The 72,089-nt window shown below is 41.8% G+C and overlaps 2 protein-coding genes across 2 annotated transcripts; one reads left to right on the forward strand and one right to left on the reverse strand.

Annotated features, from left to right (window-relative positions):
- The first annotated feature begins 23,314 nt into the window (after window positions 1–23,314).
- Window positions 23,315–54,224, forward strand: spata17 (spermatogenesis associated 17). Its single transcript, XM_037481370.2, has 10 exons — window positions 23,315–23,441; window positions 23,976–24,065; window positions 25,158–25,239; window positions 26,665–26,715; window positions 29,088–29,191; window positions 34,484–34,607; window positions 37,751–37,993; window positions 40,472–40,605; window positions 40,906–41,015; window positions 53,108–54,224. Exons 1-9 carry the CDS (start codon window positions 23,374–23,376, stop codon window positions 40,985–40,987), a joined length of 978 nt encoding a protein of 325 aa, XP_037337267.2. The 5' UTR covers window positions 23,315–23,373; the 3' UTR covers window positions 40,988–41,015; window positions 53,108–54,224.
- Window positions 54,225–68,709: 14,485 nt separating this feature from the next.
- LOC134127339 (piggyBac transposable element-derived protein 4-like) lies at window positions 68,710–70,446 on the reverse strand. Its single transcript, XM_062562018.1, has one exon. It carries the CDS (start codon window positions 70,444–70,446, stop codon window positions 68,710–68,712), a length of 1,737 nt encoding a protein of 578 aa, XP_062418002.1.
- Window positions 70,447–72,089: the final 1,643 nt, after the last annotated feature.

A 72,089-nucleotide genomic window follows, 5' to 3' on the forward strand; every position in this document is an offset into this window, starting at 1 on the left:
CAATTTTCTTTCATATTATTAAGTCCTTCTCTACTGCACTTGCATGCACGATTCCTTAGGTTTAGCGCCGTGAAGCAACAGGGAGGGACTTAACCCTGAGAGCCCTGCGCACTCCATCCGCTCACAGACGGATCTGATATCTCTCGTGGCTTAAGCAGATATGAGGCCAAAGGTGGTGAGGAACAGGAAGTGAATCAGAGAGAAGGAAAAAAAAACAGAAAAGGAATTTAACTACAAATGTTTGATTTCACCCATACTTTTCTCTTATTCTGCTGACGCATGGATTTAAAATGGATTTGATTTTATTCAGTTTAATTACAATGATTCCGGGGTTTAATATGAGAAATGTGCAAAATATGATGTGAGTTCATAGGCTGAAATTGGGTTACCTTGCACAGCGTGGGTGCTTAATCAATGCATATTTTCCTTTATTCAGGTCATTGCTAGTAGACTGAACAGAAAAGTGAATGAATGGCATGCAGAGGTCATCAGACAGACACATAACCCATAACACATTTGGTGGTGAGGTCCTTAGCCTGCTGAACGTCTACATCTCTCCCTGAGTACACTTTGCTGTTGAGCGATACAAGCTGGACATCCCATTCCTCTTTTAATAAGTGCAGAAGATGCAAAAATCAATATACCAAGGTCAAGGTAATGTTACTAATCTCTCCAGGAGAAATTTGTATGTCAATATACGTCAGTGAGCGCTTGCAGTTATTTAAGTAGCACGAGGTATGATGGCCCTTCCTTGACGGATGGTGCGTCACAGATACAATTACATCGTTCCAAATTTCATGGTTCTATCCAGGAAACCTCCCAGGATATTAGGAAGTTATTAGGAATTTATAGACGTGTAAAATAAAGCATAACCACTTTTTCCACCTGACCCAAGGCAAAAGTCATGTAGTTTATGAAATGAGATCAGGACGTTGGACACAGGATGTTCTATTACACTTATTCTTTACATTCCATAACACATTCACTTGTGTAGTGCAGTACAATGCATGTGCATACTTGGTCACTGCATAAGAGATGGTGGCGCATGGAGTAGTGTGATGCGCTGTGAGCCGCAAGGTTGGCAGTTTGTATCCCGGCTGTTCCATGAGCCATGTTGAAGTGTCCCTGAGCAAGACACCTGACCCATACAGGCTCCCCAGGCAAAATGTAAGCCATGGTTTAAAATGCAATGTAAGTTGCTTTGAGTAAATGCATCAGCTAAATGAAATAGAATTTACGCATAAAGTGTTGTTGGTACGTGATGAAATCTGTGTGTCTTTGTGTTGCCAACACATACCCTATAATTACTGTTAATAAATGCACAGGATTCTATGAAGCTGTCAGTGCATGAAATATATACTTTAAGCATTTGATCCAAGTATAAATTGGCAGGACAGTATTGCTCTCTCATAACACAGATTTATAATCATTATGATTTAATCTCATGACTAAGGAAATGTTGCCAACTTAAAATGACCTCAAGTCTTCTCCGCTCTTTTATGCCACTTAAAAGCAATTGGTACATAAGGAATATATGCATGGGAGCACCCACGGGTCCAGGCTCAGGAGTTTGACAATGTATGGTTGTTGAATCATGACCGATTTGATGGTTTAACCTTTCTGTATAATATAGTTTTTATTACCCGAATGCTAACTCTAGCCTTAATATATCAAAGTCATCTGTCACTTGAGTCCTTTTTTTGTTTACTACTAAAGTGGAGGAGTAATACAAATTCTCAACATACTGAATAAGTTTTCATATGTGTGGCCTTGCAAGTATTGACCCCTCTCTTCTTCCATTGAATCTTTACCTTTTTAGGAGAACGTCTAGATTAGTAAGTGTGATTGTGCTTGATCAAACAGATTCCATATACCAAACACCACATTGCACCCAAGCCTGATGCACAAAACATTTGGTAATACATTTCATGCTTTGACTATATTATTTTTTATTCTTATTTCTTTGAAACGTCTTTTTGAAGATTCAATTACTGAATTGTATTCAAAAGTTAAAGGCAAACAGATTTTTGTATTGAACTTCACCGTGAAAGTCTTAAATCTCAAAGCAAACCTTCACACAGACTCTGAGAAAACAACATTCAGTTGTTCATGATCTGCTTCAGTGGTTAAGAACTACTTTGATAGACTATAGGAATAAGGCCTACGGCGAGGGAATAGGCCCTGGAGCTGCTGGGTGATAGATAAAGTAGGGCAGGGGTAATGATGAGGCATCATCGATGTAAATGATACTCGGGGAGGCCTGGTGAGAGGTAGGGGGGGGGGGTGGGGGGGGGGGGGCTGCGAGAAGGTGGAAGAAGAAAAGAGAGAGATGTGGGCAGCTGAGAGAGACACCAGCACTCATGAGAGATGGGAGCAGGTGAGAGGGAGGCTGGGAGGAGAGGTGGATGGATGGAGGGAGGGAGAGAGGGAATAGGGATGATGAAGAGGGAGAGGAGAGAGAAACAGAGGTGTTGGGGGTGGTGATGTATGTAGGCCTGTCAGAGAGTGGTCGGGGAAGATGCAGTGTGCTCCTTACACTGGGGAAGCAACACCCCCACCCACTCAACCACACACACACACACACACACACACTTGGCTTCCATCCCACAGCCCACCAGCCCACCCACCACCTCTCCCTAGGTTGGCCTGGATGTAGAGGCTGACTAATAACCCAAAGGTTGTTGGGTTGATCCCGGCCACAGACAGGGGTGTTCTCAGGCTGTGAGCTGGCAGCTGGAGGATGCTGGTATTACTTCTAAAGTTCTCGCTGGCGATGCCCTTGAATCAGACACAGAGTCCCATGTTGCACTGCAGGTGGCCTTTAGAATCTCTGATGAAACGCAAATGCATGAGGGCTGTGTATGTCATGTGGTCCACAAAAAATCAAATGATATTTAAAACTTCTAAACTGCACTTGATTGAGAAGGCTGTCATTGTTTCAAAGTTATGTTGAGTCTCCAAACATCGTTTGGATCCACATTATTTTGTACTCAGGCTTCAACAAGCTCTTCAAATTAAGGGCTAAAAACTAAAAACTGAACTAAAAATGTTTCTATTTGCCAAACCGAACCCCAAATATAAGGGTTTCTGGTTTGACAATGTTTATAGGACATATTAAAGTCTTCATAAACGTATTTATAAACTGACATTCTTAAATCTGGTTGGGATTAAGAACAAAAAACTTGGTTAGGATTCAAACAGTGATATACTTTATAAAAAATTACAAAAAAAACTAGTCAGCGTGACATCCCCGGTTGGTTTTTGGGCCATTCTGAAGCATCGATTTAGGCACATTTTTAGACACATTTTGAAATGATGACAATTTGAAAACCTACTTTGGAGGTCAGTTTAAAAACAAAAACAGGGAATGCTCCTACATCGTACGACACTGTGGTAGCCGCCTGTAAATCCCAATCTAGCAACCGAGACCTCAGACTTTTGCATTTGTTGTGACAGTGAGCTCAATAAATATCGGAATCGATCATTGCTTCGAAAATATCTCTCAACTTCAGTTAGTGTTTCTGCAGGCGGCAAAGTCCTAGAGAACCGAAAGAAGAGGTCGATGCATCATTTGAAGTGTATACTTCATGTGTGTGTGGAGAAGGCAAAGGGGACAAAATAAAAATCTTATTTCTAAACATGTCACTTCACTTGACAGATTCTTATATATGACTCAGGAGCAACAGCTCAAACAAGGACTTTTAAACAATACTGTTACATTTTATGTCTGCAAACTTTATGATTATTACAGTTTGTGTACGGCACACACAGGCATATGTAAGTGTGTGTGTATCAGAAGTAGGTAGTGAGATAAAAAACGTGTCCCTCTGAGTCTGTGTGTGCGTGTGTGTGTGTGTATGTGTGTGGTTGCATCTCGAGTCGGAGAGCAGAGTAATCCATTCACTCCACAGTGGTATGGAGAGACACTGTTGTCATGGCGTGTTTCACACACACACAAACACGCAAACACACTCAAACACACAAGAGCTTGTCATGCTGTGTTACATGGAGCCGTGATCACATTATCTAGCGCTGGACCCTACACACTCATTCACTTATAGAGCATTCTCTGTTGATTTCCTTCACACACACACACACACACACACACAGACAATATAAGAACCAACGGCTCACCTGATGGGCTGGCTGAGTTGAAGGGAGGAGACCAACAGTCTCACACAAACAACCCGACACACACATGCGCGCACAGTGGTCCTGCTGACAAGCTCTTCCACGCCAGATTAATCTGGTTTACAGTCTTATCTGAGCACAGATAGCACCTCCGCAGACACACACACAAACACACAAACCACATTTGGACCGGGAGGAGCAATGAACTGGAGAAATGCAAACACACAAACACACACGCACATAGTTTCACACACAGAAGCCGGTCACAGAATACAATTGCCTGTTTACCTGCAGGTGGGCCGGCCGAAACAGCCATACAGAGCAAACAATGAAAGAAGAGTGAATCGAGAAAAGAAAGAAGTGGTCCATGTGCGGCCTGCGGGGGCAGCTGGAGAAAGTTTGGATTTGACAAACATCACATTAGTCACAGAGAAGAATCTCCACCTAGAAAGAAATGTAACCAACAGACTATTGAAGCAGTAATCCTCCGAACTACTGTGTTCTTTCTGCCGCATGAAGGTTAAATGTTTCAAGCATTCACTGTGTTTCACTTCTTCCATTTGTTTTCTTATTATTTGTATCAGCATCAGTGCCAGGCTGCCTGGTTAACTAATCCTGAGCCATCCTTAAATGTGGGATAGGACCGATCATTCATGAAAGTGTCCAAACTGTCACGTGAAGTTTGTTTCACAATGTCTTCCCACAGAGATCATGAACAAATGTGTTTTTCTTTGCTCGGAGTCGTGTTCCTTGGAGAGTCAGCAGAGAAAAAAAATGACATGCGAGAGGGATTTTCAATCTTGTAAATATCAAGACAATAAAGTCTAACAATAATAATACATTCTACCATCTTTTGGCAGCCCTCCCTTTCTCCTTCTCCTCCTCCCCCATCCTTCCTCCCCTGTGCTTACACTGAAGAGACTTATTGATTTGGAGTCTCCTTTCCATGCTCAAGATGAAATAATTAGTTACTGTGGAGGAAAGAGTGAGAGGGGGAGACAACTGTGGAGAGCAATATAATTAAGGGAAAAGAATGGGACAAAAAAAGAAGAAAAATATTGAGGATTAAGATGATTTAATTAAACATCTTTTGCATCTTCCCCCTTAAACCCTCAGATTACACACATACTCACACACTTGCTTTCTTCATTAGTTTTTAAAAATACTGATGTATCAATAACAGAAATATGCAAGAGGTAAAGTCATGCAGTTTGTATATTGATCACATGCACATACACAGAAACACAGCCAGTAATCAACAGAAATTCCTGTAAATAACTAGAGAAAACATCCATGTTAAAGAAGACTCTTTGTTAAATACTGACAAGATAAACTGTGGCAATTCCAATTTTTCCAAGCTGAGTTCATAGGGATAAATAGAAGAAAAAACTTTGTTTTTGCAATGTTACCCTCAGCAGTGTTGCAACATTTCTCTCTAAATGCTTATATAATCACTTTTTCCATTCACCCCTTTTTACTTACAATATTATGTTATTCCTTGTCCCATCCCTACATCTTTCATCCTTTCTTTCTGCTGCCGCTTTCTGCGCTCTCACTTCTCCAACCCCGTCCCTTGCTTTGTAATGGACAGCTGTCGACTGTGTGTGTGTGTGTGTGTGTGTGCACTGTCTGTACTGAATGCTGTGAGTGGCCTCTACTGGCTGACTGAAGGGAATTGAAATGATTCATAGAAACTGAACATATAGGGCGCTTACCCACAGACTTCCTTGTACACAACAGACAAAAAAGGCATAATTCATTGAAGTAAAAAATGCATTTTGCTGCTTGTAGTTCAGAACAGAACCTTGTGACTATGTCTCCTTTATTCAGTGAAAGTGTGTGAGTGTGTGTGTGTGTGTGTGTGTGTGTGTGTGTGTGTGTGTGTGTGTGTGTGTGTGTGTGTGTGTGTGTGGGGGCAGCTATACTGGGGAAGGCACAGGGAACAGTAGGCCATAGATTTATTGCTTTCAGGGGAGTAGATGGCTGCAGGCCCCAGGGGTCTGTCCTCACATCAATATAACAATGACACACATCGACCCAACAACGGCCCGCTTGCTTCATCACGAGGACAAAGTAGCATCAATAGCTACAAAAAGAGTCCCAGCATGTTGGTCAAGAATAGAATAAAAACAAATAAGTCCTTGTGGAAGTACATCCTGTGTAAATTTATTGATACAAAATGTAAAATGTCAATTTAAAGTCATGTGCCAGCTTTGTTTGAGGCTGCACATTTTAATGTCAGTATATCCGTCAGCATTAGAAATGTGATTTTGATTATTGTTTCCACCTCATTTCCCAAAGAGAATATAGTCTTTGTAAGCTTTAGAATCATGTGTCAATGTTTTAGAATGAAAAACTGTATGCAAACTTCATATAATAAAGCTTCAAAAAGGAGTAGTTACTTTAGTTAAGAGCAATATAATTCATGATTTGATGATACACTTCGGAGTGTATAATTTAGTTTTAAATTAATAACATAATAAACGTGAATGCGATGCCTTACACTTTGGTTTAAAATATTAACAAAAAAACGGCTCTCACGTTAATGTCACTGATGCTTCTCTTACACGTTTCATCGGCACACAAACAAACACACACACACACACACACATTTGGACACAAACTAATAGCACAGCTGGCTGAGTGATAAATAGAGTTATTCTGGAAAAATCAACATTGGTCAACATTGTAATCACCACCTTTGATCTTTATAGAATTTCTTGGAGACGGAAAGATAAATCTAAAATGTGGACATTTGTGTGTGTGTGTGTGTGTGTGTTGACGTTGATATATATAATGTATTACACACATTTCATGGTGTGGTTGTGTGTGTGTGTGTGTGTGTGTGTGTTCGCTAATAAAACTGAAACGATCCAAGCCTTTATGCACTTAGCAAGTGTTTTATTATAATCACCATGGCGACATGGTCCTTGCATGACGATGAGGCGTGCCAGCACACACACTCAATATGCCGGACCTCATCTGATGATTAGGTAGTCGGAACATGACAAAACACACACAGACTATAACCACCAACAATGAGAGTAGATTTAAAAAATAAGTGTTTCTCTCTCATAAAAAAAACATATGAGGTAATGTCGCAATTCTTAGATTGTTGAAGAAAGAGCCAAAAAGGGTGAGGTGCACGTAAATACTGAAGAGCAGTCTTGATAGGAAAATAGAGTGAAAAAATAGAACGACCAAATGGGAAAAGTAGAGTGAAGCACGTAAGAGGCAAATGAATAGGGCGGGATAGGAACATATTGGCTAAATGATGAGAGGTAGCAATAGAGATGAGTTTTCAAGTAGTTCTATACTTAAAATGAGTAATTCTATCTATTTGATCCTCTTTCTAATATTTATTTATATTCTGGTGAGAAAATCAGTTATTACTGAACATTTAAAAATGACGGAAGTTAAATGAAAAAATATACTCTCTTCATTTTGACCATGACTTCTGAAACAGAAAAAGAAGGAAATTAAAAGAAGCAAAAAATAAAAAATTCAAAAAGAGGCATAGATGAGGGAAAACGAAGAGGAGGGGGGAGACAATATGCTGTTACTTAAACTAAGACTAACTTCCTACTTCCTATACGAAGACGGGCCTAGCGGTAAAGGACCCGAGTTGATACAACAAATTAAAAATGACACAACATGCCGATCATGGAAAAAAATATTTCTTTTGGACTACTTTGCAAACCTATGACATTTGACAGTTTTACTGCAGACGTCAGATGAATTAAAGTAACGATGGCCTGGAGTAGTTAGTCATGGATCCAGTATACAGGGGGTGGATCTCCTTACTTATCTGCTAATGACCATTATAGGTCATTTTTAATAAATAAGTAATAAAAACATTATGAAAACGTGCTTTCAAAATACCTCATTATTCCTCTGAATAACTATGTGAAGCTGTGCATCTCTTGATAAGAGCAATATACTGACATGACTTAAAATACGTATATTTGGAGCATATAGAGGCCTAGAACAATCTACAGATGGGTTAGAGGCTTTGTGAAGATGCACCAGTGTGCTGTAAAGCTCCACCTGTTCCAGTAGGACACAGCCAGAGGTGGCTTGTGATCTTGCCCCAGTATATGATCCCAGACCACAATGCAACACTACTACCTGACTGTCTGATTCCCCGCTCTCTGTTTGTGTGTTTACTAATAAATCATCCCATTACACATCATAAGTAGGCCATCATAATTAATTGGCCGGTCGAGAGAAGCTCTGACAACAAGCCCCCGGCGGTGAGCATACATACACAGACCCACATACAGATTGGTATGTGTAGATTGATACACAAAGGTGAAAGTTTTTACCGTGCTATTTTTTTTTAGAAGAAATAAAAACTTTTCATACGGACTCCTTACTCTCAATACTGCTGTACGGGGCATTTATTACACTGTATAACACATTACCGTGTCACAAGAGAAAGACGCAAAGTCAAAAGAAAATCTCCACAATATACTTACCTCCGTCCTGTCTGATTTCTGCTTCGCCACAGTCTGCCATCCACCCTTGTCACCTATTGTTGGTGCTACACAAAAGCAAGTTGCCTAAAGAGCAATAATGCGTCACATCCTTGTATGAGAAGGTCAGAAGGTATTCAGATACACAGAAACACAGGAGGAGAATGAACAATGTCCTGACATACACAATAGAGCTTACTCCAAGGGAGCTGGGATGGTCCTCTCCATCCGTGTGTGTGTGTGTGTGTCTGTGTGTGCAGGTGTTTGCATGCATGAGCTGCATCCCAGGGTTGGAGTGTCTTGTGTATGTGCGTATAAACACACAGCTGCTTTGTTTCTTAATGTCTGCGTGCATTCACATATGTACCAGCATGTGACCATGAAAATGTCCCAGATAACATTAGTGAAAGAGATAGCGAGTGGAAGTGTATGCGAGTGTCAGTGCTAAAAAGAAAAGTGGAAAAGGTGACCCTGGAAGGAAGAATGAGTGACCTCTGATACCCATCTTTAGATCAGAGGAGAAAAAGACACCTGATTGGGCTTTGAATAATTTAAAGGAACATTCCACAGAGGCTTCTTAGCCTACCTTCTACCCTGAGCTAAATAAACAAATGTTACTCTTGACTTCAGATGAATGGCTGACTCAAACCATGAGGAATAAATTAGAAAATAATAAATTGAAGTAAAAGCTCAGTACATCAGAACTGGCACTTTTTGAAGGCAGAGTTACGCTCCTAAAGAGAAATCAAACACCAAATTGTGTTTTTTCCAGTGAGTTAACAGAATTAATTCCTGCACGGCAAATACTGACATTACTGACCAAATGGCAGTCCATTGACATGCTTCATTTAACATGTTAGACATGCAAACAAAATGCCAAGTCAACAAAATCCGGCGACCATTTATCAAACTAAATCTACTTACTCCCTGTAAATACAAGATGTTGTTCAACTGGGCAGTCATGCTCCACAAACAATGGAGTTAATAGGTGTAAATACTTTTTTGGATTTTGGCACCAAAATAAAAGAACTCACTTTCCAGTAATAATGAAGAAGGAAGCAATTGTACAGCTAACTTTTACATTTTCAGTGTCAATGTTGTGTGCAACATTTTTTGTGCTGTGAATCTCATGGCGTTTCCCTAAAAGCTCTGAACACACAAAACAGATTTATTGGCTTAATTTGCTGACCCCTGCACCCACATATGTGAGAGAGTGGGGAAAGAGAATGGGGGAGGCCAAGGTTAGGTTTAACAGGGTCAAGTTCAGTCCGTCTCCCTGATGCATTGCATTATGCAGTCAGCTGACTGAATTAGCATGGCAACCCGATTTAGCTACCCTCCTCTCCAATTCATCACTATAACACATGCACACACACACACACGTGCACACATAGAAGCTGCTATGGTCCACAAATGTAATTGGAACTAGAATTGCAAGACGGACAGACAGATAGACATATAAAGATAGACAGATGGATGGATGGATAGATAGAGCGATAGATAGCGCAAAGGTACGCCGTGCCAAGAGATATTTAATCCAATAAAAGTCTTGAGTTTGTTGGCAGCTGCTGAAGTTCATAGTCCAGACAGACAGGGAACGAGATGTCTCCTCATTGATCAGAAATTCAATTCAAAGTCTATAAACAAATTTAAATGAACTCTAAAAGTGTGTACGCCTTGACTTATTATATAATAATATAATTACCCACACAGTAGTCCGGCAACACTCACAAAAGGTATGCTTGTTCATGCATGACTACAAAACATCAACTAAAATGCATCTACAGTCAAATCCTCCAAATGGCAAACATTGGTTTCATTGCTGTGAAGCGGTCCCATTTGGGCTTTGAGTCCCAAATCAGCGCTACACGCTATTCTTATCAGGTTCAGTATGTCATGTATTCACTCTGGAAAATAGACTGAGCAAAGCAGCATCAGGGTTGTTAAGAATTAGATTGATTGTGGCTGTCAGTCAAACATCTAAAAGGTCAGCCCACCGTAAGTGCCCCTGAGTTGTCGCTAACTTTGGGCTTGAACCCACTTCACCGTATTTCAGCAGGTGGCACGCAAGACACGGGAGCTTCGCTTGGGTCTTGAAGAGGTGTGACATTTACTCGACAACAAAGAAACGAGTCACCGACCTTGCATTGCAACGTAAACAGCTGACACAAATTCCGAATAAAAAAATGGTAGGCAGTGTTGCTCGACTTAAGTACAGCATTGGGTGTAATAGACCATGATATTGTGATTAGTAAACTAGAGAAACACGGATTCAGCAGTACATGGTCAGTTATCCTTCTGAAAGATTGCATAGAGTCAATTATAATAGTATATAAGGGTCTTATTGGGTGAACTAGCCCTTTACTGTACCTTTACAAAACCAGAAGTATTGTATACTTTTTTCAGAATGGTGGTATTTAATCAGACATCAGAATAAATACGAACCCATTTAATATACAAAACAATCATACAATGAATCGTAGCTTAGCTCACTTGATACCTTCAACCCAACAACAATCCTCCCCAAATGCACAGTTATCTACCGTACAATAATAGCATGGAACTCAATACATTCATATATGACTCATCCTCATGAAAAACTGAAAGGCTCACCTTTGGTCACTGAGAAATGAACGGAAACCACCAGGGCAAAATGCGGGTAAGGGGAAAGGAAAAAGGTACAATCATAAAAGAAAAGTATGAGGCCATCAACATTTTCCTCAGAAATATTCTAAAACTTTGAAAACAAATTAAATGTTTTTACGAATATAATACATCAGCTAACCATCCATGGCCTCTGCCTTTTGTAAATACCACGTGACGGTTAACACAACTCCCTTTAAAGGTAGCATGACAGCTTGTAGGACATTCAATTCTCTATAGAATGTCTATGTAATGGCACATCATTTATAAAAGTATATATGAAGAGAAAGTTGTGGCATGTAAGAACAGAAAACAAAATAGTAAAATGGACAATGTTTTTACAGCTGAAAAAGACTTTGGAGGCAAAGACACACAGTGTTGTACAGTCAAAGGTAGTTTCAGCTAACAGACGAGATCATCGTGCATATTCAATGTAAAGATATATAACGGATTTTTTTCAATTTCATATCATGCAACATGTATCATTCTGACAAAAAATAAATAGTTAGTAAAATATGTATAGAGCCGTTGGATGAGTTTAGAAAAACCTGCCAGATTTGTTGCCAAGTGGATGAAAGTAAATTTGCACAAGTGGGACAAAATACATTTAACGTATTGTGCACATTGGTCATGACACAAACGCTTTGTTTCCAAGCAAACTTTATGCAAACTTTGAAAGGGTACAAACTTTAAAGTTGAAACACAAACACAATCATCAGCGAACTGAAGCAAATTGCTAAGTTTCCGAAGTGTCCACAAATACGATATACGCCAACATAGTTACATGAGAGCATAACAGAGGTGCACAACACAAGTTGATAGCAGGTGGCAACTACAGAAACAAAGACACATGAATACACAGTGATGATCCAGCAGGGCAGAGAGAGAGAGAGAGAGAGAGAGAGAGAGAGAGAGAGAGAGAAAAAAGGCTAAGTCTAAATTAAGATGTTGGATGCCGGCTTTCCAATAGGACCTTGACACGGTGGTTGACCTACTCATGACAGGATCCTGGTGGCGCGGATTTGGAATTCTATTAGTATTACCAGCTGTAGGGGAGGGGGGAAAAATGTCATGCAGTCATCAGGAAGAGGCCAATCCATAGCTTCTATCCATCAGCCAATTACTGGTGCTAAAGTGGAATTAGATAGGTATTGACAATGAGAAGAGGTGGAGGGAGATTAGAGAGAGAGATGGAAAGAGTAGAGGGAGGAGGAGGGAGGAGAGCAGAGGAGGAAAAAATGAGATCAGAGGAGAGAAGTAAAAATACAGGTATGGGGTAAGAAAGAGCAGAGATAATGACAGAAGGAAAGGAAGAGGAGAGCAGGGTGAGAGGAAGATTGATCAATGCTGAAGCAGTGTCAAGAGAAAAAAATGTTTTATTAAAGGTTAAGGAAGTGATCATTGTTTAAATGGTTTTAGAGCTTCAAAGGAAATGTGTTTCCATTTTACTTAGTGCCAAATGTTGGAATAAAACACTATTCAATTGAATATGTCAATACATTATCTTTATATAATGCCAAACATATTAAAAAGAAAATGAAAAAAAAAATGATTACAATTTAGGAAACAAAAACGAAAGCATATTCCAAACGTAAGGCAGAAGATCAAAGTGACTGTGACGTGCTAAAAATATGATGGGATACTCAACTCTATGAAATGATCTCACACTAAAAAGGTTGGTTTTCACCTTGGGTTTCATTTAGTGTTGGGTGGAGTCCTTTTAGACCACATATCAACAACATAATCCCAGCAGAGAGGGCTGGTGGTCGATAACGTTCACATCTGAGACAGTCGCAAAAACACCCCCTGAGTTAACAGAGAAAGGAATAAGTAAAAAAACATGTTAAAATGTAGGTGAATGTAGAAAAAGATAGGCTTGGGAAAAAGAAAAGAGGAAAAAGAGTAGGAGAGGAAAAAGAGGAGAATATAAACTCAGAGCTATGTAATGAATTTATGCCTGGCTGGCAGATCTTTATAAGTTATTGGAAAAATAGCCTGGGCGGCGTATTGACACAGCTGGGCTTGAGATCAATACATTGAGAATGGGCAATACATTTTAATTTAAAACTGTTCAAACTTTAGCAGCAAATCCATGCGGCTCAGCGCAGCTTCTTGCTCCATTTGAGCTCACAGATACTGACACACACACACACACACACACACACACAAATAATTGGGTTCAGAAAGAGAGCAACTAAATCTGGTTGATTTAGGAGAAATATGACTTCACATTTTCAATTTTCATACAAAGAAACACATGTGAAGGTTTCAAAAAAATAAAACAATAATGATTGATCTGCAGTGTGATGGACCAGAATCCTGTTGAATAACTAATGATTTAGTAACATCATAGGGGAAAGTCCATCGAATAGAATCCATAGATGTCCTTTATCAGTATTGCAAACATGTAAGCATGCATCCATGCTTTTGTCTGCCTGTGTCCAAGGGGTTACTCTCTGCAAATATTTCCATATATTATGAGTTATTTTTAGATCCCATCTGTAATTAAGGGACCAACTTTAGCAAGGAATGAGTAGGAGGTCACTGACGACATCTGTTTTCATCCTGCTTAATTAGCATAATTAATTAACGTTAATCAATCCAGGACAAATTATATTTTAACACCTAGAATAAATCAGGCACATCCCTCCAATTCTCAGCACTGACTGACCCAGCACTCTTCAAAGCATGCATTGATCTCACAACCAATGAAACAATGCAGGGCAATGAAGCTCTTTGTATTGTATATTGTTTTCTGCTGTCTGAAGTCATACCTCTTCCATCATTACCCTGTGACAAACAGATAGATTGTGATTGGAACACGGTAACATGAATAAAAGTTCATAAATATATGGCTGGTGAGCAAGGAGGCAAATTATGTTGCATTTTTCATTTCACATAAAGACAGTAAAACAATACATAACAATACATTGCAATACCACACATTAAAACCATCAATATAAATAAAGAGACATGGAAACTGTTCATAGGTTCCCCAAAATACTACATACCATTCCTTTGAGCCATGTCCGTTCTATACAGCAACGTATCTCTGCTGTAGCAGGAAACACAATGTCACAGATGAATACAGGACGAGATATGTTTCTGTAAGATGTTTAAGATTGGAAGTGCACAGATAAGCTCAAGGCTGCATTCACACACACACAACAGCAACCACACTCACAACCTTAAATATTATGAGAAGACAAAGGCAGCTTTAAGTGGCCTTGGTACGCACATGCACACCGAGTTTTTACCTACATACTTACCCTCTAATATCGTTATATCGCTGTCAGGTTTTCATAGTGTGGGTCAATCATAGAGGCAAAAGGAAAGGTGCTTTCTACTCAACACACTGCCACATTTATCGATTCCATTTCCACACATGTGCACACACACATACACAAATTGACACCCATTTTCACCACAAGAACAGGCACCCATAACACCTTTTAACTATTCTATCGGTCCCAAATAGATTTTCCCATTTTACGCTGTAGAGGCAGGGGAAACACTGAAGCAGAACTGAAAGTGATATAAATGAATCAAAAAACAGATGAACAAACATTGGGGGAAGATTTATTACTGGGGATTTTAATAAAAATTGGAGGCGGATGAATTGATTTTGGTTTAAGGGAGGGTGTTATAAGGAACAATTTATCGGGATGGCCCAGGTAAGATGCATTATTTTCCAATTGTTATCCGCCTTGACTGTTTAACAGGCTGATTTGTGTTGTGTATTGCATTTTATGGGGAAGAAGGAAAGGGGAACTTTCGATGATTTAGGTGGGATGTATTAATCAAAGGCAGCCGGTGTGAACCATAGATCGCCAGGCAAAGGAGGTGCAGGTGACAGCTCATTCTGCTAGAGAATGTTTTGGAGCTCCACATCACCGCTTCTCAATTCCCCCTACTTCCTCACACTTTCTCCACCTCCCTCTTCCTCTCTCACTCCATCTCGCTGTCTTCCTCGCCTCATCATCAAACTATTTTCTCTTCCCCTCCTTCCTTGCGATCGTTCTATATCCGCGTCTTTGCTCTACAGTTCGTTGCACGCTTGGTTTTAATTTTATGAGGCTGGGAGTAGCTTTTAACCACCCATGCGGCAAATAAACTGGGGATTAGGAGTATTTAGTGTTTTCCTCCTCCCTAAAAGCCTCATACTTCCCCGGTGCTCAGTGACCTTTGCTGCTGCCTCTGACATGTGAAGAGACAAGCCCATCATAATCAGGTTTACACATTCACTCTTATATCAGTGGGAATGACAGTGCCTGTATATGATCAGCCATTTGCCTCGGCGTCAACTGCTGTCTGGCTCTGTCTTGGTCTCTTGGAGCATCTTGAAGTGTTTTCCTTTTTACTCTTTAGGGGTCTTTTACTGTCCCTGTCGGCATAGTTTTTCTTATATTACTAGTTTACTTACCCCTCTTTCCCTTAGTTTTCATTATCATAATCAACAAATTATTTGTATGTATTTTCCCTACATTGGGGGTTCTCATTTTTAATTAAACTTTGTCAAACATGTTTTGACATTTATTTGGTTGAGACATAATACGTGATTAAAAACAATAAATGAATCCATATAAATTGTCCTCAACACATCCAAATACACAGGTCAACTCAAACACACACTCGCACACACACACACACACACACACACACACGTACACAAGTCTATGTGGCCAGGTCAGTCACCTGTGGCCAGGGCTGATTTCTGTTGATTTGAAAGTAAGATTGCTTTTGCGATGAATGAGGCTTTTCTATGTGACTAGGCAGTGTGAGAATCTAATGGACTATACAACCACTCAGTAATCGGATTACAATGTATTCCCATTTTCTGTAGTTACTGTAAACAAAGGGTTTGCGAAATCAAAGGTTGTGTGCTGGTGTTACAAAGCTCATTAAGGTGAGGTGGGGCGGTGCAGAGGGGGGGGTAAAGTTGTGGGATGTATTTAGGTATTTGTTTAAAACTGTTATGTTGTGATTTGACTGTTTATTTGGAGTAATCTAGTCTACATTTACTTTGATACTGCATACGTTACAGAAACATTTTAAAGTAATAGTTCAATCAGTTAGCAGCAAATAGGGGTGGCAAACACATCCATCAACGGGAATAATGAACAAAGGCCAAACCCAGTCAAAGTTCTTTGGACACACACAGTAAAGCACAAATGCAAGTGTGTTGATGCGTGTTATAGTGTGGTCATTAGCAACAAGTAAGCTCTTCACATTCAGAGCATGGCCGAGTCAAGTGCAGAATGTTTTAAAGCAAATTCATGTGACCAAGAAAGTTCACTATACAATCTATCATGTGATGAAAACTGTACAACACATACAACATTTAACGATGACAACATTTTTTTTTTGTTTTTGCGTTTTCGAATGATAAGACGGCTACTGTATGACTCAGGTATCAGAGTTTATTTGTTTGGTCATGTGGAGCACGACCATCTATTGGAAAACAAATACTAGCTCTATTTAAGCCTGCACGCACATAAAAACATTAGATGCACTCTCAAGAGGGAACATACCAAATATTCTCCCATTTGTGTGCACACACCACAACCGCAACCACACACCACGCATAGATAAATGGGATCAGGGGCCTCTATAGCCTGTGAAGCATGCCAAAAGGCCCACAGGGGCTAAAGGTCAAGGTCTTTATGAAAAACTAAAAGCCCTGGGTTCTGAAACAGAGGAATGTATGCACTTTTTGCCCCCTTCTTTGCTCTTTTTTCTTTTTCTCTCTCTGATGAGATAAATGTGAGGTGTGGTTTTGGTATCAATCTGGGTTTTTAGGCATTGCCTGGCATAGCGTTACAGTGGCAGCTGCTGTGGGTTGGTAATTAGTGCTCATTCTATTCATCTGTCTCTCAGAGAGGTTAGAAGTTTGTTTGCCTCGGTCCGTCACATCTCCTGAAAGGGAAGTTCTAGTGGCCAGAGATGGTTTAGTAACATCTGTGACCCCGGCTTTGTGTTTTTGATAATCCAATTGAGGTTCACAACTCCATTAGCGCATCTATAATCCCCAAAAGAAAAAGGATACAGTTGTGGTGATAAAATATAGACTGGCAGACATGGGACCAGACTGCTTCGGGCCAAGCTCTTGAGAGCCAAGCCTGCACTTTGAGGGCGATGCTTCCATGGTCCGCTCTGTGAAAAATGACTTTAGCCCTAAGAGTTTACTGCAGCCTACGCAGATGATGTCAACGTAGTGGCTGAAAACTGCAGATGGTGGCTGTGGTCCTGGTGTCCCTAAAGCAGGACTCAAAGCCAACCCCTTAAAAGTGTGTAATTGGGCAGGGGGGTATTCAGTGTCAAGGGAACCTACTGGCCCAAAGGCAGGTGCGCCCCCAGCTAGACAAGTCTACTGCCATTACCACCCGCCTTAGGCCCAGACTTAAAAAATAATGTGAAGCAGTTGGCATGGCTTCTGGTTGTAGGTGCATAATTCTCAACATCGTGGTATTGCTTGGTAGGGACATCCAGGTCAGAAGAAATAGTTCAGCCAGCAGGCATTTAATGAGATTAACTTATCTCGCCTGCTTTGTCTTCTAACATGTTACAGATCTTTTTTGTCCCCCTCACTACTAAGAAGAAATAACAAAGCTTTCCCTACTCATGGTACCCCCCCCCCAACCCCTCCATCCTCCATCTATCATACACCAGAGAAAACATTTACATTGGATTTGATGTAACGAAAAACATTGCCATCAATCTGCCCTGCTTTAATGTGGCGTCAGAAGTTCTTCAACCATGTATTTGTCTCGCATTAAACTGTAACCAGGGTTCACTCCTCTGGCTCTACACAAACAATATGCCTCAATATTACAGCAGATTGAAAAGAAAAAGACTTCTTCAAAGGGGCTGAGCTCAAGTTACGCAAGCATGCAAAGAGAGGAACTTTGACAATAGCAACATATGTAGGTACAGATGTTCACACAAGAAGAGATTCAATTAATCATTTTGTCACTCCAACTCAACTGAACATTGTCCAAAGTATCTGAAGCAGAACTTCCATACATCCCTGTGTGTGTGTGCACGTGAGTGTGCGTGAATGTGTGCCTCCCTGTTTGTGTGTCAGGGCTGATTGCTCTTGACTTCATTAATCTCTGCAGTGTGGTTATGATTAGCTCTCTGAGGCATGCCAGAGGACATCTGACACACACACACACACACTCACCATCAGATCTGGCCACCTCTCCAGCCTCAGTCTCTCTCGCGGTCCAACCAATTAGCTGGGAGCGCAGAGAAATAGACTCGCTCCTGTGGTGACAAGATACATGTACACAGAGGCATTCTAAAGGTTTGCTATGCCGGTGCTCAGAACGTCATAATTGCAGCAAAAGCCACTGCATTGGGGTTGAGAAAAAGGTTAATGTTAAACACACAGAGGGAAAGAGAGAGAGAGAGAACCGTACGAGAGATGCAAACCACACAGAGCAAGCAAAAGAAAGTGAATCAGACCGAGAGAGCGAGAGATGAGTTTAATAGGGGACACGTCAGAAACAGATGAAAAGAACAAGTGAAGTGTAAGTGGTAAAGTCAGGGCAGAGAGGGCAAAGACACAGAAACCTCAGTTGCATGTCAACACCCTGCCATGATCAGAGTATGCACTGGATGATTTATTTTCCCTCTCCAATATTCAGTCCCTTGGAAAACAAATCTACAGTGCATTAATCTACTGAGGGTTTTATTTTGAAATGACAATATGATCGTGAGTGCGGACGGTTGGGGTAAAGAAATGGCCGTCGGATGTGGCAATCATGCAACTTAAAATGTTTCTTCTTATCTTTACTCTCTTCCTGTCCTCTTTGATGGCTGTTTTATTATATTGCCGCTTCTTTCTATTTGGTTGTAATAAATTGAATGAAAAAGATTGCTATCAAATAAGATAAACTGGTGAGAAATTCTTGCAGCCACATTCAATAAGCCTTTATTTGCAATGCGTGGTGCTACTGCAATCATGTTGATGCAGACGCATCGTTTACTGGAGAAAGGTAGTTTGTCTAGTATTGAATACATTATTTTAAATTTTGCATATACATTTGAGGGAATATTGTGCAAATACACAGGACATTGTATCATAATTGGGACTTATTATGGATTACATCAGATTGAAAGAATTCTGCAGTTTTTTATCAGAATTTTAAAGTAATAAACTGTGGATGAAGTGACAAAACTTGAAATTTTCTTTGAATTCCATCCTGGGGGGTTGCTACTCAAGATCAGTTGCTCAATTGTATTGTTCTGATAAATCTGACTTACCTTTCAATAATGGAACGCTATCAAAATGATTGCCTCAGACCATTAAATAATGTCTTACACAACTATAGCAACGTTTGGGAAAGTAAACATGTAATTAAATATTTAACATGATTTTTAATTTGGCATTGCTAGACTTGTTTTAATCCAATCTGTTGTTTGTAATTCTTGACCATCAAGAGAATGAACATTCATCCCAGGATCTTGCAAAATGACAAATTGTTGAAAAGAAGAATGAGATAAGTAATGATAGAACAATAATGCCACATGTGTACTGTAGCCTGTGTGTGTGTGTGTGTGTGTGTGTGTGTGGTGATGAATCTCTCATTGTGACAGTGGGGCCGGCAGCAGCAAATGTCCTTCTGGGTGGGACAAACACACACAAACACAGACACACACATGCACACATAGATACACACGCATACACACACTGAGACTTGCATACACAGATGGAAACGACCACACTAATGGATCACCCTGTCTGCACAAAATCCGCCACAAATAATGATGAACCACCCCTGCATTAAACTATTTTACACAATGCTCAATTCATTACTTACTCTCTCTCTCCCTCGCTCTCTCTCTCTCCCTCTCTCTCTCTCTCTCTGGGTATAGGGGAGCTAATAAAGGTATGATATTTCTCCTTTACTGGTACAATCATAGTTTTTATCCATTAGCAGGATATTAGGATGGGGAATGAGGACAGGTGGGAAGGGATGGGATGGAGAGGGTAGAAAGAGATGGCTTCAAATTGGTTTAAAAGCATTGCCACTGTAAAAAGTAACAGCAGCCTCAGGAAGAATATATCAAGGAACAATTTGCATAGTTTTGCTAAGAAAACCAGGGCCAGATAATAAAAATAACATACAAAAAAAAGAAAACCAGGGCCAGCTTCTGACCTCCTCAACATGTTCAATAACAATTGAGTGTAACAAAGAGAACATCAGCTCCAACTGCAGTGTTTTAATCACTGTTGGCGCTGGTCCTGTGTGTGTAATAGAGTCTTAGAATCTTAATTGAACGGGAAAAATAACACAAAAGGTGAAATACCATGAATTATTGTATCAAGATTTTATAAACCTTTGATAAAAACGGTTTAGCTTATTCAAGACTGAAAACCTGTTAAAGAACCAAAAATGGGCTAATTTTTTTGTAATTAACCTTGACTTAAAGTTTAAAATGAATGTTATCTTTTTTCTACTACTACTAACAGAATAAGTTTTTTTTCTTAATTAACAGAGATACATTTAATTTGATAACATAATCGTCAACATATGGTAAAAGTTACAGATACGTTGTTAAAATAGAAAGTTGATAAATGATGTTTAGAAATTAAACTGGGAGCTCGTGGACGCGAAAACCCTCAGTAAGAAGAACACACATTCAACCCGTTATTGATTTGTATTCATGTAGAGCAGTACAATGTTTAATGATGCACCAGAAGCCACCAGCGCAAATGAACTTTTTTTTTTACTAAACTTTGCAAAGGAGGCAACTATGCTCTCCTGTTGGCTTTATTTGTGCCACGTTGGACAAAAGTAATTTGCAATCATCCATCATGCAGGCGGCCATCTGAGCTGAACATGTTTATTTTGCTACAAGCTTGCACCTAATTGATTCTCAAAGAAAATGTTCTTTAACATCAACTAGGAAATTAATCACAATTTTTGCTTTGTTCGGTCTTACATTTTTTAATATCCTAAAATGTATAGCGACTAATATACCAACAACACCCAAATATTAGAACTAATTAACTAATATTTTAGGATATACTGTCCCCATCGTTTATGTTTTTACACTCAATTCCGTTTGTTAGCTTAAAACTGTTGGCATGATAGAAACTTCCTTTTCTGTCTGAAATATATTCTCCAGCTTCACTTTGCTCAGTGTGGTAGAGAAGAGAAGAAAGAGTCATTATGGATTTCAATTAAGTGATCCCTGGGCAGAGAGGGATGCGTCAGAGTGGAGGAATTAATGTGCTGCGGACAGATGTTTAATAATAATGGCCGAACTGGTCCTGCCGAGAAACACACATTCCACTCGCTGCACCCCACTGTGGCTGTATAAAAACACACACACACACAGACACACAAAGACAGGCACACATACACGGACACTCACATATAATCACTCACACATTGTCACACACAATAATTATTTATACACACGCAATGTGTGACGTTCCCACATACACACACATTCTTCCATAGACACTGGGATCACCCCTGGCGTGTGTGTGTATGTATGTGTGTGTGTGTGTGTGTGTGTGTGTGTGTGTGTGTGTATTTATGACCAGAGCTGGCCACAGCGCATATGGCCCTCATTTAGGAACAATGGGCATGGGGAATGACTGGTTGGATGAGCTTCCTGACTGTGAGAGGTGACTGGAGGCATGTTAAATGACATGCCCCGTATGGAGAGATGGAGCTAGAGAGAAAGAGAGGGAGAGAGCGGGTATCCATGGGTAATCCTAAGTAAGGAATTATCCCCTCTCTGTGCAACAAAACGGTTGAAAAGGGATTGAAAACAGATTGAAAAGGGAGAGCGGACAGAGAAGGGGAAAAAAAGCAGAAAATTGGAGAGATCAGGTTTAAAAGAAATGAAGAATACAGACAAAAGGGAAGGAACTTGATGCACAGGTGTAATACAAGAGCTGAGGGACATGGAGAGGATGATGGTCTTTCTGGGTTGAGAAGTGGGTCATTAGCCAGTGTGTAAACATGATGTCTTTTTATGAAGGGTCCTCTCTCTCTTTTTGTTTTGTTCTCTCACAGATACACTCCTGGTGACACCTAATCAGTGTGGTGGCAGGACGAATGGCTTCCAGCCGTCCTTATATTCTCGTCAAAAACAACACTTCCCTAAAAATCTCTTGTCACAACAACATTTCTGCGGTAATTACCAGGGTGGCCGGCCCTCCTGCTGCCCCACGATGGATGGATTGAGCCACCGTGGGTTTGCCCCTCCAGCTATAACTCTACCTAGGACGTCTGCCGACTGCTTTTCGCTGTGGTGGCCCCCAGACAGCAAATTGGCCTGTGAAAACAACAGAGAAAACAGAGAAAAAAGCCCACTCCCTCAGAGGAAGAATCCCGGTACACAGACATGAAAGAGCGTGGAGACGGATACCCACACATTCATTCATTTTCACCATTTGTCAAACCTGTCTCTAAGGATATGATTTATAATACAGACAGTATTTTCCTCTGACCATTGGCCAGACAGATGTCTTGCCTTGCACAGATACACAAGTGCACGCACAAGCACACACGTAGAAACTCTATTGTGGTGATCATTCTGACAGGTTAATATGTCTAGAGGAATGAATGAGTGGCGAGTAGGAGAAGAAATAAGGAAGAGTAGGATGAAACGAACTGATAACTGTATGATGAAGGGTGATAATGTCAGTAAAGGAGTGAAATGGATGGAAGGATGGATGGAAGAAGTGAAGCAGCTGGCAGATCAATACTCCAATCCACAATCTGCATCAACAGAGCAGGCTTTTTAAGAAGCAACTCCTCCTTGCCCCCCTCCAAAAGAAGACTTTTCTGAAAAATAATACAATATGCTTACCTAGGAATATGTGTTAATATTATTTTTTAACAGCATATATATATATATATATATATATATATATATATATATATATATATTGCCTTTAAACCTCGCAATCTCGACACATACCGACGCTTCCAGAAGGCAGACGTGTCTTTGTTACAACCGGGTCAGTGGGGACAGCGTTACTCTTTATGTCCTGAGGGAAATTCCTACTCTCCAGAGGTGCTTCGAACGCATCTCCATCACGTTGTAATACTGCACTGTTGTCAAGACAACAAGTAAACTGTAGCCTGTGAAACAAATGGCGGAGCTGTTGAAAATACAAAGTAAAGTTGACAATTTCAAAAAGGAATACTTCTTCAGAAACAGGTTTGTTTCATTACGACATGTAAACAAAATGTGGCAGTAGTTAAAAAGTTTGGCTGTTGAAGCATTGACATAATTAACCATTAGCGTTAGCTAAAGTGTCACCCCAAGCCTCCCTCTTTTAGCGTTAACCCCGCTAGCTAACGTTAGTGACTAACAGTTGACGTTAAGCGTGAGGTAGCGCTATAACGTTACCGACCAGCAAACGTTACAAAAACGGTGAATTCTGTCATTTTTTAGCAAAGACGATAGTAACCAACAGTTCCAGTCAGTGCAAACGTCCAAACGCTTGACTGGTACTTTAGCTAATGTTATATTGTGCAATTGCATCATTGGCAGTGGGGCCATAACGAAGTTAACGTTAATTGAAACGTCCAAGCGCCTGCAAAGCAGGATGAGCTCCAAAGCAAAGTCTGGCTAATAACCTCCAGGTGCATTCATTGTCTCTGTGTCATAGTGAAGGACATGTACAAAGATGTGATGTGAGATAATCGCTAACGTTGCCAAACTTCTATTATTATGTGACCCTGTGCCTAGCCAAGCTGAGGAGAACAGACAAAGGGAAAACCAGGCCTCCACCCGGATTCAGAGCTGGTTCAGAGCTTGCAAGGTGCGGGCTTACCTCAGGTATGGCAACAATTTGGATATTTGAATATCTGGCTAACAGTTGAAATATGTAAACCACATATGTTATGGATGACTACTCCATCAAATGCCATAGGTAAAATAATATAAGCCTTAATATTTTATACACCAATTTGCCTTCCCCCCCCTCAGGGTTGAAAAACGTTCTGGCTGGACTCTTAAGAGTTAATTTCAAGGGAAACCCTGATACTAGCTCATTCTCATAATTATCCCACTTCTAGAGGTTTGCAAATGGCCTGGAGGAATAAATGTCACTTGCACTCTGTGCCCCTTTCACACACACAGAGAAATGAATGTCCCTATGTCTGTGCTTGTTCTTATTCTGTGACCCCAGCACCATTCTACAGGGTCAGCAGACAAACTTCCAGACAGTAGGTTAATTCAGATTACTTTAGTTAATTGATCAATGCGTTAAGTGGATAATTAGCAACAATTTTAGCTGCCTAAGTGCAACTCCGGGGTTGTGCTATCCCCACTATAAGCATTGATTTTCTGGGCATATAAATGGCCTTTTGGAAATTGATGGCCTCATTGGAGGCAGAGAATCGCAGTGGACTTGCATTTAGAGTATGTTTGAAGATGAATACAAATGTGTGCCACTGACTAAAGGGGGTGAAAGGCCCATCAGACATGATCGAAAAGCCTTGAGCAGAAATGTTCTGTGTGTGTGTGTGTGTGTTTGTCTGTCTTTTTGGAGAGCATATGTTTGTAAGTGAAATGTTGCCCTGACCTTTTAATTGAAGGGCCTCGTACAACCCCTAACATTTGTATTCAGAAAACAAAAGCGCTCTTTTCTTAATAATTTTTGAATTTTGTGATTGCATTTATCAAATTACGTTATATACAATTAAATTATTTCAGCTGTTAATATTGTTTTTATTACTTTCTGAATATATAAAAGATCACCATCTGTTTTTGACTCAAAAATGTAATTTATCAGCACAGTTCAAACTAAAAGAATCGCACATTTAATAGTCCTATGTTTATCTGAATAACTTTTTTTTTGTGTTTCTTTCATTTCAACTACTGAACTATACATGTCCAATCATCTCCCTAAATTGACATTTTTTGCAGTCATCTGCACAAGAAGGCAATCATTATACAGAAGATATGGCGGGGCTTCACAGCAAGGGCACGTTTCCGACAAATGGTGAAGGTAAGCCACTGCCTGGAATGGCTATAGATATATTGATTATGTTATGATAGCATGCATTAGAATTCAATTGCCATATTCCTAAGTCTCTGCGTCTGACCTTAAGAAATATAATTCACTCATTACACATAGGGAAATTAGCACTTAGGAAATATGATGCAATATGATAAGGAATTCCATCTATATTGGAGCTCTTGGGATGTAGATAGAAAAGGCGCGGAGAGGGGAAGAGAGAGCAGAGGAGTTTGTGTGTATGTGTGTGCTTTGGTAAAACAAGGCCCCATTTTCAGCATATTGCCTCCAACTGCTTCTTAATTGAACAGATTGTTGATACCGGATCCAATACCCAGCTCTCTCACGTATAATTTTCCCCTGGATTGAGTTTTGTAAACATATCACAACAAGCTATTTATCATGCCTGTAAATTGACTGTTTGCTAAAGCATAACTGCCAGCCGCCGTTTGGGAGGCATTCAAGAAATGGAAAGCGGGGTGGGGGGGTGGATGAACGGTGGGGGGTGGGTGTTGAAATAAACGATGAAGGATGTGTCACAATACACATATGTTCTAAAACGAGGCTGTTTGGTCTCATTTGGAACCAGACGAGCACTAATATGAATCGCTCAAAATTGCCACGGAGCACTATTTTGAATTAGCCCTGAGAGATTATATTTTTCCTCTGTCTCTCTCTCTTTCCGTCTGTCATTTTTCCTCTCCTACTCCTGCGGACCTTATCATGTGGAATGTGACGTGCACAAAGCCTCATCTCAAAGCATCAAGCTGAATTTACAACCTCCTTTCAAGTCTTTGTCTTCCTTCCCTTTCCTCTCCTGCCTTTCTTCCCCGTCATTATTAAAAAAGACGTGTTGAGATATGAATCCCTCTTATGGCCGACTCTCCAGTTTGCTCCTGAGAAGTGCCCCCAGTGGTCGGCCCGACCCGTTTGGTGTGCAGCGCCTGGTTGAGTGCGCCCGCCGAATATTCTCTGGCCTTTTGTTTGTCACTTCTGGCGGCGCTGTCATTGATTATGAAATCCAGAGGAGAGCGTTTGGCCGTCATACATCTCCATTAGCCCGCTGCTCGACTACCATAGATTTTCTTGGCCCTTGTCTGCGTTGGTGTATTAAGAGAATACTGTCCTCCCCTTGATGCAAAGTCCCGCTAACCACTTTCTCTCCCTCCCTCCCTTGCTCTCTTTCCCTTTCTCCCCCTACACCCCTCTGACTTCCACTCTTTTTGCCCTGCATCTCCCTTGCTTCTCCTTCTCTCCTTTCTTTCCCTTCTCCCTCCCCCCCTACAGTGGCCCTATCTGTGCTGCCTCTGTGCAATGTATTATGTATAAAGAGCTCTTTATCTTTGACGCCTGCTGTGGACAGATCAGAGGGCCGGGAGACAAGATGTAACACCATCTTTTCCTTTGTGTTCACAGGCGGCATATTTTATCATGAAGATGAATTTCTACGAGGAGATGGCGGTCAGGGTAAATATCACCATGGTGTCTTGTTTTAGCAAATGGAGTGTCGGGGGTGGATGGGGGCACTCTGTTTCTTTGTGTGTGCTGTGAATGGGAGTCCCCATGAATAACCTGTAAGCACTTCATCACACCACTTGGTTGCAAAAACTGGTTATCATAAAACTTCTATAATCCTCGATGATATTTTTCTTGTCTTACTTCTTAACGCTGTATAGCGCAACAGTAGTTTTGTTTAATTCATCAATTAGGCCTATTAGACTCAAGTATACCAGACAGAAGAGACAATTCCAATTTGTTATTTTAAAATGATTGATCATTTTGTATTAACATTTTAGACTTGAGTAGAGCAAAGAACAAACTACATTATTTTCTTTTCTTTGTTTTTTCTGCTTCTCAACAGGTATTACTGTTTACCCATGAATCCTTGCACTGGGGCTGTGACAGACGTTTTGACACTTTTACACACGGATACTGCACAGAAACCTTATATTTTAACAACTCCATATCTTCATCTCTTTTGGTAAACAGTTCTTTATAGGCCAACAAAACCCACTGGTGTTTATCAAAGAGGCTGTGTTGCTATCCATACGGAGAGAAATGGTTGCAATATTTTCATACTGGTGAAACAGCCCAGAAATTGAGGGCTTTGAGTTTTACACCTAATAGAAATCCAAACAAATAAAACTGACCACCCCGGTAGTGTTTGACCCAGCTCTTGTAGGTCATGAGGCGAAAGTTAAAGTGCAGTGACGCCTGAAGTTGGAGTTGGAGAAGAGGTCTTTATTACATATTGAATAACTACAGTTTCCTAAAGGAAGCAATAGGAATGTTAATGGAAAAGGAAACATGAATAAACGGGCCAGCAAACTGACTCTGTGTTTAGCAATTCAAGAAGGTACTGGGTTTGAACCCCTTGTGGGCCAAATGAATCTTTTCTCTGCACAGTCTGCATTTCATTGTGTCCAAATGACCTGGTTTTGCGTGGGCTCCAATTTTCTCCCACCACAAAATACATGCACATTGGTATTCAAACACTTGGTCCCTGACCAGAAGTTTAATACTAGTTTTACATTCTAAAAGGGTCTTGTGAAACTTCTACTTTCTTTATGATACCACCTGTTGAAAGATGACATTCAATCCCAAGTATACCAGTATGGTTTGGGATCTCATCGATTAATACTGGTAGGATTGCGAGCACTATAATCAGAGAACTAAAGGGCATCTCTACTCACAGACCATCGTTACCAAATACATTTTCAAAGTCTTAGAAAAGAAGGAAAGAGAAAAAAGTGAGAAACAATCATCTCAAAATCCCCATGTGACACTTCCTTTGAATCAATTTTCTTTCTTTTTTTTTTTCCTCCCGTCCTGTTGTCTTTATCACGGCATGGTAGCTAACAGAGGATAATGTATTAGGGCCGTAATAGAAACCAGTGTTTACATGCCGCACCTCGGATTTGTATTAGATTCAACAGCATCGATTTCACTAGTCAACAAAGGTCAGCAAGAACTCGGGAGGCGGCAATTACTTTATTTAAAATTATCTATTGACTGGCAGATCAATGCTAATTCTCATTTTGCTCTTTGTTGTTTTCCCCCATCCTCCACTCCACCTCTTCTCTCCGGTTCCCTCTTCTCACAGTGTGATTACTCTTTTACCTGCCATTGTTTTAATCTCCTAATTAGTTTGAAGGACATCCGCCCCCTCGCTTTAAAACGGTCCAGTGGTGTGTGTGTGTGTGTGTGTGTGGGTGTGTGTGCGCTAGCTAATCTGCAGCCTCCCCAATCAACGTAGATGGATACAGTTAAACATATGGAGCAGTGGCAGCTGTCTCCCCTGGATTGTCCCTCTGTCACTGCAGAGGAAAAAGAACACCATGAAAAGGTTGTTTAAAAAGTGTACCAACATTTATATTCTTTTTCTGGTTTTTAATGTTTAAGTTTAGGTGTATAGGTCTTGGGTATCACAAAACATGCCTTACCTTAATTTTCACCTTAAGGCCTGTCCGTAAACAGCATGTCTATTTAGTATTCATTATTGAAATATTTGCTATTTGGAACAAATTATTTCTTTTGATTTAATTAATCATCAAAGTTGGCACACTACCAGATCTCCCATATCCCTTTTTGTTGGAAAACATCTGGCCTCTCATTTATAACCGCCGCTGATGCAAAAAACAGGGCCCGAAAGAGGCGTACGCTGGTTCCCTCGCAAAATTTGTGATCTATGAAAACAAGCCTGACGGGAGAATGTGCACACCTGTAAACTCTGACCCATGCACACAAACATTTCGGAGACACGGGACACCGGCTTTGGACGGGGTGGATAAAAATGAGACATGTGAAGAAAACCTCTGTTGCGCTTTAATCCCACACAGATCCAGCGGAGATGGCGAGGATTCTTTGTACGGAAGTATGTTCATAACTTCTACGCACGCAAGAGGTATCTGGAAGGACTGTCCTGGAAAAATGAGCTTGTCAGGTAAAAAAAAAAAAGAAATACCACAAGTTCCTCAGTGGGGTGTCCCCTTTTTGTTAAGATGTTGTACCATTTTAAAAGGTTTTTTTTTTTATTTCTGAGAGAGAGAGAGAGAGACCGACTCTAAAGCGCTGAGGGCTAATAGAGAGAGAAGTGAGCGATGTGAAGAAATTAAAAATTAGCCTCTGATTTGAACCGCAGCTCGTGCATTAATAAAACATCCTTTGCTCTAGGGCTTACTGCTAGATATACGCCATCTTTTATTTTTGACAAAAAAAAAACATCACGTATAGCTAAAAGTCACATTTTTAATACTGCTAATATATTTTACCAGCAAAATATCTTTAGGCTTCTGCTAAAATTAAATGTAAATTTGTTAAAGTGCTTCTTGGATCACTGACTTTCCCTCTCCCCCACCAGCGTTCAACCTTTCCTCTTCACTCATTGCCCCTCTTAGAGGTAGGGGGAACCAGGCTGTTAAAGTCCATTAAGAGCATTGACACTTTAGTTTTATATCCCACAAGGACAGACAGATACACAAACAAACAAACAAACACAACTGGTGAACTAAAAAAACATTTTTGAACTGGTACAATTGTGAAGATAATAGTTTATTTTTTTTTACTATGCAGCCACTAAATTATTAAATTGCATGTACTGCCATTAATGATCAAACTTGATTAAAAAGTATTTAAACATTTATAGTCCTAGAGCAAATAGTAACAGTCTAAAAAGCAATATGAGGAGCAGTGGAAGACCGGAGTACGTAAATGTCCGTAGAAAAGAGAATTCAAGGAGCACAAGATTACTTTCTCACTTAGGTGTTACGGTTTCCTTATCAGCTGTGTGACATCCCCAAAATCCAGACACACACCCGCGCAGCCCCTCCTCCGCGATGGTTTAGGGTGTTGAGGTCACTTTCTCTCAAGTTAATCACATGTTTATTTAGTGCTGCCAGGGTCACGATCAATTAACGCCGTGCGGGCGTTTATTCAAAATATCCTTTCTGTGTTGGCTGCCGAGCCCTCGGATCGCACGGTGCCTGATCACTCACCCCGCAAAGGTCCGCTTTTTAATCTACCAGCGTGCTCCCTCCTCCCTCCCGTAAGTCTGTCTGTCCAAACCGCTGCATAAATTATTCAAAGTTGGACTAATGGTCCCCATTTAGTGCAGGCTGATCGGCTGCGCATGGTAATGGTATAGGAGTAATACATAGACTTCCGAACCTCTCTCCCTTCCCTCCGACTCTGTTTCAGTCCCCCGTTCTCCCCGTGACAATTCTCCAAAGCACGGAACCATCTGTGTCATTTCATTAGGTACGGCATCCAGCTAATAAATGCTACCTATAACACCCTGCCGCTCTCTTTCTCGTTCTCTATCTAGTTTGTCTTTCTCTCGCTCTCTGTTCTCCAGTGTCCATTCACACTCATCCTTCCTTTCCTCCCGCATAGCCTAATGAAGTCAGGACCCCGGTGCGGTCCGCACTCTGCCATGGTTTTCCTTGATACCCCAACAATTCATCACTTTGTCAGGGGGACACTTAAAGTTCCTGCGCCTTAATAAGGGCATGCAATGGGACGATTGGGGCAATTAGGAAAGCAGAGCCGGCGCGCTTTGCATATTTACTAAATCTGCTGGTGTCATCGCTCCCGCTACCAACACAGCCTGTTGACTGCATGAATTATTCCTCTATCTGCAATAAACAGCTGTGTAATTATTACTGCCATAATCAGATAGATGATTGTGCCTGTGATGTCCCAACGACACGGCTAAATCGTTTGAACTTATTCTAAAGAGAACAAGGGAGAATTCATGGACTTGCTGTTTGCGAGGCTGAGCAGCACTCGTTTTTTTTATCCCCCTCCTCCTGTGCCATGCTGTCTCGCTTCCTCTCTGTACTTTTTCCCCGTCTGTCTTTGCCTCAGCCTTCTTCGTTCCTCCCTCTCTTGTGTCCCTCTCAAGGACATTCATGAAAGGAGAACTGAACCGATGGTGGAGAGAGTGTGGGCCTGCCTGCACACCCGCCCTGCCATCACTCTGCTTCTATGCGTCAGTCTTTCTTTTGCTGCTCTTTCTTTCTGATCCAGTTTTATTGGAAACAAGTTCCCCCCCTTCAGTCTGATTGGATTTATTTATTGTGTGTGTGTGTGTGTGTGCGTGTGTTCAGGGTCCTCTCCTCTCCCTCCCTTTTTAGGAAATTACTTTGGAGAGTAAAAGAATGCAGAAAATAGTAATAGAAATAGTAGAAAAAGTATATTTCATGAAATTGTAAATGTTTTTGGTACGATAATGTGAATATTGATTGGAAATTATTTCAAATCTGAAAACATTTTTTGTGAGCATACTTTTTGGTAACATAGGTTTTACTGTTACTTGTACCAGTAAATTAGTTAATCAATCCCTTAAATGTTAGGCTGTGTTACGAGCGTGTTGAAGGGTCAATACATTGAGCCGGTCACTGTTTAAATTGACTGGCTGACTATCCCTCCTTGCCAGCTATTGAATCATTTAATTGGAGCAATCAAACAGCCAATCAGGTCAAGCCTCCATTAAATATTTAGAAACCGGCCAATTAGCTGCTCCGTTGCCAGCCTGCACCACAGGTGTGGCTTACTGTCCCACAATGCTTCACTCGGATATCCCATCAGCCCCTTATGCCCCATTTTGAACCAGGTAGTAAATTATTAAGGAAGAACTGTGAAATGTAGCTGTTCTATATTAGCCATTTAAATAAGTTAACAGTCCAGGGTGAAAGTGTCAGTCTGAGTTTCAATTATTTTAAAGTAGTTTAGGAATGCTCGATTATCTTGTCCAATAGTTCACCAGCCATCAAAAGTAATCTGGAGTCAGACAGCTCCGAGGACATAGCATGGCATGCTAAGCACATTATAACCATCCAATAATCATTATTAATCCTTATATTTCCTACTGTGCTTCTAATGTATAATATGACATTGGGGACAACATATGCAAAAAACACATGCAAAAACTGCTCCTAAAGGATTTTAACTCAAAATGCAGAAAGAAATCAATGTTGTTGAATTCCAATGAGCCTTGAGCCAAAGAGTTACTCCACACTTCAACATGTGTTTTGAGCTTTAAACTTAATATGACTATAATGTGATGAAACACAACAAGGCTTTGATCAATATTTACAAATTCTTGTGTACCATTTTTCCTTTCCACCATTTTCAATGGAGAATCAATTATAACTTTCAGCATTCAAATCAATAAAGCCTTAACAAGTCTGTTTTCAGTAAATAGTAGATGAGCAGTCAAATATGCAATGAAAAGGTTCTAGCCTAAAGTGTTAAGCAATTACTAAATGTACCCTCAGTAGATACTAAAGTACACAAAATAGTAGTTGAGCAATACCAAGGCATCCGTGTACGTTCATAAACTAGATAACAACAACACATCAGTACATATCACAGAATTGCAAGCCAGTGGTTTATCACACTGTTTGCTCTTTTATCTTTCATTCTTACACTCAACTACACACAGTCTCTCACTCTCACACACACAAATGCAAAGACACGCACACGCACGCACACGCACACTCAGTGTCCGTGCTGCGTGCCGAACAAGGCTAATGAGGGTTGTATGTTGTGGCGGCTGGTTGGGTCGACACAGATCGAGGTGCCTTCAGCCGTTACAAATCTGTTTGGCTTTTGTCCACTACACAGCAATTAATAACACTGGGGCTGGGGGCAGGGAAGCAAAGGTCACCCATTCAATCTGACACACACACACACACACACACACACACAGACGCAAGGATGCACACATGCACACGCACTGATACAGTCAAACTTAAACACTCAGCTCAGACACACACGGACGTACGAGAACGGTTCCTGACCCCCGAAAACATTAGCTGTCTGTTTTTAAGGCGGCATTAATGAACGAAGGGCGAAGAATAAGCCCACATACTATAAACATACGCATGCACCAATTGGTTTGTGAGTCAGACTCGCCCACACCTAAACCCAAACTTTATATTTTACATTAATATGTAATATCCCTGTTAGCCAGGTGTACAAATCGAGGCCAAGCAACCTCTATATTAACTATATAAACACACTGAAAACACACACACACACACACACAATAGCAAATATAGTCATACAGCCACACATATATACACATGGTTTTAAATTACTGTGCTTAATATTGCATGGACACGCACAGACACATTTAGACTTGCTCTCATTCTTGCCACACATACACACACACACACCTAAACACACACCACACACAGTGCTGTGCATATTTCATTTATTTTGTAATTTAATCCGGTGCTGAGGAAGGAATGAGAATGCAAAGGCAATGCGAACGATGTTGTGATTTCTTTTTAAATGTCACTCGCCGCAGAATGTGTTAACCTCACATTACAGACACACTATGAATATTCTGATTCCTCCTGTGGAGTCTTGTAATTGAAAAGAGAAGTTGGGCAGAGAAATAAAACTGAAGAAGAATGAGAGAGAAAAAAGGAATGCTTGACTAAGAGAGAAGGATACCCTCATTGGTATTGCTCTTTTGGAATTTGATTGGCTTTACTCTGTGTGTCTGAGTGTGTATTTTCTACACTACCATTGCATGTGTGTTTTAGTAATTGTTTGCAATTCCCTTTTTAAGTTATTACCCCCTTGTAACAATAAGGCTGTGTGATTGCCAAATGCAATTGTTGTGTATGGGCTTTTAATGCATCCCATTTAGCCAACTCTGCTTAACAGATGTCACAGACAGACCTGTCCTGGCTGCGGTGATGAAATATATCCATCATCCTCCCACTTATAGCCTCTTGCGCTCTCACTATGCTGTTTTCCTCCCATGCTGTCTCAGTCTGCAGTTTTTCTCTCATAGCTGCTCTGTCTTTCCATGTCTGTCCCAGTCTCTGTGTCAGCAGTTGTTTATCCATCTGAAGGAGACGACTGGAACGGTTCAGCTTTATAGTACAGATACACACTAAAATCTGCCCAAATCTACTGGCGTAATTTTTTATTAATGTAGGGTTAAGATGTAAAGTCAGCTGTAGCTCTGTAGCTAAAGTTCAACGCAAAAGTAGATTAAAACAAAATATTTTTACATTAAGTAATATTGCAATAAAATGAAATCTTAGTTCAGTATCCAGTTAGTCAAAAGCATTCAGATGACTGGGATCATGATTCATCAATGTTTTTCTTTGATTTAAATTGATTGATTGACAGTGCGCCCTGTCTGAAATAACTTTCCTCTAATCACTGAACATTGATTGCATCTTTTGGGGGGGATGTTGTGTGTGCCCCGTAGGATGGAGCTGGCAGAAATTGAGGAGCTCCGGCGGAGAGAGAGAGACTGTCTTGATGTTGTGAAGGAGCAGACCGCCAAGGTCTACCAAGCCCACAGGTTCCACCACCTCCTCAGCACGAGTCAGGTTGGTCGCCAGGAAAATAGATGCCACCGCACAGTACAATATTTGAGGCCAATATTATCAGGTATTAGGATTTCTTGTTAATTACAGCTACAGAAACATTGTTCAGATATAAAAATAAAATATTCAATATTGCAATCCATTTATCTCAATGGCTCCATTTATCTTTCATAAAGCAGTGTCATATTGAGCATGTAAGATGTTTAAGATGAGTATTCGCAGCATGGTTAATAAAAGCATTGGGATGAAGTGGTATGCTACTCTATGTGAAGGAGTTGGTAGTATACATGTATAGTATATGGTTATGTATACATGGCTGAATTCAAAAGCATATTTCATTTAGTATAGTTTCATATAGATACTCACTATTTTATAGTTTTAATAATAGCAAGATAGTATAATTGTTTTAGTTCTCTAGTTAGGACACTATTGTGACCTTAACAAAGGTTAAAGGTGTGGATGTGAAAAAAAGCACATTATCCCATTCACCCATCTTCCACCGGCAATAACATCATTATCTGGTGTCATTTATTTTAGTCAAAGAGAATGCGAGTTACAGGCAACCGACATCCTAGAGATGCACACTTGCAGAGACTCACATAGGCAATAGAATAAGTGTTACAGATAGGTGAATCCTCCAGACAGAGGCTGTGGGGAATGAAAAGAGCACCCATCTTTAGGTAACACAAGTGGGCCGTATGTGTGTGTGTGTGTGTGTGTGTGTGTGTGTATGAGTAAGTATGTGTCTTCATGGCTCTTGTGATGTGCTGAGTGGAGTATTTTAGTGCTTCCCCTGGCACAGGTGTGCATGCGTGTGTGGCATCCACACATCTCTGTGACTCCCCACTGGGATCATAATGAAGACAAAGCACACTGGTCACTGTTGATTCAGCACCACTAGTCCAAGCTCTCTTGGTCCCTCTCTCTATTGCTCTCTTTCTCTCTCCTGCATACCTGTGAAAGCAGCATTGTCATCATCTGGCTTACCTCCTGCAGGTCTCCCATGTTCTGAGATTGTGACATGGACACCGCCTCAGAACATTTGTATCATGAAATTGGTGTTTGCTGGAGTACAGAATAGTTTCCTTTTCGATTCCAAATGCTTTGGATTGATTGTATGTTTATTTTTTTCATCAATTATGTACAACAATAACGTGTGTTTTATGAATAATAAGGAAAGAAAGCAAGAAAGTTTGCTCTTCCCCGCCCCGCCCTCCTTTCTCTCTCTCTCTCTCTCTCTCTCCCTCTCTCACTCTCTCTGCATATGGCAGGGGACTCTTTCCCTTCGTAGCGCTGACCTTGTCAGCAGTGAATAGATGGCTCTCCTACACAGTTCATCCTTCCTCACTTCTCGGACCCCAGCCCACACACATGCACACACACACACACACACACACATATAGCTTACCTAAAGGCCCGAAGTCCCCATGACAGAGACAGAGATGGTGTGTTCCTGGGGTCAACATCATTGCTCTTCCCGTAGCTAGGATGCTACTTTTGGTGTGTGTGTGTGTGTGTGTCTGCATGCTTGTATGTGTGTGTGTGATCTTTAAGATCGTTGAGAATATGTATGTGTGTCTTCAGATTTCTGTCCCTTCCTGTTTTGGCAGGGTTAGTGTTATTGTGCGTACACCGATCTCTAATCTACGTTGTACACAGATACTCAACCATAAAGAAATATACAGAAAACCCTGATAATAAATGTTTTGACTTGTTTGACTTGTTTAGCACGTGGAGTTTGTGCAAGCCTCAGTGGTTCTCTTGGGGGACGGAGAGAGGCAACGGACATTTTAGAAGGCTGACAAATGTAATGCATTTTGTTTTTCTTACTTTATATTAATAATGACTATCTCAAACAAAAATAATGCCTGAGTTGGACATCAGCTTTGAGCTCGCAAAAAACTAATGCAGCCAGCGGGACCCATCTGCTGTATTCCAGTTGTGTCTACAATCAACTGTTAAAGAAATAAGTGTGAGAAGTCATTCCTCTCTCCTCATGCTGAAACACTTGACATTTACAATCAAAAGTACTTATGATGTTGTAATGAAATATTGACTAATTAACCAGTCGATAAAGTAGGAGCCAATTCCCACTTATGGCCTGTCTCCCTCCTTTCTCTTCGTTGGTCCCAGTCTTTTAGAGTGGCCTAAATAGCAAGCGGTGTTATTAGCATATAGAGTAGATACAGAGTCCTCCAACTCAAAGCTTTGGTCTGGTAATTAACACTCAGGCAAAAGGATCACTGTGATTTGAATAATTATTACTGAAGCCGTCTGTGGCAAATCTCTACCCACTTCAGAACAGGACCGGCAAAGTTTTTTTATTTGTGTATATGTGCGTGTGTTGTTCTGGTGAACAACTAGATTCCAGTCTTGTATAATGCCGCATTTGACACGGATGCAGCAGAGCTGTCTCTGTAGTAATTTGTTGCTATCTATGTATCTGTGTCAAGTGCAGCACTGAGCTGCTGTAGCCAAATATTTAACCTGGCAAAAGCATTTGGTTGGCCAGGAGCCACGTTGTGTGCATTTGGGGCACTGACAACTGTTGTTAACAGAGACACAAGTTTAGGTTCATCTGGATAATATGAAGGGCATTACAAAAAAAACTACATGGAAAAAGTTTTTTTTTAATCTGATGTTTCTAATGACCTCAGAATATTGCTTGTAACAGTTGTTGGTTGGTTGGTTTAATTTTGCTCTCACTTTAAGCTGTACCAGGAAGAAGCCATTCAATTAGTTGATGGCCCCCTGATACACAGAATTATGTTTAGATTTCCCCAAACTCCAAATGGATTTTGGAAAAATGTTTGGGGAGCAAAACACACTGGAGAACAACCTGGTGCCTCAAAACCCAACAAGCAGCTAATATGCCGCTGGTTTGAGTCAGGGTAGGGACTTTTCCCTTTGCATGTCTTCATCTTTTTGTCACAGTTAGAGTTATATCCACACAGCCAGTCCAAAATGTATCTTATTGAATAGTTAGTGACAAAATGTATGCTTCTGATCACATTACATTGCTCATATTGACACTGTGTGTCTCTTGCAATCCTTCACTTTATTAATCATATAGGGTTATTCTCTCTCTCTCTCTCTCTCTCTCTCTCTCTCTCTCTCTCTCTCTCTCTCTCTCTCTCTCCCCTCAGTGCCCTGGGGTTTTCAACTCTCCATTTAGGACCTCTCCCCATGAGATGGAACTGCTGCTGAGGCAGGTCAAGTACCAGACCCCCACCAGGCCGCCCCACAGGGAAAGGACTCGTCCCTTGGGTGTGCCTGACCCAACAGCCTCAAGTTTCCGTGGGACTCCTCGATCCCCATGGATCGACAACACTGGAACTTACTGCTCCTCCAGGCCTACTCTGCCCCCCATTGCCATCAAGAAACAGCAGGTGAGAGGCTACAAGCTCGAACCACGACATACAGTACGTGACCAGGTGGAGGCCAAGAAACACAGCTCAATAATAGGGCGAGAATATAAAAGCGACTATAAGGGGGAAGAATGAGGAAAGAGGTGAAAGACTCTAATAATTTTTACAACGTGCCATACTAATTATTAAAGGCCCCTAACATCCCTTTCTGGTCTCAATTGAAACGCTTCTTAATGGAAACGTAGATCCTTTGAAACTCCTTTTAAAGAAGATTGACATCATTAAAACATGGCAGACAGCCCTCTTGGGGGCTAGTGCATGGAGCCGTTTAGTGTCTGTAATTCAGTGAGAACTACTGTAAATGTGTAACTGTGTCTACGTGTTACAATCAAACGTTTTTTGCACCTCAGTGCGTGGGGTGTGGCAGCCAATCAATGTGCCTTACCCAACCAGTAAGGTCTGCGCTGTCGCAGGCTCAAAAGGATTTGTTTGTAAATTGACTTTAATCCCATTTTGTATCTTAAGGGATCTTCTTGTTAATGCATGCATCGACAACATGAAAAAGAATCTCTCAAAAACACAGTCTTGCGTGTTTAGTATGGCTAAACATCCGACCTTCTTATAGATTTAGAAGACACGGCAACAGAGGTATGTCTTTTTTAGGAACTAAACTCAAATTCACCTTAGTCAACCTGAGCATTTGTACTATGTAGGTATTTCATAGTGTTCAAGCATTTGTGTGTGTGTGTGTGTATGTTGATTATTTAATGAGAAGCCGTTTCACCATTTGTGTTATTTACGCTCTGTTGCTCTTTATGGCAAAGTGCTTTCTCTATTATTAGTTTCTAGTAATGTAAAACATAAGTGAGCAGAAATGAGGCGTGGATCCGTGTTTTATTAGACACATGTCTCCAGCTGGCTGTAGTTGGGTGAGTTCAATAATGTTCTCAGGAAGGTCTCTTAGTGCCGACACAGAGAAGAATAGATTTTACACACATATTCATGGCATCTGTCTTTCTCCCTCTCTTTCTTTGTTTCTTTTTTTTTAGTGTGCGTGATTAGTGCAAGTAGTCCCCCTTCCTTGATTTGTACTCACCCCTACGCCCCACAGCCCCTCCCTCCCTGGTGCGATAACTATCTAGTGGTGATGGATAAGGTTGAGGTGCTGGCTGTGGAAGTGGTCAGGCCAGGCCAGCGATCCCGTGGCGATAGGAGCAAGGACAGGGTCCCCGTCCCTCCCTCTATCTCTCCCCCCGTCATCCTCCCTCTTTTTTTAACACCAAACAACAACTGAAGGTCACCTCAAACAAAGCACAACAGTTAAGTTAATCTGTAATGGACAAAGTTTAACTAGAACTAGAACAAAAGAGCATGTGCCCGTCTACAAGTAACAAAGTAATTGTTTGTGGTCTAACTTGTTATCCTTCTTAACCAGACAACACATTTTTGTAGTTGTAGCTTGAAGCTGAAAAGAAAATATACACATGTACGGATTTTTTCACTTTGGCATTCACTGGTTAAGAACTTTTACATATGTTTCAAGTGTATTCAATGTCCTCAATACAAGAGCACCACAGTCTCAAGGCAATGCAAGGGGGGACGGGGAGGGGCTCAAAAATGTGTTACTAAAAACAACATTTCTTTGTTTTTGCAACTTTGATATGTCAGTCAGGAACCCATCACTCCAGGGTAGGAGCCACAATGTCAAGAAGACAAGGATTACAATTGATGGACAGCTGTTAAAGTTTAGCTGACTTTAGGTCCCAGAGAATCACATTGAATCGCTCAGAAGTTTTTACAATAAATTAAATTAATAAATTAAAGAATTCATTATTAAGAAATCTCCAGAACAGAACAAACCAAGAAATGCACGCTTTAAACTGTTCAAAGCGTTTTCTGTAGAACCATAGCTTGATGCATCTTATGCTTCTGTTGTTTAGATCTTCAATAGAGTCAAAAACGATTAAAGATATTGTGTTTGCTGTCATATGTTGAATATATATATATATATATGATATGTATATATTTCACTTGATGAGCTATTTTATAATAACTTTATGATCTCATAGCTTTTCATTTGATCAATGATATTGGTTTCACTCACAAAGTTGGATGTCAGTCCAAAGCTAATTAGAGTTAGTGGTTGTGCATGTTTTCTACTCCTTTTTCCATCTTGCTCACGCTTTGCAGCTCTTGTCCCCACTCTGCGTTCCTCACTTCTAACTGTGGCAGGCCTGGTCTCCTGGTTTCCTCACTCTCTTGCATGATTGAATTTTCTTCTATGACACCTTTTTCTTCCCACTCTGATTCTCTCTTGGTCGCTGTGTCACAGGAAGAGAGATGAAGAGGATTGCCCTCTGGTTTTAGCAGTAAGCCATCTCTGTCTCTGTGAAAGAGGGATCAGAGGGAGAGGCTAAGGCCTGAGACAGAAATATACAGTGATCATTATCTCATTCTTGTGTCTGTCTCTGCGCTTGTGGTTGTGATTATGGGAGAGAGCCAGGGGCGGTGTGGGAGCAGCGCGTGCATTGCCCTGACCTGAGGCTGCGTCTGCAGACCTCCTACACACACCTGGAGGAGGCCCAGAATCAGCTTCGACAACGCCTGTCATTCACAATCCCCACTGGCACATTGTGAGACATATTGTTACGCAAGCACACACAATACACACAAAAATACACTTGCAAACAAAATTTGACTACTAAAGCGTACTCGTAAAATGATCATAGACTCGTAGACAAAAGAAACCAGAAACGTTTTGTAAAAGATTTTATCATATCATTTTCAACAGTCTATATATCTTAAAATACAGCTTAAAAAAGAAAACAATTGCAGTGCAGTTTATGTAATAAACAATAAAACGCATCCGCTTCACGAACTGCAAACTAGATGACTAACTTTTTGTGTCATTGTTTTTCTTCTTCGCCAACCAGAGGAGCAGGAAGTATACTCCACCGTCTGAGCCACAGCAGAAACTCCTCTATTCAGTCAATCGACTCAAAGAGCTTCAGATAGTGGATTTACACGCTAACCCTGAGAGGAGGTAGGTTATAAACAGCAAACACAAACATCATGATCTGTAGTATTATTATTATCATTTAGTTCGCGAGTCATCTTTGGAGACGTCTAGCCCGAATGCAACGCAAGGATGCAGAGCTGATGAATGTTTCCTTATCTGCCTGGACACAGTCAACGTTTTTCCTCCAACACTTTTACAATCACGCAAGATGTATCTTTCGTACAAACGGCACTTTTGTGTTTCTCTTTGTTCAAAGAGACCATTGAAGTATTCAACATTATTTGGGTGTAATTTAATTAAATTCATATTTAATTAAATTTTCACGTTAATGCAACAACCTAAACTTCAGGCGTCAAAGGTCTCTGATGTTGACGTGTGTAAAAGATATGATTGAAACGCAAAGAGCATCGAAAGTCTGCTGTAGATTTGTAATAATCCGATAATAATTGTAAAGTGATCATACAGCTGTTACAGAAACCCTTGTTGTCCTTTTCACTTCAAACTCAATAAAGTCCGACAGCTGTTTAACTCCGGTCTGGAGCTGGAACATTGAGCCAGGTCAGATGACACTTCCTCAACCCTTACTGACTCATGGCAACCAATGGTTTATCCTAGGGCTGCCCGGGCTTTCGTCTAAAAGGGTTTATTTTCCTCTTAAAGAAAGGAGGAAACACGGAGATGCTGTACATCCTAACCCTTTCAACTTGAGTTGCACATATTTGTCAAAAGTGACAGCAATTTAATAAATCGCCACTCTCCATCACACACATATGCACACCCACCCACACACAATTCCCAGTTATGCCCTCCACTGCCCCCTCTCCATGTATACGTAAATGAGGTGTATGCATGTGTGTGCGTGTGTGTGTGTGTGAGTATAAGTATATAGGAGAGAGAATGTATGTGCGTGGGCCCTGCGGTCGGGTCCAGGCATTAGGTAATTGACTGTGTCTTTGCTCAAGGCCTTTCATGGATCACCGTCCTTTATTAGCTCACTTCCCAGCACGCACACACACACACACACACACACACACATGCAAGCACACAAAGTTCCCAGCAGCTCCACCCCAACCTCTTACCCCCCACCACCAGCACCCAGACCCAATTGCCCGGAAACAAGGAGTGAAACAAGAGGGAGAGAGCTAGGGGGAGAGAGAGAGAGAGGCAAAGGGAAGAAGGAGGGAGCAGCGGCATGGGAATGAACGAACACAGCCCCGGGAGGTGGAAATAAATAAGTAAGTGGAGTGAGTGGGCGGGAGAATAGGGTCTCCTGCAGCTGACAACAGGGGCCGGGGGAGTAAGATCAGTTTTGCTCCTTGCAACTACGCTATATGTGTAAAATACAGTATGTTGAAGGAGAGCTTGGAGGGGTTTTATGTTTGAGCATGTGTGGTAAATGAAGGTTTTCATTGATACTATTCAAATTACAGCCATCAGTTTTTACGTGGACAATTTGCCAAAGCTGAAAGGAAAAAAGTCAAAACGTTGGTCATCATTGAACCATATTTCCAACAAAACAAAACAATGGCAAGCGGTATGTATAGTTCACGCAAATCCTATGCGTATGCATACAGCACAACGAGACACACATTCATACCTCCTGGCTGAACTTGACCTCCCCTTTCTCTTTGATAATACCACTGCTGCTGTGTAGGATGTTGTTGATAAAGATGCTCTCAGCCCAGTCATGTCATACCGCTGTCACTCAGAGCTCATCCGATCTCACATTCCCCCTTCCGCCTCTCTGTCTGATGCGCCATCTCTTTGTATCTCTCTACCTCTGTTTACGCTCTCTTTCTTTTCTCATTCTGTGGTAATTAGTGGATTAGTCCTATCGTTGGCATCACCCCCAGCTACAGCAGAAGCCAGCAGAGCTTCTTGTCACAGCTCATAGGGCCAATGGAGTGGACAGCTCAACCCTGGTACTCATCATCTTCGTGCCGTGCCCAGCCAGCCTCCCCGCAGCCACATTATCTAGCTGTGTTACCCAGCCATGCTCCTAATTATTTACAAACCCCTGCCACAGCCCTCGCACCCAGCCTCTGCCACATTACCTAGCCCAACTTGTAATCATCACCCTTAGCCTTGCTTCAGCCCTCTCCACAGCCAGAAGCCTCATCATTAACATAGCCCAGTTGTTTTTCCTACTTCCAGAGCACAGCTCTTTGGCTTGACCATCACAGCCCTTGGCAGTATGCACACAGCATAACCAAACCAGGCACTAGAAATAGCCCATGAGTCCTTGTCCTTTATTTACCTCAGCCATCTGTATTAGTCTGTAAGTAGGAAAATCTACCAGGGCAAATTCAGCACAGTGTGTCAAGACACCCACATATGATCAGAAAGATGCCACCTCCCAATGGCCACACCTTAAACCAACGGGGTCTGTGTAGTGGTTGCCCTTTCTCCAGCGTCCATGTGCCCTTGCCTCAACCTCTCAGTTTCCAAGAGGAGTACTATAACAGAAAAAGAAGGACAAGTTTAGTGAGCGTGTATGAATGTTTGTTTGATTATTTTGCGTAGTTGTGTGTTTTGGGGGTGGGGGGGCATAGAACACACCCCGTTCAATGATTAGAGCTCTGTACTCCAACTGTGTACTGTTTCTGCTCCATCATACTGACTTTGCTACCTTTCTTCAGGCCAGGGTCAATGCAGATATTGTTTGAAATCATACTGAATCAATGGTTAATAGAACACTGCTTTATTTAGGTAACATGCATAGGAAGAATGTGAATTGTGATTGCTTTACTATGAAGATAGGAAAGGTGATTGCCTAAACCTCTCAACGTTGTAATGTTTAATATTGCCTGCACTGTAATGCAGTACATTGTCCATTGTTTCTGTACAAGATAATTGCACCAACGATGTCTAATTTCAAATGCAGACATGGGAAAGCCCTCCCTGCCCATGCTACTTTTGTGTATAGCCATGTCACCAGCGGTACCGCCTGTAACCATAGAGGATGGCTAATTAGGAGGCTACGTGCTAATCAAGTACACTGCAGTGAGTGGTCACGTCTGTGTCTGTCTCCGCTGCGAGCATTTCCTTCCCCTCGGATTAGACTGATACTCGTCACAGGTTTCAAAAGCTAGCGTCCGATCCGAACCAACACACACTGATACACAGCGGAACGCATGCATCAGGCATCGCTGCTTTACCGAGCACATCGACAATCACATGCACACAGTTGAATACATGTTGCCTTCCCACGCACTTTATACTTTAATGTCGCAACGGCGTTGTCCTGTCTACCTCCTCTTGCCACAAAACACACTCTCATTCTGGTGGGGCTTTATTAATATTATCATTATTGTGCTGTGTGTGCAAAGCATCAGGCGACAGGGACAGGAAAAGTGTGTTTTCATAAATACACACGTGGTGGCCCACTCTTAACGGCCTCAGCCTTAATGTATCACCATGACGCATGTAACTGATGAGGGATATTTTTAATGGGAATAGAATTCATTAGCAATTAATTTCTAGACTGAAATAGGCCAAGTCCACGCCTAAGTAGAGACAATGGAATTAGGCGGGACAGGGGGAGCAAATGCATGTCCACCTTTTTATATGTGTCTGTGTCTGTATGTATTTGCTACGTTATCACGCCCATCCATCTCCCCAGCTCAGCTGCATTAATGTCCAGGTTATTGCGGTGAGAAAGAACGAACGCTAATTCTCCATAACCATTTTACTGCATGTGTAAAACGCTGCAGCCCCTTCATTTGCACAGCCGTAAAATATTCCCCCTGCCATACTCCTTCATATTTAGGACCTCAGATTTATCAATTAACCCAACACTTTGCTTTCATTACGATGGCATTTTGCACCACAAGGCCTGCATACAGAGTATCACCAAGGGCCGAGTGCACACAACATCATGTCAAGTGGACAGTCTCAACTTAATGATTAGCGATCATATTTTGCTGTGACTTATGAGAAAGAATGACATTAGACATCATTATTTATTGTCCAAGTAGTTGGAATCAACTCGATCAGATCCCGGGTCACTTCAGGCCAATTTCTTTACCTAATCGAATTAATTCATGTCAAGCTCCTGTTTAAAAGTAATAAATCAGGTTTGGCAATTTATTGTTGGAACTACTCAGAGGTATGTTTACTTGTCTCCAGGCCAACTGTACATTAAGACCTTTAACAAATGTATAGGCCATTAAAAAAAGTAAACCCATTAATGAAACTTTAGTCAGCCGTTTTATTTGACGTAATTGTTTTGTTCTCTTTTAATTTACTCTTATTGTGTTTGCTAAGTGTTTCTGTGAACAACAATTTAATATGGTTAAGTGGTATTGCTCGTTATATAAAAACTCATTCAAATAAATCTTGCGACTCCTAAATCATAGCTTTAGGTTAGGGAGACAAGACAATTTGTGCAGTATAGCAGGACATTTTGTATAGTGACAAGAAACTGTTTCAATCAAGTTATGTTGGAAAAACCACCATTCTTCTCATACTGTGTCTCTGATCATACCTGTGTGAAATGTTTTACGCCTCTCTCTATAAGGCTCCTGGTCCGCTCCGATTGGTCCTAGGTATTAGCAGTCACAGCAATACTACAGCCTGTGTATTTCAACTACAAACGGTTTTGCAGCACTTCTAAGGTGACTGTACATTTGTGTCATCACAACCTTGAGGAAGTCCTGAAGGCTTGTTGAAAGGCGCAGTGTCTAGATACAGCTTGTGTGTATTTTCAATGGATTTAGCTGTGTATTTTCCATGCAACGTAATTCATTGTAAATGTACCAATTTAATTGACAATATCCTCAGTTTTCCAAGATTCTAAACAGAAATACATTTTCAGCAATATTTCCTTCAGTACATATTTGCTATAAACTGCATTGTCATCGTTGTTCTGAGAAAAAGTTTGGAGATTGCTTTTGGGTTCATTTCGATAGTTTTCTATCCATGTTTACACAGATGTAAGAGGTAGCAAGAAGACAAGCAGTATAAGGATGTCTGTGCTTTTAATGGACCACCTGTCCCTGTGCAGATATGCTCCACTGAACCATACTGTATGTTGTGTGCAGTAATCACTGCCTTTCTCTATCTCTATCTCATGCGATCACTCTTTCTTTCCCTCGCTGTCTTGTTTATTTTCACACTTGTTCTCTTTTTCTCTGTCCTGTTCATCTACGGTACCTTGCTGCAACTTTTTCATGCCCACCTTTCCCGCACCCCCGCTCCATCCCCTTTTTCTCACAAACTATGTGCTGTAGGTGTGTGTGTTATGAAATATGACATGACAGCCCTCCCGTACAGCAGTGTTTTGGTGATAGAAGTCAACCCCTAGCTTTGGAATGCAAATTGAATGGAATAAAGCTATGGTGCAGACGGACACAGAGGATGCAGCAGACAGGATACATTGACTTACGTGTGTGTTTAGCATTTAAAAAAGCAAAGGAATACTTTTTTTCATAGCTGGTGGACGTGTGTTTTGATTCTCTTATGTTACCTGTTTCCTTTAAATTGCACCCAGTATTTTCTCTGCGGGAATGGTAGTTTCTTTTTTGTACTTTAAATTTCTTTTAAAATAATCGATAATACTATGTCCTCTTTATTTGTTCACCATGCCTACAGTATCCGTCTAAAAGATTAATTAAGTGTTATTTTGTTTCAAGCTGTGTACACTGAGTGCTCATTTCAACGTGATTTGTATACTTTGTTTTGTACACTTGGTCAAATGTGAAAGCCACATCTTTATTACATACGTGCACGCCTGCGTGTGTCTTATTGCAGAGCCACATGCTCACTAGGCAGCACAGGGAGCATGTGTGGGGGAAGGTTGCAAGTGGAATCTGGAAAGGGAAGCAATCACAAATATTTAAACCTGCAAATGGCCTTGATGTCCTGTGCTAAGCACTCTGTGTTGACTGATGAGCCTGTTAACCCTGGCTGAAACGACTCCAGCTCAGGGATGAGACGGCAACGCTGGTCCCGCCTGTTCCTGGCCCGTTTTGCATGGGAATTGTGCATATTTAATCTAAGGTGTGTCGAGGTGCAAAGACAAGCCCCCCTCTTCTCTGTTTCTCATTATAGATGTGTAATAGCGTCCTGAGGCTGGGGCCTTAATTCATCAGCCCCATTCCTAATCTTACCCTTGGTCTCAGCCCCCACCTTCCCTTACGGCCTACACTTTACCCAAATCAGTACTAGTCCCTGTTCTCCTTCTAGGATTTGTCTCCTACATAGTATGTTTAACCAGAGTCAAAGCTTTTTACTTTTATAAGCACGTTCTGATAGAATGGAGCCAAGTGCCTCAACCATGTGAGAAGCTTCACTAATTGCTTATCAGTGATCACCAGGGAACAATGTGGTATTCATATGATTCCCATTACATTGGGTTGCACTGCATCTTGTTGGATAACACTGTTGGTTGTCTTAACGTTTTATAACCTTGTTCTATTGTCAAACCTTCTTGATGAGTTTGAAGCAATGCTTTTGTGGATGTAGCTTTAGTCTTCTGTTTCACTTGCCACCCTGATAGACTCTCTGCGGGTTAAAGATGAAAAAAAATCTGGTCATAAGAAGACATCTGAAATCAAAATGCCATACAATGAGCTAAACATGAGCTGAAGTGATGAGAATCCAGAACTGTGCTGGGGTGTTGTGTTTCTTACCTGGTTAGAAACTTATCAAACTAATCAGTCACCTGAAGGCAGAGATATCCGTTGGTAGATATACATTTTAATGTTTTGTTTTTCAAATATTTCTGACGATGTTAAAAAACCTTGCTTGTTAAAAAAGTTGCTAATTGTCACTTGGATTTTTTTATTTTTTTGTGGTTTTCTTTTCAATGTTGCATTAGTTAGTTAGAAGTCTACATCCGTTCTGTGATTAATGCGATTGAGTGTCTGTCCATCTAATTCCATCTATCACTCCATCTCTCGCTCTCTTTCCTCTCATCCCCTTCTAATCCAGCCAAGACTTCGATTAATGCTTCTGCTCATTTTCTAACTCTCTGTCTTTTTTTCCCCTCTCCATTTTCTTCCTATCACTCTCCAGACAATTTTTCCCCAGCTTGTCCCATGCATCACGTTACAACTTTATGAGCAAACAGTACGTGTAAAGGGAGCTCGGGGTGTGTGTGTGTCTGTGTTATGTGTGTGTATAGTTTGTAGAGGGCCCCCATGCTGTGTATGTAATTTCTTGTTTGTACATGGTCCCAAACATCTTTGACCACTGCAGAGCAGGGAAGCAATGTTTAGAGAGACAGAGAGGTTGAACAAGACAAAAAAAAAAAGATTGAGAAAAAGAAAGCGGGGGGGGGGGAGGGAAACAGGATGATAACAAAAGCAGCTCGGATTTCACAGACGCATATTTCATCAATCATGTGAATAAGTCGTGGTGATTATGCATGGCGGTGGCAGGCCGAGGGGGGGCTGATTACCATACACCATAAAGGCTGCTTTCTTATCTCACACACACTGATTAGTTTCTGTCTGCAGATAGCCTCTCACTCTTCGCTCTTTTACACACACACACACACACATACTCTTGGGTTGCGTTTATTCTTGTTATACACATGGCAAACACACGCCCGAAAACGCACACACACTCACAAAAACACACACAATCTCTTCCATAAATAAATATATATATATATATATCAACAAATGTTCAGTCGAGATCATCAATTAGCAGAAAGTAAAAAGGTAAAATATCTTCTCAAATTTGTATCTTGCATAATGTAACTTGCAATTGATTTTAACATTGAGTTCTTATTTTTTCCAATACGGATATCAGTTTAAATGTTTTATTGAAGCTAGTCTGACTTTTCCTGTGTCGAGGTCTCGTATTCAACAAGTCAAACAAATTATTTGGGAGTGTGGGGTGAACCAGAGCCTTAACACACTTTGTTGGACACTGTAGTTAGTCCAGAGCTGCAACAACAATGGAATGCCTTAGATGAACGTACAACTCCTCTTCAAGCCAAACAGAATGCTTGGTTACGCGGACGATGGCTTCTTCAAGACCTGGATCTTGTGATCGCATTTAGTCGCATTTAGTCTGCGGCTCCCCCATGCTTCGCAACTTCAGGCCTTTTAGTATCGGCGTGTACAATGACTTGATGCTATTTTGTCCCGGTGGAAGAGCGTTCCTCCATCGCCTGGTGTTCGTAGAGGGTAAAGTCCTCTTCACTGTGGACCAGGGGACCGTCAAACTCGATCATGGATTTCACTGGGAGAGAGGCGACGACCGTCCCGAGCGGGCTCAGACCTTCTGCCTCCGTTTTACACTTAAAGGCAGAATAACTGTCTGTCTCCATCAATGTTTAAAAAATGTCAGACTGCGTGGATCATGGTCACTACATGGTGACCTCAGTTATTTTCCTTCTTTTGGAGTTCATCTGCTGGATCAGAAACTGTAGATCTGTGTGGTATTTCTTCAATCTGGTATATGATTATATTGGTACATATCTACATATTATTCTTCTTCCTCGACTCCACCATGTTCATTTCTTTGTTTTGGCCTAGAATGGCCCTAACATGGCACATTCCAGTAAATGTTCTATTCTCTTTTGAGGTAGAAAATTCTTCTACATCAGAAAATAACTTGTTTGTACGAATCTGAATCATTTTTTTACATCCGGCCTCTTACACCTCTACACCTTTTTGTATCTGAAATGCATACCGACATGTGTCTTTTCTATTTTTAACTGGCTTTCTTTGGCTCAGAGAAACCAAAGTGGATTACCACTATATTCTCAAGTTAATGTGTTGCAGAATGAGAGCGAGAGAGACACGGAGGTGGGAGGAGGTGAGGCTGGGGCAAAATTAGCTACGTATGAAAGGCTTCGCTTTGTGTCTCAACCAGGGAATTAGAAATGACTCCTTCTCTTTCGCTCCTCTCTCTCGCTCTGATATATAACGTAAACTCATTTGGTAACCAGGCTCGGGCTGCGTGGCGCTGTCTGAGTGTCTGCATGTGAGAAGTGCGCCTGGGACGCATTAGGGCCTCCTGACAGGGGCCTGGGTGAAATAAGTGAAATTAATGGAGCTCCTTTCATGTCGGACAAGGCCGCGGCACCCCTTTCACGCCGCGTACAGTCACAGAAAAGTCAATACTTTTTTATTACTCCTCGCTTGCCCTACATTCCCCGCTACAAGTGCTCTGTTCGCTAATTGGTTTCAGTTTGCAGAGAAAGGGGAGCGAAAGAGAGGGAGAGTACTCCATCCCAAAGAACACAGGCAAATAAATCAATCTCATATTTTTTCTCTCCACTGTCTTTTCTCATTGAGAAACATCATGGCAGAGAGAGGGAGGGAAGAGACAGAAATAAAGGAGAGAGCGATAGGGTAAATGGTTGGTTAGAGCACGCTTGGTCCCCTGGGAGCATAATGATATCTGGGAGCCTGTTAATGGAGACGAGTGGTTAAAGTGATCTAGGGCCCGGTCACCCTAGGGGGCTTCTAACCAGCAACCTTACCTCAACAGCCTGCATGCGCCTTTGGCTCAGATGTACGATGGAGCGTCCTATCCAAGAAGGAAACTTGGATAGATTTGCAGAAGACTGACTCACTGTGTGTGTGTGCAGATATCGGGATCAGTCGCATTGTCTTATGTGATGGTTGCGTTCTCAAAGCCTCGTTGCACTAATGTGATCCTGTATGTAAGACTACTAGATATATTTATTACAGTTTGTGTTGTAATCCTGCATCATGACATGTTGTTCTCAGAGAACACATCTGTCATTTTATTCAACATTTTTTCACGGTTGGAATTGAAAATGGTGGAAAGGTAGAAAAATATCTTATGAAAGATTTGGAATTTGAGTGCTTTAGAAACTACATAATTGGGTGTGCCTGCAGTTCTGTAAGTATACTGTGCGTGTGTGTGTGTGTGTGTGTGTCTACTAAATGTATGTGTCCCATCCGCCAGTATGCTGCTCACTGTTGTGCTAAGCTTAAGTGGCAGTGGGGTTAGCCTCTTTCAGAAACAGCACAGCCACAAATTGATGTGACACTTTGAACCCCCTTCATCCCTCCCCGCCAGCCCACCACCTCCAACGCACACACACACACACACACACACACACATACACCCCAATCAGCCTCCAGTTGAAAGGAGGTTCCACCAGTCTCGTTTTCTTTCTGTGTCCCAGCTTTCACAGCTCTATAGGGGTGGGCTAGGGTAGGTTTGGGGGTTTACAGTATGTGTGTATTTGTGTGCATGTGAGCGTGTGCGCATCTGTGTGAAGGAGCTGTCACACAGGGCTGGCATCACCATCCAGTTTGCCATCTCTATCTCAGCTTGACAAGTCCCTTCTCCCTGCCCCATGGCTAACACACACACACACACACACACACACACACACACACACACACACACATACCATGCACACATGTCTCTCTCTCTCTCTCATACACACATATGATATGACCAATCACATGCACCGTAGGAATGCATCAAATGAAGAATAAAATGCAAGCACACACACAGTTTCACAGGCTCCATGTTACACAATGAATGTTTGACCAAAGCTTTAGCATGCATGCCAGTAACACATCAGATCACATCATTGTTACTGTATATGTAGCTGAATTTAGACTGGAATTTGCTTCAACCTTTGTGTGCGAGAGTTTCTATTTTTGTGTGTGTGTGTGACAGAGAGAGAGTGCGATGTTCTCCGCAGTGTTTGGCGTCAGATCGCAGAGGGGTTCTGTTTGTTACAAGGACAGGCTTGTCCCCGCCCCCAGGCCTCGGCATTACGATGATTGTCATGGCGATGGAGTGTGAGTGACAGGCGGGTTCACATGTGGTAGCCGGGGAGCAGGAAGCCCGAACTGCCCCAGTCCCTGACATTAGTTTGTCCTTCATCAAAACTTTACACTCGTTCATAACTGCTCACTCTCGCTGTTGCAAAATCTTTCTCATTTACTTCTTTTTTTTTACCATCTGTCTCTCTCATGTACTGATCTATCTCTCTCTCTTTTATTCTATTTCTCTGGCTTGTGCGCTCTCATTTACATTTCATTTAATACTCTCGTGTCCTCACTTCTTTTTCTATCCGCGTCTCTTACCCTTTCTCTCATTTTTCTCTTGCTGTCATTTACGAGTGCCAGTTCTTTGTATTTTTTTTTTTATTGGACATCATACTGCAAATAACATGTAGAGTGCATTCCTCAAACAACAAAATCAGTTTGTGTGTGTGTGTGTGTACGTTTGTGCAGGCATTTTTTCCCATGTGCATTTAGCCTCCGAAGTTTTTATTTGTGGAGATGAATGTGTTTCAAACGTTTAGCTGTATGTGTGCTATTTTTTGTGCATCACAGCAGAAAAGGAGGTCAGCTGTTAATGTTGCCCGTTACGACCGTGATTAAGAGCCCTGCTTAGTTCCAGCAGCCTGTGCAGACGCACAAACACACACTCTCACACGTCTACGTCTCAGGTGCTGTGTAGTTTTACAGGAATACCACCCTGTTCATGCGTAGTGTGTGTGCTTGTTGTTTGGGGGCTGTGCTGTACACGGCCTCTAACTGGGAGGAGGCTTCAGGGCCTGATGAGAAACCTGTCATAGTCACTCATGAAAAGAGCAATTCACCACTCCACACACACACACACACACACACACACACACACATGTCCACACACGCATGGTCTTGGTGAGTGTATTTCTGAATCATAATGGTTGGATCTTGGAGCTTTATCCCAATTTATGAAAGTTGGAAACCTGTCATGTCATGTTATTTTGTTCAGAAATGTTCAAAAAACAATAAATGCTTTCGCCTTGCTGCCCTTAATCAAATGTCCTCATATCACACGACACCACATTGCATCATTCAACTCTATTTCAAATTGTCTAATTGCAAGAACGCTTTAGTTTAAATCCAGATGTGAGAGCATCTGCATGTGAGATGTACAGGAACTGAGTAAAGATGAAATAAAGCTATATTCTGCTATCTGTTGTACAAGTCACCCCAGGTCATTGTTTTGGACCGGTGGTTTGTTTGCACAAGGAGAAACCAAGGCATTGTTTAAGTTATTTTGTTGAATCTGATCACTTGACTCTAAACTGATTCAACGTCTGCCCTTTTTTCCTATTTCTGAACATCTCTCTCTCCCTCCCCACCCCTCTTGGTCCGGTCTCTGCTCCTCTCCAGCCGCTCAAGACATTGTTCGCCACCTAGGTCTTTGATAAGTCTGCTCCTCTGTTCTCCAAGGCCGGCAGCATCGGGTGAAACACCTCCTTCTGGCTTCAGAAAACAAGAGAACTACAAATAAAGATTTGTAATAAAAAATGTAAGACCATCAATGACCTTTTTCTGGTTGAGACGACTTCCCATGTCACCTCCTCGGGCTGCGCCCTGAGGCAGGACTCCGTCACACCCTCGACTGTTTTGATCGTGAAGTATAAAGCGAGTGCATCCATCACTTTTTTGCTCTCTGGCACAGACACGTGGCACAAAAGTTTCCGTCATTTAATCTACTTGTTAATCCTCTTAAACACAAACTCTTGTCTTGCTATCTGCTTGTTTCCTCGCTTCTCCCCGTGTCCTCCGTGTTGCTGGCGTTCCCCCGGGCCTGCGCTGTAAGGCGTGGAATGGGAGCAGAGACAGAGCATTTAGTAATGGCTTCTTAATGGGCTTGTCGACAGCCACATTAGAGCGCACAGGCAGCGGGCGAGGCCGAGCAGCGATATGCCAAGCCAGATGCCATGCCAGCTGTGGCACTCCACTCTCTCACTTACGCTCTCATTTGTAATCACATTTCTCATACGGATGGACGCCATGTGCGTAAAGAAGAAGGAAAAAAAAAAAATGCAGACGGGGAGGCTCGTCCCCTCCCAATTCTCATTTCATCTGCTCCGTTGTTGGGAACCGATGACATCAATAGGGATGTCGTGGTGTGAAAAAGGAAAAGGAAATTTTGTGGTCTGTGGAAGCAACTTGAAGGAAAACTGGGGGTTATCCGAGAAGGTTATAACTGTGCTAACACTAGAAAACCATCAAACCCACTCAATAGCAGTAGGAGGGAGCGAGAAAAACTTATTTGGCATGGCAGAAACAACTTCACCGTTATGTTATTTCCAAGACAATTGGCTCTGCATGTGTTCATATTTATATATATATATATATATATATATATATTTGTTTCGCATGCAACCCTGAGCTCTAAATCCCAGCTGCTATACCGCTGCCTGCTTTGATGAATGCGACTCCCTCTACCTCCTGAGCCTCCCTCTGTATGAGCATTCAGTTGCATTTGAATGTGTGTTAAATGTTATGTATTGCAGGCTCTGCCAGTGCTCTGCTCCAAGCCTCAGTTACTGCGGAGCATCACATCCGCTAAAGTGAGATGCATGTTCATGCAATAAAGGGTTTAAACCTTTTACATTTGTAAAGTGTCCTTACTGTAGTAGTAACATTATTACCAAAACTGTCCACACGTCACAGCTCAATTTCCTGTTTCAACTTTGACCTGTTTGTCTTATTTGAGGCCAACTCTTATCGGCCCTTAACAAATGTTTGATGGATTAAAAATTGGTATTTTCTCATTAATAAAACAAACATTTTTGATAAAAGTTTCAATAGTTACAACAAAGATTCTCAACTCATTACTGTAAAAAAGTAAACTTCCAGCATAGTAACAGCCAAACTGATTCTTACAACCTGACACGGATCTTTGGTGTGTCTATTCTGCAATTTCTTATTAAATATTAGTCAATAACCACCAGAGTTTATGCAGATATGCTGTAAACGCAATAGTATCACATCAAACTGGGCCTAACTGGGCCTTTTGCTATTTCTTATCCCCCTATTTACGGCACCTTTGCTTGGATCCCACCAGTCTTCGAACTCAACCTTCATTTTCATTTCAACTACACACCGATAAAATGTTTTTTTGCCCCGTTGTGATCGCTTCGTATTTGCTAAATCTGTCCACAGTCAGACAAACGTATCAGGTAGCTGGTAATAAGATCCAAATTATCATCCAGCGGGAACCTTTCTAACAGTTGATCCTCAATCAGATTAAAAGTTGAGACGGTGAAGAGGACATACAGAAAGACAAGTTATCAGCGCTTGTATCTGACTTTAAAAGATGTTTTTGATATAACGTTACAGAATCATAAGAGCATTAGGGCCATAAAAATAAGAAGAGAGTCAACATTAAAAATAGAGAAACGGGTAGGAAACAAAAATCGAAAGGCAGGACATACAACTTTAGCAAATAAACACAAACAAGACTGCAGAAAGTAAATTAGGAAAAGTTATTGAAAAGTCAGAAATTTCAGAAAGAGGGAGGACTGATTAAATGAATAGATGGATGATTGAATCAATTAATGAATGTTAATGTGCTTCTGTGTAACCAGGGATGGGGATGTCTTTGCCAAAGGTCTTATAGGTCTCCAGTAGGGGGAGCCAAGTGTCAGTGACTCCAGTGTCAGTCCATGTCAAAAAACCTTCATCAGTGGCTTACTGAGTGTGTGTGTCCGCGCGTGCATGTATGAGCCTGTGTGTGTTTGTGTAGGTGTGTGTGTGTGTGCCGAGGATTGAATAGTCAGAAGGTGGTTCTTTGTTTCCTCATCTGATCTGATCTCGTTGCTATCAAACCACTTTTTCCTGCGTCAGCGATGATCAAGTGTGATGAGGATGCATAGAGAACAAGGAGTGTGTGTGTGTGTGTGTGTAGGTGCGTACCTGCGTGTTGAGCTGCGTGTGTGTGTTTAAGTGTGTTTACCTATTGGCAGCTGATAGCATTTCGGGAGTTGAAGCGTATACACAGACTGGCGGCCCTGTACGCTGTATCGACAGCTGCCAATTGTCACTTCAGTGACTGACAGTTCTGTATTGATGGATGGGACCTGCTGACTGAGAGATGGAGGACAAAACAAAAGGAAACAGGGCACCGTTGGTGGAGATGGGCAGAGGGGACGGCAAAGAAAAGGAAGAAAAAGGCCGGGGAGTCTGCTGACTGGGACCTGGAACTTTCTCAAGGTCATGGATGGGGAAAAAGGGGGGTAGGGGGGGGGGGGGGGGGGCAGGGGGGCAGCAATCACTTTCTAACCTGAGTCTGGATCAGTCCACTCTCAGCTCAAGAGTACATATTTCTTCAGAGGTCCAGCATCTAACAAAGGTATTGTTTTTGTATTTTTTTTTTACTCTGCCCATGACAGTGGCCATTACTTATTTTTCTTGCGTGACATGCCGAGGCGTCTAACGCGAGAAAGTGCAGTCAACCTCCCCTCAAATAGTGTGGAGCTCCACTTTAAAGCAAGCAACTCAGTCTGTGTGTTCAGTACCACGGTCAAAAGTCCCCAAAAATATGTTCTCCGGTGTTAAGGAAATGAGATGATAGCAATTGTTTGGGGAAAAAACCTGTTTTTCTATAGTTTGAAAGGGTGAGACTGATAAAGCTGCCAAAGGCCCCGAGCGAGAGAAGCACAATGTGTGTCCAAGGGTTTCTGCCATGGAGCCGCTAACACTCAAGTTCCAAGTTGGGTGAAAGCTGCAACAGGAAGCCAGTGTAGTCAAGAAAAATTCATCATTTGTGCGCACTGCACATATTAAATGGAGTTGTGTATCATTTTTCAAGGCCGTCTGAGTACTAAATCAGGCGTGTAATTACAGGTATGGCAATACATCTTATCAAAGTCTTCTTTGACTCGCGCATCACAGATCGCTTTTTGACTTGCTGATCTAAGAAAACTCTAAACTGAAAGGTTTCATGGTTTAAGGAGGAAAGCTCCGATCACTTTTCCTTTGTTTCTAATTGTTACTTTTGGACTGATCCTCGATCCCCGTGTGTCTCCTGATTGACCTTCGCAGCCCTTCCCCATTACACGCACATTTCACCACCAAAATATCTTATACACATGCAGTACACACAATTGTGTCTGTAGATGGGTGTGTGTGCTGCCTCACCTCAGGAAACTTGTGGCTAATTCCATTAGTGGGAGGGGAGAGTATGTAAATGAGGGGAGACAGCTGGTGGTGAGGGGAGGTTGATGGAGTGAGCCTAGGGGGCCAAAGAAACACACACGTGCACTCGTTACTACACGTACACACAGGCATTGTCTTCGTAATAATATTGTGACTCCAGCCCAGAGTGTTGTTCACAGTACTCACATTCGGGGTTTTAATGACTACGCAAGCTCGCTAAGAGGCAACTTCTAATATGAAGCCAACGCCGAAGGCTGCAGTTCCTCAAATGGCCTCTTGAGGGTGGATCGAATGAGAAAGTAAGTGTGTCCAAACTTTTGACTTATACTGTATCTTTTGTCTACTCAACTGTCTGTTAGTGTACAACTGTTTCTCTTAGATATGCAGTTTTATAATTAGGGAAACTAATGCGGCACAGCGAAAAACAAATGTTTTGGCAAGATGCTACTGGAATTTAATTGTATTATCAATTTGGAAAAATGATCAATTAGCCAACTAACCAGACACAAAAAAGGCTCCAATATCCACTGGGAACAAGAAAAGTATAAACTCTTTTATAGTTATTGTTAGGCACTAAAATCACTTGATTAATATTGATAGACGTGAAGAATGAGATACATAGGGTTAACTTACCCGACAATTAACCAAAACAACAGTTTTATGGTTAAATGTTAATGTTGTCTAAATGATAAACAGGCATGATAAACACAAACAATATGTCAAAGCCTCAACTACCTATTGTGTCTGTGCATATAATGAGAATTCACACACAAAGATCTCAACTGTGTTCACGTGTGTGTGTGTGTGTGCGTGTGTTAGGGTGGAGGCATTCATGAGTGTGGGGAAGGGAGGGGGGCGGGGGGGGCAGAGGATCCAGGTGGTTGCAGAGATGGATGGAGTGGTAGATAAAGACAATGAAAGAAGGAACAAAGACAGACGGAGTCTGTGTTTATCATTCAGGAGCCTCTTCTGTGGGTCACAGCTGTGCTTACAGACACACACACACACACACACAGGAAGGTGTTGGTCGTAATCCTATTGTGCATCAGCAGTGACCACAGTACCGCAGGACTCTCTCATCACCTGTCACCTCTCACACACACACACACACACACACACATTATAATCCTGTCAGTGACTGTGATGGAATTTGGAGGGGATTTCCTATTTTATGAATCTATCAGCAAACTATGATCCATGGGAGAGATAAAAAAATCTAAGGCCATGGTCACGTATGCACACACACTCTTTTCTTTCTGTTCTTATGCTGTTGCATAAAGTTCTAAAGCTTGAATAACAGGTGACAATATATTCACTTCCCCCATTATTTTTTCGAAAAATGTTCATGATTCTTCTTTTCCCTCATGGCAATTTTGCATAGCATTAGAACCAAATGAAAGCAAAAGATGCCTATGTGGGACGGGAAATAGCTGCAGGGACATGGCTGCAGATGGGAGCTATGAGGAAAAGAGCGACTAAATGGTGCTGAATGGTCATAGGTGTACATTAAACTGTCCTAAAGCAAAGCAGCAGCATGTTAAAACTATAATTGGGGGGTTTTCCTCTTTAGAGCGAGGCATTGTTGGCTGAATGTGATGTACAGTGCTTGATTGACAGGAAATGAGAGAGGAGGTGGGGCAGTCTGTCATATTGCTAATGTGATAGGTAATGCCCCAAGGACACACACACACACACACACACAACAGAGTGACGCTCTATCTCTTTCCCTATACACACCTACTCACACCTCAGTTTCTCCATCGTTCTCCGTCTCGATCGTCCTCAAACACATGAACAGTTTGTCCAATTCCTCTTCACATGCACTCTTTGTTTCTTTCTAAATCAGTCACACACACCGATATATGTGCTGAATGTTTGGCTGCTTGGGGTTTTACTGCAGGTTAATAATAAGGGGAGAGGTGTTTGACCCTGTCAAAACTGTGAGAAACTGACCCAAAGAAATCAGACAGGGGGCAAGACCCCAGAACCCCGCGGGCATAAAGTGTGTATGTGCGTGTGTGTCAGTGTAAAGGAGAGGGGGAGAAGTGTGTGTGTCCATCTACATCTTCTCAAGGATGACATATGTGGGCTCATTTACATGCGATTACCTTTCTATTGGCTTTGAGGCAACGCACACACTCACACACGCACAGATTGCTGGGGTGGCCTGGTGTGATGCCCTGTCAGATGTCAGCATGCAGATGGGATGGAATGGAGGAGGGTAGGTCACGTCTGTTTCCCTCTCTCACACACACACACACACACATGCTTACACACCTGTCTTGCCCCCCTAAGGTGCCCAGTTACTAAGAGAGTTGTCAGCGCGTCTGTGTGAGGCTTCAACTGTTTGACATCTGCCAGCGACCCCCAAAAGCACGCACACACGGACACAAAACTCCCCTACCACCACATTTCAGAACAACAGAGCATCTCCCAGTGATCAAGGTTTAGACACAGTCATCACTTACTGGTCCCAGCTGCCAACACACACACACACAGACAAACGCACATGAGGGAACGAGTGTGAGGGAGGTGGGGGATCGAACTACGAGCCTGAGACAAGTTAGGATATGAAGAAAAGAAAGTTAAAGGGATTATAACTGTCCTTCCCCATGGGTTTGTGTTTGTGTGTCTGTGTGTGTGTGTGTGTTAAGGTTTCTATTTGTCAGCAGTGCATACTTACACATTCAGTGATAAAGAGACAAGCCTCCATTTGTCCCACTCTGTCATACAAGATAATGAAGCTGTCATTCTTGGACAACTTCGTTGAATTGTTACAAGAGCACATTCTGCTGCTACACACACACACACACACACACACACACACAGACACGCACGCCTATTAGAGCACACAATGCTTTATGCATCCCCCCCTGGCCCCCGTTAAGCATAGGTGAAATGTACCCGTGTATAGAAAGTGAAGTGGCGTGACATACGTACATCTGGCTGAATGGCAGCGACACAAAGACGCACACGCAGACACACACGCACTCCCTGCTCATATCTTTAACATGCAGACAGTTCTGATAACGAATAAAATGAAATCAACCCTCAAGGGCCAAACCCTCCATGAATACTTGTCTCCTCTTTACAACTCAATTTCGTATCCTGTAGCTCAAGACAAATCTAAAGAGGTGTAGGAATGTACTGAAAACGTAAGACTGAGTGGAATAAAAGGGGGACAAAGAGAGAGAGAGAGAGAGCAAGAGACATTGGTGGGAGGTGAAATTGGGGTTTAAACCCATAACAGCCCCAACTACTAACTCTAACTAACTCGCACGAGATTAGACAGGATGGTTCTTCTTTCAGACAGCTCAGTTGGTTCAGACACATGACATTATTTAATCATGTTTCATGGTCTGAGCTCTTTGGCTTTCTGTCAGGCTGTTCAGATGAATAACAATGTATCCTTAAATAGCATCTGTGTCTTTTAGAGATGGATAAAACAACCCTGCACAAAATGTGCACAACTATCAGCTGTGTAAAGGTGCAGGACAAAAAGCAGCAACAACAGGACCAGGAGAAGCTGTTCCAGATGGGAGTTTACAAGCTGCAAAGTTTCAACCTGCAAAATAACACACTCCGCTTCTGGAGGCTGCTTTTTATTTTGGCCATATATGATTAAAGGGGATATTTTCCCTCCTAAATAGAATGAACATTTTTTACATCGCATATATTGATTGACCTATCACAGATTTAGCATTCTGTCTGTATGTTGTTGGATGTGCAGTCTGTGTGTCACTATTGCTACAATATTCTCAGCAATGGTGCAGTAGGGTTTTTAGCAAAAGTAACCTATAACTTAAATAAGTTCAGGACTCATAGTTTTTGCATTTCATTATTTTTCTAAATGAAAGTTTGATATCATCATCAGCTAACTTATCCATATCAGAATGTCTTACACACACCTCTGGGGACCGTACCAGGTTATTTCTGAGACTTGACAAAGCCACACAAACATTTAGCAGCTGTTTTCACTGTATTACTCATGATATATATATATACTGTACTTCACCTTTATAATAATTTAGAAGGCCCAATTAACAAGTTTAAATGAACTAGTGGAAACCTTTGCATCTCCATTTTCTCATTTGAATGAACTTCTCTTGTTTAAAATCAGGAAGAACAAAAACACAACGGAACAACTAAGACACAGAATAGCGATGCAAAATAAGTGCCTATTGTGTGGATGAGAGAAAACGAGGAAGCAGTTAACTTTTTTATTTTTATCCGCTCATCCCCATCCCCATTCATCTCTGTCTATTCAAAGAAAGCCATAATTGCAGCTTTGAGTATTTAGCTTCATAATTTACTCGTTCTGCCACGTTATTTACAACTCTCTCTCTCTCTCTCTCTCTCTCTCTCTCTCTCTCTCTCTCTGCAGGGGTTCACCCCTATAATCTAGTCTGTAAGGTCCAATCCATATTCCAAGTTATTATCACTCTCATTTGCTTATTAAGTGCTCCCTTGTTTTCTTCAAATAAAGTTATAATTAGAGATTTAGTGTCTGCAGCTTGAAATACTATCTCCTCTTTATGGAATCTTGGGTGGGATGAGAGAGAATCGTGTTTTATCATACTCGAGGAGTTAATGAGGATGAGCACAGCTTGATATTGTGTTTGTATGTGTGTGAGGGTATGTGCGTGTTTTCTAATTATGTCTCTGTGACAGCTTTCTGGCCTCTGAAATGCCCATATACTGTATACCCTCTGTTGTTCTGTCTCCCCACAGATTTATGTTAATGAAGTCAACCACAAAAGATGGAATATATATACAGTATATATATACGTATATATATATAGTAAGCTTGTTCTTTATATTTTGCTTGCAGTCATATTGACTTAATGCTTCAACATTGTTTGCCATTTTTATTTCATAAAAAAGAAATCAGGTCTAAAATGGAGCCCCACATAATGTACTCTTTATTAGTGTATTTATCCTATGAATGACATTTGTCACTAGGTGCGTTATGCTGTTCACAGCTGTGAATACCAATCACCAATGTTTCCAGTGGATAATCCACTGATCCATTTTTACCTTCTTGTGACCCACCCTGTGGGCCCAACCCTGTCTTTGAGAAACAGCAGAGTAGAGTACATTAAGACACGCCCCAGCAACACGCTGATTACATATGCTAGCTACGGTAATGAGCGGAGCTGGACTGTCGAACACTGCTGCTGTTTATGGCAACTCATTATCTGGCCCATTGACCAGAACTGTTCCACACATCACAGCGCCCTGTGTCCTCTACATCCACCGGACCATCACTCCTCTCCGCTTGTCCGGGAGGAGGGTGCCGCTGTGCACGTGTGTGCGTACGTTGGATGTGTGCATGCGTGAGGTAAAATGTGGTGGCTGTAGTGTTTGGCTGCATGAAAGGATGAGTGGATGGATAGAAACGAATGTCCGCTTAATGAAGAGTAAGATGATTCCCGGGCTAACGATCTCGCTGCCGCACTGCACGTCCATTGGAGCAAATACTTTGTGCCGTTGGTTGTGTTTTGCTCGTTTTGCTGTTAGATTACGTGCTGAAGTGCGTCACACGTGTGTGTGTCTGCGTGTGTGTACCTGTGTGCGTGCGCGAGCATGTTACTATGATCGCCTGCCAAAGTAAAGTGTTTGCAACCGAGAGAGACAGGGGCGCTAAGCTCAAGGGCACATTTGTTTCAAGCTAATGATAGAATGTAAATGGAGCAAATTTCCTCTGCAAGAACAGAAGCTCTCTCGCTCACACACACACACACACACACACACACATGCACGTTCATACTTTCACACACACACACTTTTTCTCTCATGCACACACGCGCGCATAGCGGCATCGTGTTGATGGAGTGCAGAATCTCATTACACATCTAATAGAATAAGTGTAGTGTGCGTATGGGGAGAGGAGAGGAGCAGCCAACCTGATTAGCCTTATCACTTTATTATGCCGCTCTGCACGCAGCACACAGGACAATTGCATTAGAGAGGAGCAGATGAGCTGAAGGCAAGGAGAACTCGGCAAACACAGCCTTAATTGATTCCTCACCAAATTAGCAGGGACAGGTGGGGGAACTCTCCGGCTGGGTGGCTGCTTGGTGACTGAATGGATGCTCGGTCGGGCCCAGACTTGTTGACTTGTTCGGTTGTCGGTTAACTAAGTTACGGTACAACTAGCTGACTAACTGTCGGGCCTAATGTGACCTCAGAAAACACTCACTTACTCACTGATTCATTTTAATTGGGTGACCAAATGTATTTATCTATAATTTTACAATAATATCATTAAATTCATGCAATATTATTAAAGGAAAAGGCATGAGAACATTCTGGGAATAAAGACCATGAATGCAGTTCATTTATTTGCAAGAAGTTGGACCTATACTTTGTTAACTGTGATCCTGAGGGAGGGTGGGGGCACTGCGTGCGTGCTATGGGGTGGGGTAGGTGGAAAATGGCGGAGGAAGAGGGGAGACACGCAGGACACAAGGGAGAGAGTTTGTCTTTGTCTTTGTAGGTCCCCCGTGGGGGATTGGGGGATTGTGGAGGTTAATGAATCCGATTGGCTGGTGAGAGTTTTTCTGCCTGTGCTGCGGTTTGCACAAGTCTGGCTTTTTGGCACAAAGGACAGAGTGTCAGAAAAAAAAGGTGTGTTAAATATCAATGAAGGTTTACTAAGGAAATAAAAATACCTCAGTCCCTCACATGGTATTTTCAAATGATATTACTTGATGCATGGTGTTAATAAGGATTTCTCTATTCTCCCAAGATGCAATAGCACTTTCTACAACCAAACACACCTAGCTATTTGTGTTAACTTTCTTCTTGCTGTCCAGCTACAACTTTCCAAACACACAAACACATTAACACCAAATTACAATTTTGATCATGGGAATGTATTGAAATTGGAATTTTTTATTTGTTTAATAAAAACTGTGAAGATAATAGGCATCATGACAGTACCCTAATCTGCCAAAATAAATGAATACAGTAAACCCTTTCTAAGATGGCTGCCCTTCAACTAACTACACCTTCATGAACACGCATTTAGAATACAAATTTCACATTTTGTTTGGTCAAATGTTGCTATACTTCTTCTTAAAGAGGTCAATACTTGATATCTGCAAAACACAGCTTAAAAATAAATTCAGGGACCAGCTTGTTTATCTCTAGCATGAAGGGTTCCATGCTTTGAGTCTATGGTCGTCTGGTGGAAAACAACCAAGACAAGTGCCGAACTACTGATACATCAAAGCTTGTGTCTATCTGAACACACGTGTGCTTCACTCGTGTATGTTTGTGTTCCTCTTTCGGCGTGTTTGAAACTGTATGTGTGTGTGCTAATGAGAGTGTGTATGGGGGGGGGGGGGGGTCGGAGGGGCCCGTCGCAGCAGTGCGTCCTCTGCTCTCCCGGCAGGTCACTGGCGACAGATGTTCTCAGCATATGTGGCGAATTAATTAGCCGCTAGTAAACAGAGGGGGCTGCCGCCATGAGCTGCCGGTCCGTGCCGCCGCCGCGCCGCAACGGGCCGCCTTTTGTCTTTTTTCTCTCCACCGTCCTGTGGTCGATAGTTACAGGGAGCATCTTTCTTTTTGATCCGTGGACCCATGACGAGTAGGAGTCTGGTCTGTGTGTGTGTGCGCTTGTGTTTCCACAGGGGCCGCGTGCGTGTGTAAATGTATTATGTAGATTGGCATCTCTTGAGTTTGGAGCCAGACAATGATCGCCGCTGTGTTTATGTGTGTGTGAATGTGTGTGGTGGTGTTTGTGTGTCACCGCCCCATCATTTGGACATGGCAGTTCGCCTGTTTTTGTGATCAGAGATCCCCTTGATGACCTAATTGGTTGATTGAGGTGCATCTCTGCATGTGTGTGTGTGTGTGTGTGTGTGTGTGTGTGTGTGAGTGAGTGCCAGGGCTTTGCATTCCCAGTGCTGGGAATGTTTTCACAGCCTCAGAACACCTTGGCTGAGACTGGGAACACTTTGAGGGCTTTTGGGATGAACACACCCACACACACACACACACACACACACAGATACCGTGCTGATTTATCCAAAATATTTGTATCCCTGAAAAGGAAATGAAATATGACCTGTGTGCCCGACATCAAAGTCTCCTGAAATCTGTGTGAATCACTGGGCATTCAAATATATTGCTCTGATGTTTAATGCTTGTGAGATCATCTCCACATAAAGCTGGTCACATGTCAAACTTTCACTGAACATGATTTGTAAAAGTGAATAGTCTGCAGTGAGCATTCAACAGGGTTTGTGTAGGGAAGGTTTGTGTGTGTGTGTGTGTGTGTGTGTGTGTGTGTGTGTGTGGCTGCAGTAATGAAGTTGTTAGTTAAAGTGGCCCCCAGCCCTTGGGACTGGCTTAAGCTGTGTGTGATTGCTTAGGGATCGGGTAGATACACACACACACTTATCATTATCCACAGACTCACACACACACACACACACATACACTCAGAGTCATTACTCCATTACGCACATGGACTATTGATTTTCTGCCATCTTTCCATCAGTTGAGAGCTTGCCAGGGAATATGGGAATGAACGCCTGGCTAGGAAAATCAAACTGTCACTCCTCCTTCCCTCTCTTCTTCCCTTCCCTCCTTCATTACAGACAGATGACAGGTCAAAGCTGCTGCCGTTCACTCTGTTGTTTTTCCTCCATCCGTCATCACTCAATCACTTCTTGCTGTTACATCTTCATCCAACAAATGTCTGTGTATGTTGAGGTCTCTCTTATCTGTCAGGCCGATGTCCCTGTGTACCTGCAGTTTACCGCGTCAACACCTCTCTTTTGCTGCTTTTCTGATCCTCTCTTTCTTTTCTGCCTTTGCACGCCAATGTCTTCCTCCCTGGTGCTCCCTCCAAGTGATGGATTCAGTCCTCTGTTTTCTTTTCCCTTTCCCCCTCTCCTCATCCCTCTTTCCTCAAGTCTCCAGCACTCTGTACAATCAATCAGCTGGCCCCATCCTCCCGCCCTCCATCCATCCCTAAACCCCTCAGTCCCCTCTGTGGTCCCTCTACCTCCCTACTTTACTCCTCTTTACCTCCACACCTCCTTCATTTGCTTTTAATCTGTAGTTTCTCACATTGTTTACTTTCATTTCTTTCTTTTCTATGCCCTATACTGCCTTGGTTGGTCTTTTTCTTCCTCTTTATTTCTCTGGTCAAGGTAAACATTTGTAAGCCATTTTCATCCAAAAAGGCCTTTTCCTCCCATCTGAACTTTCCTTATTCTCCTCCACCTCCTACCTTCTCACTCGCTTTCCACTCTCCGTCTTCTCTCCTCCTCCCATGCAATAACCCCACCTCACCCTCTCTCTTCTACCATCCTCTCTCTCTCTCTCTCTCCCGGTTCACCTCCTGTCCTCCTACTCCCCTCCATCCTTCATCTCTCCCTTCCTTCCCTTCACCTCCCATGTCTCCTCCCTTCTCACCTCCCTGAGAGGAGGGTATGGGATGAGAGGACGTAATTCAGTGACAAGGGTATCTATATTTAATATTAATGGGCACATAGGACCCTTCACTCCCGCACTCACACACTCATATGGACACACACGTGCTCGGTGCCAAATAAAGAGTGATCAAACGCTGTGTAAGGTGCTGCGTTGTAGCCCCCAGGACAGACGCCTTGTGGACACACACACACACACAACACAGACGTACACTTACCCATGGAGCGCTCGGCGCTCCAGGATGGATGTGGCATCATTAGGCAGAGGAGCGCGGCCGTTCTCAGCAGAAACGGCCGCGCCGGCGGTGCCCATCAATCTCGCACCGCACGCTCCCTCAGATACTGTTTCTCTCTCACACAAACAGAGGGACGGGGAGGCACCAGAGCACCGAGTATTTGTGTACAAACGTGTACGCACACCGTGGGCCTCGTAATGTTCTCCAGCGTTATCTCCCCCTGCTTTGTGTTACCTCTCTCACACACGCAGACATACACGCTTCCTTTTTTATTTATTTACTTCTGGAAAGTGACACCAAGGAGAAAAAGGACAGGGAAGGAGTAAAACAGTATCCATCTTCTTCTTCTCTGCACTTGTCTGTTCTTTTCAAGGCTCTTGTTCTCTTTCTTTTCTTTGCTCTTCTACTTGCGTTGAACATCACTGACTGCCAATGATTGATTTATGTTTAAGTGAGAGCAATGATTCAGTAAATATTCATCCGCATACTACACATTCCACACTCAGTTACCATAAGGATGGGTTAAAGGTTAAAGGGATTATTTTTCTGTCCTCTTCTCTCACTTCTTGGACTTTTTGAGCACACCAACCTAAACTAAAACATTTACAGTAGTGGAATTAAAACACATTATTTGAATTTTTGAAAAGTCATTGATAAAAAAAATCTCTACGGTTACAAAGTTACTAAATATACCATTAAATCTACCATAGCGATATAAGCCACAAGTTTGTGAACAAAGCAATATGCAATATCTTTCTGGTGAGGGAAGATTGTACCATGTATTTTTCTTTAAATAGTTATGCTAAAAATGTCAAATAACATTATTGTGGTACTGGTTTTTCTGTAATTCCATATTCTTTTTGCTGCAGCATATGTGTTCAATTTAACGGCGATATATTACAGAGCAAAATCACACATATGGCTGCTTTAATATGTGGATTTCCAAAGTAAAAAGTTTTATCCCGTACATACGCTTCAGGTGTTTTAACGTAGTTTAGTGTATTCCTTGTGCTAATGATCTCCACATCAGAGTTGTTGAGAATAACAAGCATCTACTGCAGATACCATCTGCCTCGGGGCTGCGCACAGTTTGTCGTGTGTGTGTGCGCGCGTGTGTGTGTCAGTGGTGTCTCCTTGGCTTCAATTGATCTGTATCAAGTAATAGAATGCGTCGGGACAGGGGCAATATCCAGGGTCAATATTCAAATGAAAGGGGATATGTGTGCATATGTATGGACACAAATATCCACCTGTGTCTGTGCGTATGCGCGTGCACTGTGTGTGTGTGTGTGTGTGTTGGCAAACGGAAAGACAGCGGTCGTGGAACGAGTACAGAGTCGAGTTTGTGTCCGTCCCTCCATGGCGACAGACGAATGGACGGCCCTATAGGTAATCAATGGTCAAACTCAAGCCATTGAACAACTGTCCGCCTTTTCAATTGTGTCCCGTTTGAGAAACAATTTGACAATAACGTCAGCTTGAGAAAAAAGACACGCAGTCAATATACAGGGAGAGCCGTGTGAAGGACAATTTAGTGAGTGTCGTCAACTATATGTCAGTCTGTGTGTGTGTGTCTGTGTGTGTTCTTTGTCCCAGTGTTGTTTTGGACAGCACTGACAACAGAGCATTGTATACCCTTCAATGATAAACAACTTCCAGAGTCATTAAAACAGAGTTAGTGTGGTCAAATACACACACAGACACTCGGGCGGTGTAGAGGTGAAACTACACAAGACCAAAGACAAATGTTTCAAATAGACATTTAATCACTGCTTAAGGTAAGAATCAAATTCAATTTTCTAAATTAAGCTGATAAAAGTGATGGATTTATTCAGATTGCTGAATGATGAAGGAATTAACCCTTGTATTATGTTGAGAAAAAAATACGTTTATTATGTTGCGGGTCATTTTGACCCGTATTGTGTAAATGCACTCAAAACAGTCAAAAATTAAGTTAAACCAATAAGAACTTTATTTTAGATTAAACAAACATTAAGAAGAGATGAGAAGAATAGATATACTATTCAAACACTATATTAAAGAACTCCTGATATCATGTTTTCCTTCGTCACAAACACTTTTTTTTCTCATTTAACTTGCCCCATTCTCCTCGGGTTTTCAATGTTCAACTTTTTTAGTGTTCCCCACATGATGGACAGAATGTGACTGTGTGCTTTCTGCAGATGTACTTCTTGCACCTCACACAACAGGTACTTGTTTTACTGTCATCTCGGGAGGGACAGACTTGGCATCTTTTACGTTTCTTTGCACCTGTATCCAAAGGATCCATTGTGGGTTGGTCAGATGCCTTGCCCTGGACCTTTGTGATGACAGCTGCAGCTGCTGGAGCTCGAGCTGGCCTGGCCCGGTTCTGGATCTTGGGAGTGACGAGTGCTTTGCCTAGTTCTTCCAGGAAAAGTCGACGTCGGTACAGTTTGCTGGCATTCCACTGCTGGTTGATCTCAATCCACAGCACATAGGCATTGTAAGCAGACACATCCACAATGTTGTAGAAAACCACCAAGGGCCAACGGGCAGTCTTGCGCTGGCAGCTATATGTTGCTGTGACTTTGTCAAGATTGTCAACTCCTCCTTTGGTGGCGTTGTAATCCAGGATCATTTGTGGCTTCATGTCCTCTCTTGTGCTCAGAGATGCATCTTTGTGCATTGTGCTCATCACAAGAACATTCTTGTTTCTCTTTGGGCAGTAAGAAACAAGTGTTGTTTTCTCTGTGAAAGCAAATTTTGAGGAATGCAGAGGTCTTCCTTGCATCTTCAAAATCTCACTGGGAAGTTCTGGTTTATTTTTTCTGACTGTTCCCAACATAGTCAGCTTTCTCTCCTGAAGTTCATCTCCAAGACGGTAGGATGTAAAGAAGTTGTCACATGTGATGTTATGACCTTGCAGCCCTTCAGTCATCTCCAATACCACACGCATTCCCTGATTCTTCTCAGGTGCTCCTCCAGGTGGCTTTCCAGTGTATACCTGCAGGTTCCATGCATAACTGGATTTTGCATCACAGGCTGCCCATATTTTGATGCCATATTTTGCAGGCTTGCTTGGTATATACTGTCGGAAAGGACAGCGTCCTCTGAATGGAACAAGGCGCTCATCGACAGTAACATGGGGGCCAGGATTATACAGTAAAGGCAGGATTTCGACCCATTTATCCCAGACATCTCTGATCGCTGCAAGTTTGTCTCTCTCGCGTCGACCAGCTCTGGTGTCACGGTTGTCAAATCGGATCACACGAGAGATCATGTGAAATGTCTCCAAAGACATTGTTGCTCGGAAGATTGGCCTTCCATTCTCTTCATCCCATAAACTTGCAGTTGCTTCACCCTTTGACCTGTATACTCCAGCTAACACCAGAATTCCAATGTAAGCATGCAAGTCAGTTGGATCCAGTGGCTTCCATTTTTCTTGAAAGACACGCCTCCCCTCCAAGTTGGTCATGTTGAGGATTATCTTCTCTATGGGTGGGGATATAAAGAGCTGAAATGCTGATTCAATATCATCAACTCTTGTGACAGCAAATCTTGTCGGACCAGGAGTCATTTTGATGACATTAGACGATGACAATCTGCCTCGGCTTTGGTGTGGTGATGTTGACCATTTTACTTTACCATCTTTAGATGTCCATGTCCCCTCTGTGGATGACGTTTCTTGTTTTTCATCTGAAGAACGGAAACCGGCAGACTCGTCCTCTGAATCCTCCTCATCGTGGGAAAATTGATAATCTGGATCATCAATAGCATTGTCCTCTGGCTCTGAAGGATCCTCTGTCTCTGAAATCTCTTCCTCTACATCACTATCCCAGTTCATAAGCTGCGATAATACTTCTTCAGCTGAAAATCGTCTGGAGCTCATTTTTGGTGTATTTCTCAGAGAAAGGGCATTGAAACAGTGACAAGGACAGGGGAGAGAAAGTCCCTCTTCCATAAACACCTGGTTCTGATTGGCTATTCAGAGGCAGTCATAATAAAGTACATCAAAGAGACATGTTTATTTTGGATTTGAACAGCCACTTTGTGTCTGGGTCAAAATGACCCGCAACATCATCTTTGTATACAAACTGTGTGCAGACACTCCACGACACATCAAAGTGTCCAGATTTCACACAGCAGTTCATGACCCTAGATGAGGAAAAGTCATAAAATTTCGTGGAAAAAAAATAAGGATAACCTGCACTTTGGTCAACACAAAAATTGAAATGGGTCAAATTGACCCTAAACATAACATAAGGGTTAAACAAATATCATTGATTTGCTTTATATAAGTACTGTAGATGAATATCACTCCACATCGTAGGGTCATTTGAGTCTTTATGTCAGGGGAAATTTGCTCGTAGCCTGAGAATTGACAATTGTCAATGTTTTTCTTAACTTCTTCTTCAATGTTTGAAATAAAAACATGGTATGACTATTGTATCAATGCAACAAGCACATTGGAAAACGGAAACGTTGATTTAAAAATGATATAAAATATAAAAGGTTTGCAGGAAAATGTGGCGAGAAATAAAAAAACGTATGGAAAAAATGTACATTCTATTTCTATGCATATATGGATGCCAAGAGATGTCAGCATACTGTGTGTTTACATGCATCCCGTGTGTGCAATCATGTGCGTTTTTTGTTTGTATTCAACAGTGTGTCAGGTTTTTAAGAAAGCCCACAGGTTTCAGGATCCCACGTTTTTTTATTCCAGACACACACAGGTGACACGTGTACACTGCACCGTCTTAAGTTGTTACTGCTCAAATTGTTGCAATTTGTGTTAATATAGTGCAGTGTGTGTGTGTGTGTGTGTGTGGTTGTGTGTGTAAAGGGAATGAGAGAGGGGGGGGTTGATTAAGGATGGGGTCCCCGGGGCTCTGCCCCCCTCCTATCCATCAGTTTGATAAGTCCCTGAACAGGCAACACAACGCCAGGGACGCAAAGACACAGCCAGGGATATCAATTTCAGCTGTGTGTGTGTGTGCTGTCAGTTATAGTGTGTATTACACCCTCTGTGCATGTGACAGTATGTAGTCACGTGTGTGTGTGTGTGTGTGTGTGACAGCACACACACGTGACTACATACTGTCACATGCACAGAGGGTGTAATACACACTATAACTGACTGATTTCACACATACACACACACACACACACAATACACACACACACACACACAAAGGCAGAGGTGAAGGGCGAAGGGGAAAACAAAGGTACGTCTATAGGTGACTATGTGTGCACGTTTTTTGTGTGTGTGTGTGTGTGCAAAGCAGGTAGGGTGAGTAGATAAGTGTTAACAAGTTTGTTTTTTCATCCTTCACACTTCTACTCGACTCCTCATAGACTCAAGTGTTTTTTTTGCCAAAAGAAGGATTATGTTAAAAATATGTTAAAAATGTTAATTACCAGTTATCCTTTTGTTCTTTTTTATCATCCTCACTTGTGTGTAACTTCAATTCTGTAAGTGTGAATCTTGTTCTTTACTACTAAAGATGTGACCGAAAATGTGATAAATTC

This window comes from Pungitius pungitius, chromosome 4 (genome assembly GCF_949316345.1).
Source record: "Pungitius pungitius chromosome 4, fPunPun2.1, whole genome shotgun sequence".
In the NCBI taxonomy this organism is placed as follows: domain Eukaryota; kingdom Metazoa; phylum Chordata; class Actinopteri; order Perciformes; family Gasterosteidae; genus Pungitius; species Pungitius pungitius.

Excerpts from the sequence above, each read along its gene's own strand:
- spata17 (XM_037481370.2), top strand. The coding sequence starts at position 23,374 with ATGGCGGAGCTGTTGAAAATACAAAGTAAAGTTGACAATTTCAAAAAG. Across the intron at positions 23,442-23,975 it reads GAATACTTCTTCAGAAACAG|CCAAGCTGAGGAGAACAGAC; the intron begins GTTTGTTTCATT and ends CCCTGTGCCTAG. Across the intron at positions 26,716-29,087 it reads ACGAGGAGATGGCGGTCAGG|ATCCAGCGGAGATGGCGAGG; the intron begins GTAAATATCACC and ends AATCCCACACAG.
- LOC134127339 (XM_062562018.1), bottom strand. The coding sequence starts at position 70,446 with ATGAGCTCCAGACGATTTTCAGCTGAAGAAGTATTATCGCAGCTTATG.